The sequence below is a fragment of the Oxyura jamaicensis genome, chromosome 2 (genome assembly GCF_011077185.1).
Source record: "Oxyura jamaicensis isolate SHBP4307 breed ruddy duck chromosome 2, BPBGC_Ojam_1.0, whole genome shotgun sequence".
Classification (NCBI taxonomy): Eukaryota; Metazoa; Chordata; class Aves; order Anseriformes; family Anatidae; genus Oxyura; species Oxyura jamaicensis.
In genome coordinates this window covers 80,613,759-80,685,847 of record NC_048894.1, presented here as the reverse complement: position 1 = coordinate 80,685,847, position 72,089 = coordinate 80,613,759, and the positions used below count along the sequence as shown (strand labels likewise).

The 72,089-nt window shown below is 43.8% G+C and overlaps 1 protein-coding gene and 1 long non-coding RNA gene across 2 annotated transcripts in view; one reads left to right on the top strand and one right to left on the bottom strand.

The window, feature by feature from the left end:
• Nucleotides 1–1,223, top strand: part of FOXF2 (forkhead box F2) — a 7,071-nt gene extending 5,848 nt beyond the window's left edge. Inside the window, exon 3 of the mRNA XM_035316318.1 lies at nt 313–1,223. Within this exon, the coding sequence (XP_035172209.1) occupies nt 313–479 (167 nt within the window). The 3' untranslated portion in view covers nt 480–1,223. The remainder of the gene's footprint in view (nt 1–312) is intronic.
• A 40,901-nt stretch (nt 1,224–42,124) lies between these two features.
• On the bottom strand, nt 42,125–60,496 carry LOC118161174. The gene is made up of 3 exons (XR_004747890.1): nt 60,345–60,496; nt 56,339–56,477; nt 42,125–42,210 (listed from the first exon to the last, which is right to left on the bottom strand). It is a non-coding gene; the product is annotated as an uncharacterized LOC118161174 (long non-coding RNA).
• Nucleotides 60,497–72,089: the final 11,593 nt, after the last annotated feature.

Sequence of the window (72,089 nt, the reverse complement as noted above, 5' to 3'; positions counted from 1 at the left end):
AACCACGCGAGTCGCATCCTCTGTTCACATCCCCAGTCTCACCTGACCCCGGACATGACCGAGGGACACTCAGGGGGGACAGATGCCCGGCTGTGCCCTTGTTGCCGCACGCAGGGATGCCCCGAGCCACGTGTGCGCCCGCGACGCGTTCACGCGTGGCTCTGCGGCTTGTCGCGTGCCCTACGAGCGGGACAGGGGACAGGCTTCCTCGGGAAGGGGAGCTCGCACACTGAGCAGGGGCAGGAGGAAGCCTCTCCTCCGTGCGGGTGAGCTACCTGGTTTCTGAGCAGCTCTTCTCTTCTTCTCTTGCAGTGGGATTGCCTCGCTACCAGCATCACCCCTCCCCGGTGTGCGACAGGAAGGATTTTGTCCTCAATTTTAACGGCATTTCTTCTTTTCACCCTTCGGCTAGCGGCTCTTACTACCACCACCACCACCATCAAAGCGTCTGCCAGGACATCAAGCCCTGCGTGATGTGAAGGCAGAACCCCAACAGAGACAATCAGGTGGCATCGAGCAGAGCCGAGGTATAGACGGACCCACGCAGACGAAATATAATGTGCACTCTGATAGCATTGATAGTACACGAGTCACTTAGCAAAAATTACCTAAGGAAGCAGTTTTCGGGCCCCTCCACTCCTTGAAGGACACAACACGTACAGCCGGTGTAACTCCGAAGCACTCCCCAAAATCGCGCCTCGCTAGGTGAGACTGAGTGTCCCTGAGCACTCCGGTGGTAAAACGCCTTTCCGTCGTCTCCTAAAGAGCCGAGCTTTGGGAAAGTGAACGAGCTGAAATATTTTTGTACGAGAAAGTCTCTTTGAATAGGAAAAAACAGTCTCCCAGCTCAGCACCTGCGAGGACACCCCCCCCCGTTTTCCTTTTTTATTTTTCTCTCCCCGAGCCCCACCGAAGACACTTTTTATGGACTCCAGCACCGACCGATCGATATTATAAAACAGTATTGTTTAGCCCTTTCGTGTATAGACTTTAAGAAAAGTTCATTTTTTTCCAGTATTGCAGCAAGACAACGTTATGTTTTTTTATTTTTACAAAAGTTGTTTTTCTACCACAATATTTTTAAAGAAATATTTTAAATAAATCTCGTGTATACTCACACACTATTGCTTTAAAAGGAGAATATATTTGCACTTATGTATACTTTTTACAGTTTGCCAAAATATTTTGATGTACAAAATTTTTTTTTTCCAATAAAATGTATATAAACGACAACACATTGGGCAGGCACTTCTTTCCCCTCGGCCCCTTTCCGAGAAGTTTCCGCTCCCTTTGCATCCCCCGTTGTTAAAGCTGCAACCCCAGATCCTGAAGGCTCTGGAGGACGAGAGCGAAGGAAGAGAGAGGGGGGGGACCCGTGCCCGAGGGTCGAGGGCTGCCCTGCCTGATCCCAGGCAGTTCTCCTGGGCAGACTCGAAGATAACGAGGGCAGCGGACACACAAGCAGCAGGAACCAGGTTTCCTGCTTCTCCCCCCGAGGGCTTCTTCCCCCTTGAAATGCTCAGGGCCGTTTGCAGGTGCCCCCCTCCCACGGCCACGCAGCCCCCCTGCGCCCTGGAGAGGCTTCGCCAGGGGGCTGCAGGCAAGAGGGGGCGTCATGGGGAGGGGGGGGGGGCGAGAAGGATCCTTGATAAAACCGTGGCTTGATAAGCATCGAGGGGCTGGGTTGGGGGGAGAACCGAGAATAGCGTGGCCAAAAATAATAATAATAATAATAAGGGGGGGGGGAGGGGGGGGAGGAGGGAGAAGAAACCCGGTGGGGATAAAAGCACCCCCTCTGCGCCCCCGACCCGGGCCACCCTCGGCGGTCCAGTGCCCGAAGAGGCTGAAGAGCGAGTGAATTTTGGCAAAATAGGTTGCTGTACAGGTAGACGCCCGCATGCAGTTACACGCACATGCCTATCGATTATATACATGCACTTATACATGCGTAATGACATAAAGGCGCGCACACATATATAATTTTTCATCTTTTCAAATACATATTTCTGCTCAAACATGCCCTTTTCTTCCCTGAGCTTCTCAGGGCCTGTGATAAATTATAAAGTCAGTTTCAGAGTTTGCTCCGACCACAGTGCTGTGTTTACATTCTTTCCGAGGCAAGCCTGCATGGTCGTAATTTATATCCTAAACACTCGAACGTAACTTGTTTATACAGGAATGACAGGACCTCAAAGAGAAAAAAACTGCCTTTGCCTCACCGGCGGCCTCGCGTGGGGTGCCAGTGCCCTCCAGCGGCACGATGCCGGCATCGGCCTCCCGCAAGCCCCGGCCTCTTCCCCAGCCTCCGCGACTGAGGCTCGCAGCCTCGTGGATTATCTGAATTTGGGCACTGTGGTCCCCGCATCCCGCCCCGGCTCCTGAACGTGATTACAGGGCAGAGAAGGGGACTGAGCCCTCCTAAGAAAGGGGAAGGATCTTCTGGGGCGTCCTGAGGGCTGGGGCTTCTGGGCTTTCCTGTAAGGATTCCTCTCCTCTAGCAGACTAAGGTTCCCTTTTTGCCTGTAAAGCTTCCCAAACAAAGGACATTTCAGAAGCAGTACTCTTCTAGACATCAGTATGTTTCTGGGATGCTGTCTGTAAAATGAACCCAGCCTCTTTTTTTTTTTTTTAATTTTTATTTTATTTTATTTTTTTCCCTGAATTGAATGGTGACCAGCAAATGCTGGGGAAAAAAAAAAAAAAAAAAAAAAAAAAAAAAAAAAAGGCCAGATTTTAAAGTTAATTTGATCTGATTTTGTTTTGATATTTGATTTTATTATAGAACTCTCTAGCCTAGAAACCCGGTTTTTGTTTAGTCTAAAGAACTCTAGTGGCTGCAGAGCCCATGAGAGCCAAGACCAAGAGCTACGCCATGGAGAGGACAAGGTATTTATGTTTTAGCCATGCAATTAAAAACTTTTTGCATCTTTTTACATTTGTTAATGATCACTGAACAGGCATGAGTGCTAACTATCCTAGAAAAAGAAAACCTTTATTAGAGATCCAGCACCCTGAACTTTGTAATCACAGTGCAGTACTCATCCCTGAGACTTCCAGAGGTCTATAAAAACAAAGAAAACTGGAATTTCTAGTGTTAACACAAACCCAGAAATATAGATGTGTAGATGTAGTCTGAGCATCGTGAGAGAGCCTGGGAGTATACACCCGACTTTGAGCATGTATTTGCTAGCCACAATGTGAGGAAAACCTCTAGCTGATAAGCTAAAATCAGCATCAGCTGGTGCACAGCATGGGAAGGTCTGCATCCCTGCAGCTTTCTGAGTTGTTGCTCTGTTTTATGAGAAGAGTCTTTTCTCATCCTCTTTATCATTCATTATCTTCTAATTCTTTGCCAGCTGATGTCTCTAATTGCTTTGTCCTCTGTATGTAGATTGCCAGATACCTAAACAACACCTTTTATTTCTTTACAATGCTTTCATCCAAGTAGCATCCAACAAGCACCCAACTCCACTGACAGAGTCATTGGTCACCTCTGGCTTCCAGCCTAGGACTACAGGCTCTACAAACCCTTCCTCCTTACAGGTGAGCACAGAGGGGGATGAGAAGATATTACTTCTAGGTATGCTTCTAGTCTATCCTGAGGAAGGTCTTGCACGTCTAAAAGTCTGCTTTATTTTTTCCAGCAAGATCGGTTGGTCTAATGCTTCAGTAACATGTCTCCCGCAAACCTTGCCTCGCTAATGACCTCAGTCCATCCCGGCTACAAGAAAGCTACGACTAAATTACAAATAGTTAGTCATCTCGACTGATCGCCTAGCTCCCATTTGGTGAGGCACTGAGGCAAATGGACTGAGTGTAGGCTAATCCAAACATTTCCATTATTAGAGCACACCAGCCAGACTTTCCGCAGGATGGGAATGAAATCACGCTGGAGCGCCTCAAACAGTTTGCATGTGATCTGCTATAATCTTATATATATATTTTCTCCATTCTCTGGTTTCATCACAGTCTTACTGCCTCAGTGGAGGGATTTTGCTTGTGAGGGTGTTTATGTTACACAGAAAAAACCACTCAACCACTCCAAAGCTGGGATCATTTGAACAATCTATTTAACGTTGAAAAAAATTAGCCAAATGCAGAGATATCTTATGCGGGACATCAAATTTCTCACTGACATTTGACTAAAGTGTTTTTTTTTAAAAACAGTCAGTTTATTAATCCCATTAAATCCCTTCGCCTATTATTCTATTAAGACCAACACAAGATTAATATCTTGCTGCATTTTGTCCCAGCTGGCAAAGTGCTTTGAGCAACACAAAATTTTCAGCTTAGTGTGAGAATTTTAGTCTGATTTGGAGGCAAAGCAAATACTTTTTTTAAAACTCAATAACAATATGAGTGATTTTATTGAAGTAGAAAGACTTGCTCGTAACACATGCATGAGGTAATATTTAAATAAGCCTGCTCAGAGAAATGGTAGGTATTTCAGTTAGGCCCTGAGAAAGCCAGGTACTGCTTTCAATTATAATTTTAATATACCTGAGCATGTGAGTAGTCCCATTAAAGTCAATGGGACTGAGCAGCTGCTTAGAGTTAGAAGTGCTTTGCTGAGGAAGGACGATGGGACCAGAATCAAACACTACAGGTTCCTCTTATGTGCTGCAGCTGCGCACTCTATAAGAGCTGGGGTAGAATATACCTGGTTCATATACAGAATGAAAATTAATTCAAAACATACTCTGGCTTTGAATAGGGATGTATTTTACAGAACCTGCTGGCATTAATCTGCATGAAATACTGCCTTAGCTAATAAGAACACCCGGGCTTTATTTATATATTGAGCCATTTGATAGATACAAATGAAGAAAGAGGTAAATAGAAGCCAACATATTTTTGAATAAAAGCCCAGAGGTTCTCTCAGAGTTCAATGATCTTTGTGTCTAGATTATAAAGAATTCAGAGCAGCTTCATCTGACTTGCCAACTACTGAATAGAGCTCCAAAACATCTGTAATATTAAACAACTTCAAGCCTCCTTTTTATGCTTGTTTTCATCCAATGGTGATTTATAGAAATCTATTGGCTTCTCCATTGGTCATTTCTAAAAAGAAACATTCTGGAAGGTGGAGGAGGTTTTAAAATTTGTTGGGACACCACTACCAAACTGCAGCTGGAATTAGAGGTATTTGACAGTGGATTTAGATTTATTTGAGAGATTATGGAGAAATGTTAACTGCATCACATTGGTTATTTTAACCATTGCAAAATGAATTTGCAGTGTTGTGCAAAGAGCCATTGGGCTCACAGGTAATTTGATGTTTTCAGAGTACATTGAAAAGACTGAGCTGCTTTTGAGGAACAGATAACGGACGATTCCTTGGACTGGATCTCCACTGGTAACATTTTCCTTGCAGTAGAGTTGCAGCCCATTAATTCTCACTATCCAATTATAGAAGTCCAATTATTTAAATAGAAGTTTTACAACTGATTCAGCTGAGCTACTGAAATCTTTCGTGTACGCAATCTTATCTTATTTTCAGAGATCCTTTTTAGATTGGTTTATACCTGTCCTGATTAACATACACCAAACACATTTTACTTTATGAGAACTCTTTTTTTTATCAGTTCAAAGTAGTTTAAAATTATTCTTTGAGACTTAGTCTCAGGCACAGCAGTTTTCTGATATGATGAAAGGTGTGATTTAGTTCAAACTGCATAACGGGTGTTTATGGGCACTCCATCACCATAATCCCTCGTTTATACAAGTACAGCTGCAAGCTATGCCAATACAACCAAATTTAAAGTGGTATCAACTCCCTAAGGCTTATTGAAATTAAACAGCACGATGTCTGTGACTGTGCAATCCTTACGTTAAAGGGCTGCAACTTTTCCACGCAAGAAAACTAGATGTTAGAAACTGGATCTAAAGCATGAGCACAGTGGGAACTCCTGGACAATTTTACTTTTGGAATCGAGGCTTTAAAGTCAGCCTCTGGCCCTTCTTGCATTGACTTTTTATTTGTTTGTTTCTTAAACTGGAGGTTTCCTCCTCAGAGATTTGTTGACCACTGGTGGTTTGCAGAGCATTTGCTGGTGGATTAGAGTCAGCTCTTTGGTTACAGGACAGTGCGTCTCATCCTTTGCGGTGGGTGAATAGGAACAAATAGGAGTGGGAAGATGCAGTGAAGATGAGAGTCAGCAGCATGATTCACTCTATTAAAAAAAAAAAAAAAATGCTTTTGAGTTTAAAACTGCTGAAGCACAGAAATGTTTCCAGCCTCTGCCACGTCTTCTCTGGGACATGGTCTTAGTGCTGGTAAGGTTGGATGGTCGCCTGGCCATTAAACAAGGGAGAACAGAGTTTGTCTCTGGACAAGAAGCAGCAGGAAAGCACTGGAGGAAATGTACTTTGATCCCAGGTGACTGAACAGGCAGAGCTGTAGTAAAGAGGGTGAGCAATGTGAATGTTATCAGGCTTGAGTAATAATGGATAAAATGCATGCAAAAATGGGTAACTAGTGCAGACATCGTGGGAAGCTCCACCTTGTAGCTATGAAAGGCAGAATTACATTGCTTAAAATAACCATCAAGTTCCACTTCTCACATCATGCACTAACCCCTGCTTTCACACATGGAAATTCCCCCTTTCTGCAGTGCACCCCTTTTTGCCTCCTGAGGCAGGACAGAGCGGCTCTGCAATGACTCACAAATACTCCCGCGTTGATCTGGGAACTGGGATGCTTGAAAGCATTAATGTATTGCTTTTGCTTAGTGTGAGGTGGCAAGGAGAAGCGGACAGGAAAAAGGCAATAGCTCAAGATAAGCGACCTCCAGTAAACAAACAGAGGCTTGTGCAGGACAGCGGAGGAGCAGGGGGTCGGAGGAATCTGGCTCAATTTCACATTGAAAGTATCCAAAGTAGCCTGAACAAGCAGAACTAGGGCCCAGGACTCAGCCAAGTTACTCAGCAGGCTCAGAGGCTCTGTCAGGAAAGCAGCAGGAGCTGTTTGGAGAAATCTGTCTGAGAAACTGGCATGTCTGAAGCAGCCCAGCCTTACTCAAGCTCCTAAGAGTTGGCAGTACGGACACATGTACAGAGCAGGTAGCTTTTTTTTCAAGTAACTTTTCTTTCTAAGAGCATTATTTCTTCTGTGGAAATCAATCAACTGCCTGTATTTCATATGACAATTCTATCCCTGGATATTCCCTATTGTAGGTTTGCCAAAATATGATAAATGCTTGGCCCCGTAGACAACACAGGCTAATGAAGCCTGAACCTCCATGCAGGAGAGGAAAGGACTACAGCCCTGTGCTTGCTCTCAGTGAGAGCATAAGAAGGACAAAGGTGGAGCTCAGCTGGAGCAGTAGTGCCTGATGTCAGCGTGGTTGTGAGGATAACAGTGGTGAACATCCAGGAAGGTGATGACAGCAGCAAGAGCCTAATCTGGCCAACAGAGTGCAGAGTGGTATTCCCCCAGCATGCATTAGCCTTAGTCCTCTAGTATTTTCATCCTTCTTTTGCTGTCCCCTCCCACCTTTCCATGCCTGCTGATTGCCCCAGAAGATTTCTCCCTCTGCCAAGTGAATTTTCTTCGAATTCTGGGATACAAGCCTTGCTCCTGTACTGCTTCAGACAATGGCCTTTGTTACCAAAACCATGAGGGCAAGGAGTGGCCACGAATGATTCATACATCACTGTTTCTCTTCTAATATAATAAAAGCAGATACACAGATCTCTGCAAGCTCTTGACATTTCCTCTACATATTCTCACTAATTTCCTCCTTATTGTTACAGATGAATTACTCCCACTACAGCCCTACTACATGACCAGGGTTTAAAACATCCCTCAGCAAAAGAAAAGATATTCATGTGTGCTCATTTCTCAAATCCAGAGAGAAGGAGTCCCGAAATTTCCTCTTTTTATTGCAGGGTGTTGATTCTCTCCTCCAAAGTTCCCACTGCCCAAAGGAAATAACATGGGCTCTCCAACTCAGTTGCTGAAGGAAAAGGTCAAAAGAAAAGACAGCCAGAAGAGATGAGGGCAGTCTCATAGTAACTCAGCAGTTCAGGCCCAGAGGAGGCACTGGGAAGAGCAAAAGGAGCACAAACCAGATACTCAGCCCAGTAGAGATGAGCAAGTTCTTCTACCAGCCAGAAGTGTATTTGTTGATTACCTTCTCAGCTTCATTCTTGGATCCATCCTTTGGCATCAGAAGGAAATGTGATCACAAGGCCATGCTCTCATTGAGTAGAAAACCACTGGCAGTAAGCAGCTGACATTTGTCTGTCCCAAGAGAGCCCTGCCTTCTTCCTCAGCCACCACTGTCCCTCACCTGCGGGCCACCATTGTCCCTCACCTGGGGGCTGGCTGTCTCCCCAGGGACGTCTCTGGGAGCAGTGCAGAAGGACATTAGACATCAAAGCAGTTTCCACCTGCCTGTAGTCAGTTCTGGGAGTAAGTGCCCCCAGGGTCCCCAGGCAGGAACCAAACTCCAAGGGTGAAAAACAGAAAACAGATGCTCATATGAAACAGACCATCCCATCCAGGGGCATCTCAGGACATATTTATTAGTCAGGAGCATGCTCCACAGCAAATCATGGCTTTCCTTCTGTATGGAAAAGCTTTTGATGGTTGGCTACTAATGGCTAACAATGAGGCAAATCTATAGTCCAGACAGGCTTTAGATATGCCAAAAAGATCCGTGTGCTGGCAAACACACCGTTCAGCTTGTTCATTTCCTGTGCACTGTTTGAAACAGCCAGAACCCTTTCTCACTATTTAATTCTTTGAATGCAAAGTAAAATAAAAACAGAAGAAACATCGAGCTAGAAAAAAATCCCAAGCTCAGTACCTCAGGAGGGACTTGTACACAGGGAGAGCAGACAGAGGAGCTGGGGAAGCCCCCAGTTATAGCATATGTTCTGCATAGCCTGCTCTGTGGAGACAATAATAAATTCCTCTCTTGCCTGCACAGCTGGCATTGACAAAGTCACTTCCTTCCTCCAGAGGGGACCCAACACAGCTTTTCCACATCCTTACAGACAGAGGCAGCAGGTAGAGGTCTAGAAAAACACCATTGGCCCCATAAAAAACACATGCTTTCATGTTCTCCCAGATGGACTCTCGTCACTAAGAAGTGTAGCAAGTTCCTCATCAGTCCAGACTCAAAGTTTACATGGTCCAGGAGCCGGTACTTGAGGGAAGGGGGGCAGAAAATCGGTGGACTTAAAAAAAGTGGTAAGGGGTTTAGCATGCCCTGCTTGCTCATGGTGGATTGTCACCAGAGGGAGTGATCTTCATCCCAAATGTCAGTCACTGTTTTAGGAAGATCAGCCACTGCATATTTTTTTCCAAATAATCAATTTCCCAAAATACTCACCTGGCAGTCGAAGAACTGCTTACCCAATTTAGCATGAATTTCTTTTCAAAGCCCATAGGTGAGTGCTGCACCCAAGTAAGATATTCTTTCAACCTGTTCAGCTCATTTCACCTGCACTAGAAGCTTCAGAAGATGTAAGAAATTTTGTTGCAGACAAGTATGAGATAACTTGCATCCACACCAATCACTCTGACAGTGAAGACTGCACTCAGCTTTCAACTTAGCTCTTGATCTCTGTGGCATCCTGTGCTGGAGGGTGCCAGAGGCTGCTTAGATGACACATAAAAGACTGGTTTCTTTCTGTCCATTATGTCTCTTCTGACTGTAATGCCAAGACAAGGGAGAATAGAAGCTCCTCTTTCATCTAAACTATTTTTAAAAATTCATTTTTAAGTGGTTTTACCACATCTCATCCCGTCTTCCTCCTGAGGCAGCTGACCACCACCTTCAGACTTTCTGGCCCCTACAGTCTTGCAGAGATTCCTCCCCCACTTCACAAGAAGCAAAACCTGCTTAAGCAGACCGCAGTTTTCTATAGAATAGACATCAAAGCTCATTGTAAAAACTCATTTTGCAGAAAAAAAAAAAAATACAGTCAAAATTGGCATCAGAGGAAAAGCAATCTGACCTCTTAGAGATCTTTTCTTTAGGAAAACATGAATCTTAAGCTCAGCATGCATATTTCTCTCCATTGACTATGTTCAGGTGATGGGCTCATGGGAAAATATAGTCAGATAAACTGTATGTGCACTGGCTGAGATGCCAGGTCCTGTACAACATGTAATAGACAGAAGTGCTCCGCTGGCTTCTAGCATAATGCTGTATAGTCCCCAGCACTCTCCAACTGCAGCTGACAGCTGCACGGAGAGCAGAAATTTCTCTTAAGCTGTCTTCAATAAGCCCTAAGTCTTTTTCCGGAACAAGTTTCAAATGCTCCCAGTCACACAAATATTTTGCCTTCCTCTCCAATATGTCTTATTCTGCATGTGCCACCAATTTAGATCTATTTGCCCTTGTACTGGTCTTTTGCCTGCATTGGCTAAGTCCCACTCACATGCCTCCCCCACTGAAGTACCAGGGTTTGACTGACATAAATAACTTTGTTTGTATTTAGACAGCTCAATTCCCCTTTCCAGGCTGCCAATATCTATGTTAAACAATACCAGACCTTGGCACTCCTCTGCCAGCCTTTTTTTCAGGGACAGAAATTAGCCATTTATTCTTGTTTATTACATCCAATCTCTTAGCCAGCTTTTGGTTCATGGCATCCCATCATGTGATAAACTTATTTTCTTCAGGTGTTTCTTCAGACTTAAACAGGACCTTGCCAAAGGCTCTTGATGTAAGGATGGTGGATGCTAGAGTTCAGATAATTATTTCAGATATTTATTTCAGGTTGGAAATATTTAGATGCAACTGGAAGCTTGGTGCCCAGAGTGGATGTAGTGCATTTCAAGCCCATGAATAAACATCTTCTCATCTTAGTTACACTGCTGCAAACATGGAAAAGCTTTATTACTTTTGGTTGATTACTTGATGAGAGTTGGCATAACTGCAAGAAAAACCTGCTACAGAAGTTCTGAGTTTACAGTCTGATCAGATACTGTATTGTAAATGTACTGAGCTGTTGTTATCAGTAACAATCTTATTTATAATATCACCTTGTCCAATGCACTGGGAAGGCTATGTACTTACAGATATCAGTATTTTGTTATTAAATGCACCTGTTAACCATAGCAAGAGTTAATGGTGTTGCGGAGAGCATGATAAGAAGAGAGGAGAATAAGAAAGAAAACCAGCAAATACAAAGACCCCCGAAGACCTCGTTTACACACACACAAAAATGTTGGTTTGAAAGCTGCCATAGCACCTTGACTTACTTTGTGACTGCACAGAGGAAAACAAAGGAGGTGGCTGGGAGGAAACGTGCAGGAAATGAAATAAGGATGGTTGTGAGATGTCTCCAGAAATGAGAGACTGACTTCTTCCCAGAGGAGTGGGAAGCAGCTATCCATCCAGGCACTGGCTGGTTTGGAGAACAAGCCGGTCCTTCACCAGCCCTGTCTGGACCTGAGCTGACGGGCACCACTGCCTAAAACCATTCCCAGCAGAAAGGCAGTGAGCAGTGGCTTGTCTCTCCCAGCCAGAGAGTGGGAGTGCTGAGACAAACTTGCACAAAATTTGAGAGGAAAGAATGAAGTTTAAGTCATACTCACACGTGCGGGCCTTCCTTTGTTATTTTAACCCAGTTATCGGAGCACTGTGTTCCTGTTGATTCTTGAGAGCTGCTTTGTGTTGGAAAGGCCAAACGGCGTCACTGAATGCATTGTTTGGTTGCAGAGCTCCCGAGAGGGGGACTTCCAGCAGAGATCCAAGGCAGACCAGACCAGCAAAGTGAGCCATGGGGACATACATGTCCCTTTTAGACTGGGACACAAGGTGAGAGGATGTAGAGTGCAGGGGCTACTCCCTACCTGGGCAGATAAACCCATAGACAGGCTCTGGATGTATGCAGAGGGCAGAAGGCATATTGACCATGGTGGGACCATACTGACATGGACAGATGGGTACAGGCTCCTTCCACATCTCTGCACTGTGACATCCTGATGTATCAAGTCCATCTTGGCTAACAGGGTGCCTTTGGTTGTGAGTTTACCGTCTGCAAACCCAATATTGCCTGGGGGCCTGGAAAGCATGACATCCACTTGCTGCTGTGGGCTGACACCCAGGGGATGAATCACAGATGGTGTGTCCAGGAAGCAGGGGAGCCCAAAGAAATGACTGGAGAAGGATGTTAGTAGGAAGGCTTCACAAAAAGTGAGCCAACAAATAAAAGGTTTTGAGCTATAGGTGGGGAAAACACATGTGGGCCCAGGGCTCAGAAATAAGTATGAATAAAAAGTACATAAAAAAGGACAGAAGAGAGGTGGCTGGGGAGACTACAGTGAGGAAAGGGGGGTGAGAAACCTGAGGAAAGGAAAAGTGTTATGCAAAGGGTGGGCTAAGACAAAGAGAAGTTGAGGAGGATAAAGGGGGTGAATGAAAATATGAGCTGGGAAGACCTTTTATGAATGAAAGAAGGAAGCTAACATGGCTAACCTGCAGGATGGGAAGTCCTTTCCTTTTGGTACATATATAGGAGTAGAACAGCCATCACCTTTCCTAGGGAGCTCAGTTCAGAAACGAAAATGCAGAAATGCATGAAATGAAAGGGCAGTAGAGGATGGGGAAAAGGAGAAATCTGAATGGGGATAAAATGATCCTTCCTTTATTCTGGACATATACTTGATGGTCTTTATTTTTCCTCTGGTCTTTTTTTTTATTGTTATTCTCTCTAAAATATTTCTAGGTAGCTAAAATGGTTGCTTCAAACATACCAGATCAGAAGCACTTTTAGCTACTAGATGAAAGTGAATTTAGCTCACACATGGGTGACATTTGCAGATTCCTGCAAAGATGAGCTTTAGCTGTTCTAGCTGCTTCAGTATTCCTATTTCCTTTATACCTGTAGTCTTCCTGAAGAGATAAAATCACTGAAAAAGAATATAGATTTGCTCCTTCAGAAAAGCCTTTTTTTTTCTTTTCTTTTTTTTTTTTTTTTTTTGGTCTTATCAGTGAAATAAGTACATCCTGTGGTGCACAGAAACTTTTAAAAAAATAAAAAATCAAAGTTCCCTGGGACCTCACCATTAGACTAGGCTGCCAGAGTATTATAAAATGGCTTAAGTAAATAAATAACATTGCATTGTCCAAAAACTCCTTTCTTGGAAAGCTTTGTATCCAAGCTCTTTATGCAGTAAAGGTAACATCAACATCTTCCTGGTCCTTTAAAATGTAGTCTATTACATTGCTATAAAAAATGCAGGGAAAAGATAGTCCAAAATTATTCCAAATAAGGTAAATCTGAAGCATAATTTATTACAGTCATAAATCCTCATGTAAATGTCAGCAGCCAGTAGATCCTGGACTTCAGTGATGGCAGCTCTCCTAGTAGGAAAGAGGCAGTGTTTAGTTTGAGGCTGTAAAAATCCTCATCTGTGGCCTCTGGACAGCCAAAACCCAAAACCCTCCTCCCAGCTGTAGGAAGAGGCTCAGATGTGCAAGATCCCTATCAGGATTTAGCGCCAGGGTAACAGTTATCAGCAGCACAAGCAGTGGCACAGAGTGGTGGTCAGAGCAGGACAGACCTCTGCTTTCATCTAGGACATCTTGCTATGGGAATTGTGTGCTGCATCAGCAAGATACACCAGCTCTGAGGCCAGAAGCCTGTTGCCTTAAACTTGGAGGTTGCTTGTTACAGATCACTCACAGGGTTTTGGGGATGAGGAAAACCTCGGGGTACCCAGCCACTGAGTTTGGAGGAGACTGATGGCTTGGAGTAGGCAGCTTGGAGCAGAGCCACCAGGCTTGGCTGCTGTTGCAGGAGGGATGGCCGCAGAGCAAGTAGCCAGCTTCTGCCCTCAGGCTGACTCCTTGTGTGCTTTCCACTGGGCCAGGCCAACATTTTCCACTCGTATTTCCTCCATCCCAGGTGAGCTGAGTCCTTGTGCCCATGGCCACTTGCATGCCTTTCTCCTTAGCTCTGTTCTGCCTGTTGCCTGGCATGCCTGAAGCAGCCCTCGTCTCAGCAGCAGGGTGATTCAGATGCAGGGTGGGAGGTGATTTATGACATAAAACAACACCAAAGCTGGTAGCTGGGGCTTTTACTGAGTTCAATTTTAATACTGGCAGCCGAAAAGTCTACCTTGACTGACTCATACATGCACTTCTATGAAGGAAGGCCATAACATTATGGCACTAAGAGCTGCTCAAGGTTTTCCTAAGGCCTACAGACACGTTACAGTAAGATATACTGTTTATGTTTTAAAATAAAAATAGTTTATTTACAGAATGACCACATTCTGAAGGTGAAAAAAACAGAGGATATAACCAGTGGGAGGATAACTTCTGAAGATGGCTGGAATGAGGAACAAGAATGCTATTCTTGTCCTCTTTTTCTCCTTTTTCCTCTCTTTTGCTTCATTCTTCTCTTTCTTTCTCTGCCTCACTCTCAGCCATATCTGAAATGCCTCTTTCATGCCTGCCCTCTCTTCCCTCCCTCTGCAAGCACCCAGTCCCAACATCACAGCTTCATGGCAGTGGTGGGAATGGGCAAACTGTGGGGCTGGCCTGCTTGCACAGCACTGTGGAGGCACTGTGAGAGCAGGTGATGCAAGGAACACCCTTTGGAAGGTTCTCTTCAGACTTGGATGAGGGTTGGATGACATTTGGCACTCAGTGAAAAAAGGTCTTGTCTGAATCAGCCCATTAATCATGTCAATGGCTTGCTCATCACAACAGCCTCGGGCCTTTCTGGGCTTCTGGGGTTCATATAGGTAGAACAGTTGAGCCCCAGAGTTCTCCTGTTGGAAAGCAAATGCAAAGGTACAACTTCAGGGAAGAATTGTTCCCTCAACTCTAGAGGGGTGATCGGATACTTACAAACAGGTCTTGTCATTGTCTTTCAGCTTTGGCCTTCCAATTTAAAAGTTGTACAGTTCTAAGAGATAACTTAAAAAAGAAAGATTCTTTGTTATAATGTTCATTCTAATTATATATATATATATATATATATTTAGCTCCAACAAGTGAGGACAGTCTGAGTTATGTTATTAACCCTTTTCTCCATTCTTCTCCATTTCCCCTTCATGCTCCTGTCTAGCGTGGCTCTGCCTGCTCCAGCCTTGCTTTTGATTTTTCAAAACACAGATGCAAGCAGATAATGAGGCCACAGGAGGAGAATCCTTCAGGATGTCTTGTTTGGTTTGGAAATATTTAAATGTCTGCTGCATTTCCTTTGAGCACAAGGCAGGAGTCTGTGAAAGTGCACTGCTCCTTCTGCTACCCGCAGTACTGCTAGGGGTGGGAGAGTGTGCGTGCATGTAAGCATATGTGTGCATGTGTGCATGGGATGTTTTCTAATCTTTTCAGCATGGCTCTTTTTCTTGGGATAATGTGAAACATTTCTGTAGGTCACATTTCCCTGGAGGAAAGGATTTTAACTATAGTAATTCAGGTGAAACTTTTCTTTATAAACAGTCTGCCAGCTTCACATGATTGCAGCAAAATCATAACTCTCTAAGTAATGAACGGTTTGAAGAGTGATTTTTCTGGTTTGGATAGATTTAAAAGTTAGTGTCCATTATGGATGACGGCCGGTTGTTTTAGATTAAGGGATCATAATCAAGATGAAAATTCTATTGTTTTGTCATATACAAAGCGGTGAATGGCTGTTAGATGAATTACATGCTGAATCTGAGAATCAGATTTAATCAGCTTTATTGCAAGAGTGGTACAAAACAGTTGCCCAAGAGACTGTAACGCAGAAAAAGAAACTTTCTTCATTTAGTTCTATGAAGTTAAAACAGCTTGTTGCAGGTTGCTCCAGATTTTCCATTGCCATACACCTTGTGGCCTGGCTGCCATGGATGTGGCTTGGGAGGAGATGAGATATAGCTCTGATTAAAAGGCAAGGATCAGAAAAGGACACTTTGTGGCAGAAAATGTGCATAGAAGAACAATGGCTTGTTCAAAGCAACAGTATTCATGTTATAAAGAGCTGTGCCTTGCAAAACATGCAAGATCTCTTCCTGACTTCAATACTCACATTTGGACCCTAGAGTTCAAATTTAGAATGTGACTATCAATACAATGAGAAATAGATTACATTTTGCAGTAAATAAGTAAAAGGATTTTACAGTCTGATCTAGGAAATTCAATGAACATAAAAATACCGTAAGCATGACAAATTAACTTAAAATTCTAAACTGATTTGGCCAGATTTTCAGAAACACAATTGTTTCAAAGATGTGTTTGTTACAAATGCTATTGCACACTGTCATTGGTACGAACACACTGTCCCAACATATGCACTTAAGTCTCACCATGATTTTTTCTTGTTCATTTGAAAATAACTGTCTTTTATTGCCTATACCCTTTTGTGTCATTTTGATCATTTCATACTGATGTATCCATGGTTTTTGTGCCTTTCAAGTGTTTTTTGTTGTTGTTGTTGTAGTTTTGTTTTGTTTTTTAATTCCTAAGGAGACAATAAATGTAAGGAAATATTTTTAACGCAACTTACTGTATTGGTGGAGACTGGTGCAAAGAGCATTTTTTTTCTATTTCAGTTCATTGTGCCAACAGTTGAGTGATGTGGCTACCTTACTGTTAAAAATAGAAATAGTAATACAAGTTTAGAGCTGGATACTATGAAATGGACTCTACAACCACAGAATGCATTCCAGGGTATTGTTTCTGGTAAATAAGTGTACTGGATTTATCTTGTGGGCAAGACACTTTTGAAAGAGTGGGATGTATCCATCCACTAAGGATGGATATTTGATGAGAGCACGGTGAACACACATACACATGCAAGCATACACGCACACACACTCAAACACACATATAAAAGTAAATATTTATTAAATGGATGTCTCAGTGTCAGCCCTGCTCTGTATGTTGACATGATCCAAGTCTAGAAGCCACAGCTCAAAACAAAACAACCTATGAATACTTGACCTGGAAACAGTGAGAAATTCTTCTGCCATTCACTGATCTTCTGATGTTTAACCCTTACCAGTTCCACTTCTGCTTTGTCAGTGAATAGCTGATAGGAAGACTCATGGCACAGGAAGTGAAATATAATTATGTATCTCCAATAAATTAACTACCTTTGGGGAGCAGGGTCAGATAAGTAGGACGTGTCCTGAACAAACAGAGAAACAGCTCACACAGTACATACTGCTCCCAGAAGGGAAAAAAAAAAAAAAAAAAAAAAAAAAAAAGAAATAAAACCTTTGAAACGACAAAGATTCTTACATTCAAATTACTGCTTTCCAAGTCTGTAATTTCTCAGCTAGGTCAAAACAGAAAATGAGTGATTACTGTTACAACTGGCATACACTCTGCACTTTGGCTGCATTTAAGATACACAACATTTTCCAGAGAATTATGTTGGATAATTTGTCTTGTGTATTTTAAGCCTTTTTCACATGTCCTGAGAGACATAAGCAATAAAATACCTTAAGGAGTGCAGTGGCTGAAGAGGGGAGGCAGCACGGGCCCAGTGTCAGGGCACCCGGGTGCTTTTCCTGGCGGTGCTACCCATCTATCATATAACTCCAGATGGGTTGCTTATACCACTACTCCCCAGCTTGCCTGCCTAAAGTTCAAAATCTCTTTGGCAAGAGTAATTTCCAAAGTCAATAGCACTGTTTATCTTCACACAGAAGAAAAAAAAAAATAAAAAAAAAATAAAAAAGAATAACTGCAGCTAGATACCTACATCCAGATCGACAGGCAGAAGTAAGCCCTGTGATTTGCAGAACAAAGCTCCCATGGACCGTTGTATGGCACTGTACCTGTTTGGACATTGTACCTGTTTGCACAGCTTTGGAGAATCTGTGTAAGGAGAGAGGATGCTTGAAGGAATTTCACATCAGGAGCCACACTCAAGTTCTTGGAGGGCCCTATGTTCCCAGTGCCCCAAGCATCCAGTTTGGCCATCTGCTGGAACAGGCTATTGCTCCTCCCTGCCCAGGTTACTTTTTTATGGAAATCAGATCACAAGAAGGAAGGGCTGAAGATTAAAGGGGCTTGCACTGAATCTGGGTGATCACACACACGTACAGGAAATTGAATGACATGACTGAATTTTCCTGAGCAGACAGATTTGTCTTCCCCGGGGGGTATCCTGTCTTTCCCCACTGACTACATACAGAGTCTAGGGACACTGTGCTTGCATTTTTGGCACCTAGCTCACCTAGGAAATGTGAATATTACACCATTTGGCCTTCTCATAAAAACATTTTTATTCTGAACTTCAAGCATACACTCTGGTCTTATTAAATTCAATATCCCTCCTGTCTGTCACAAACCAATGACCTTCCTCAAGAGAGTTTATCTTTAAAATCATAATCACATGTAATTAGTTCCTTGGCTAGTTTCTGCTATTAACACAGAAGAGGGAAGAATTTTTTAATTCTGCTGATAAATTGTGGTTCTAGCCAGAAAAAAAAAAAAAAAAAAAAAAAAAAAAAAAAAAAAGTAGAAGTAAAACTCTGTGTTTCTCTATCACCGTTTGGTGGCATCCAAATAAAACTGGAACTCTGAAAACCAAATTTGCATGCCTATGGAGTCATGAATTGTTACGGTCAGAAAAGACCTCTTGACACAGGTGATCAAGGGCCAATGAAGGGAGGTGCTTTGCTGGACCAGTTACTTGCAAACAACAAAGAACTGACCGGTGATGTGAAGGCTGGGGACAGCCTATGCTGCAGTGATCATGAGATGGTGTAGTTCAAGGTCCTGAGAGAAGGGAACAAGGCAAAATGCAGTGTCACAACCTTGGACCTCAGGAGAGCAGACAGATCCCCCCCCCCCAAGAGAGCGATCTGTTTGGAAGAAGCCAGCACAATAAGGTCCTGGAGAGAGAGGGGGTCTAGAAGAGCTGTTTGATTTTCAAGGATCACCTCCTCAAAGCTCAAGAGTGGCCCATCCCAACAAGCTTCGAAATCAAGCAAAGGCAACAGGAGCCCTTCAGGGATGAACAAGGAGATCCTGACTAAATGCAAACACAAAAAGGAAGTGTTAAATAGGTGGAAGCAGGGGCTGGTGACCCAGGAAGAACACACTGACACTGTTCTAGTGTGAAGGGATGGGGTAAGGAAAGCCAAAGCCCACCTGGAGTTGAATCTGTTGAGGGATATGAAGAGCAAAGGTCTTCTTCAAGTACATGAGCAGAAAAAGGAAGTCTAAGGAAAATGTGGCCCCACAGCTGGACAGGGCAGTGGACCTGGTGACAAAAGACATGTAAAAGACCACGGTACTGAATACTGCTTTTGCCTCAGCAGTCTCAGGTTCCTGAGACCAATGGGGAAGTCTGGAGCAAGACTTACCCTTGGGGAAGAAAGATCTGGGTAGGGAATATTTAAGTAAATCAGGCCTACACAAAACTATGGGCCCCGATGACATGCACCCATGAGAGCTGAGGAAGTTGGCTGATGTCATTGTGAGGCCATTCTTGGTAATTTTTGAAATGTTGTGGCAGCTGGAGGGCATTCCTAAGGACTGCAAAAAGAAGAGTATCACTGCTAACTTCAAAAAGAGCTAAAAGGACAATGCAGGGAACTACTGGTCAGTCTCATCTCAATCCCTGGGAATGTAATGGAGCAAATTATCCCGTAAATCATTTCCAAACACATTAAGGACAAGAAGGTGATTGAGAGCAGTCAGAATGGGCTTATGAAGGGGAAATCATGCTTGACCAAACTGATGGCCTTCTACAACAAAGTGACTAGCTCAATGGATACAGGGAGGGCAGCAGATTTTGTTTATCTTTTCTTTATTAAGGCTTTCGGCACCATCTCCCATAACATCCCCATTGACAAACTGATGAAGTACAAGCTAGATAAGTGGACAGTGAGATAGAGTGAGAACTGGCTGAGCTGCCAGGCTCAAAGGGTTGTAATCAGCAACACAAAGTCCAGCTGGAGGCCAGTCGCTAATGGTGTGCCCCAGAGGTCAATACTGGGTCCAATAGTGGTAAACATCTTCATTAATAACCTTGACAATGGGATAGAGTGCACCCTCAGCAAGGCTGCAGATGATATAAAGCTGGGGTTAGCAGCTGATATGCCAGATGGGTGTGTTGCCATTCAGAGGCACTTCAGCAAGCTGGAGAGATGGACCAAAAAGACCCTCATGGAAGGGAAATGCAAAGTTCTGCATGTGGAGGGGAATGCACCCCATGCACCAATATAGGCTGGGTGCTGACCAGTTGGAAAGCAGCTTTGCAGAAAAGGAGATTGGGTGGACACCAGTGTGCCCATGAGCTACCAATGCACCCTCACATCAGTGATGGCCAACAGCATCCTGGGCTTCTCTAGGAAGAGTGTTACCAGTAGGTTGAGGAATATCTTTCCCCTCTACTCAGTGCTGGTGAGATACATGGAGAGTGGTGGGCCCAGATCCAGGACCCCAGTACCAGAGTGATGTGGGTATACTGGACTATGTTGAAGGGACTGAAGCATCTCTTATAAGAGGAGAGGCTGAGAGGGGTGGGACTGTTCAGCCTGGAGTGAAGAAGACTCAGGGGGGGAGCTTAACAATGTGTATAAATACCTGAAGGGCGGGAGTAAGGAATACGGAGCCAGACCATTCTCAGTAATGTCCAGTGACAGGACAAGAGGAAATGAGCACAAACTGAAATACAAGGAAATCTATTTAAGCACAAGAACAACACACACACACACACTTTATACTGTGAGGGTGGTCAGACACTAGCACAGGTTTCCCATAGAGGTCATGGAGTCTCCTTTCTCGGAGATATTCAACACCCAAAATTGCCCTGAGCAATCTGTTGTAGCTGACCATGCTCTGAGCAGGGGTTTAGTCCTGATGGTCTCCAGAGTTGCCCTCCAACCTCATCTGTTCTGTGATTCTGTAGCCTTTGAGATAATTTTGTCAGATTTCATGTATTACACAGGCCACAGGATTTCATTCACAGTTTCCTCAGACACTGTGAAATGCTAACTGAAATGCTAACTCAGAAATGCTAACTGAACTAAGCTTCAGTTTTAGATGGGTGTCTGGACTGGGGTGTAAGATTGCAGGGGATGCTAAATCCACTACACCCTTGGTTATCTTTTAAGTAATTAACTTCACTGCCAGGAAACCACCCTTCCTTTTATCTAATCATCATTGTCTCCCGTTAAGAAAACAGCTAATAACTGAACATTTCCATAACCGAAAACTAAATCCTCATTTCTGTTTGTTCAGAAATACTGCTTGCACTGAGTTCAGCCCAAGTATAGCTGGTTTAAACTCTCCAAACACTTTTGAGGGGGCACATAACCAAGAATTGGTTTCAGCTTACTTTTCAGCCTCATTAGTGGGGACAACTTGAGAAGGGGACTACAGACGTGACAACCCACAGAGAAAAGTGGATCAACTGAGTAAGAAGGAACAATTTTTAAGATGCTTTTCAAGGTGAAATCATACACTCTCTAATAAAATGATGAGCCAGAGGTTGGAAAAGGTTACCTGTTTGAGATCCACACTGAGGGTGGGGGGCTGAAACCCATCTTTTCCAGTTTCCCCTGCACAGCCATGGGCAATTTTCCTCCTCTGCTATTGCAGTCCTGGGGCCTCTTGCAGAGAGTGAGTTGTTGATTAGACCTTGGACTTTGATGATGTACTCAAAGATAAGAAAATAAATATATGCTATAGACAGTATGTATGGCTCATGTTATACATAAGACATTTTTCCTGCCTTTGAGAGATGTATATAATTCCCTCCTCATCAGAAAGGGGGGTACCTTCTGCTATTTAGAAGTATGATGTTTCAACATTTTTTGTGAAACAAAGGCACATCCTAATCCACTGTTGAAAACATTACAATAGCAGCTCACATTTTCACATTTAATGCTGCACTTAAAACCAGAATTTCATATTTCTAGCACTCTGCCATCCTGGTTTGGCTGGTCTCTAATCCCAACCACAACACTAATTTTAGCTAATAATAATCATCATTGTTTTCTTCAAATAAGCCCACAGTAACCAAAGTGGTGAGGCAATGAAGTACGTAGTTTCTTTTGTAGCCCAACATCTCCATCTTATGGTCATAGCATGTATAAGTACTAAGCTTTTCAGTATTCATTTTACCATGACTTTTAATGGTGACTTCTGTGTAACAGGGTAAAACTGTTTAGTATTTTATCAGAAATAAGTGGGAGGGTGGTTTTTCTTTTTTTTCAAAAAATTTAAGATTTTGAATAGGATATCTCTACTGAACATTTTTCTGAGGGTAGAGGTGATGTAAATACATTTCCAGCCTGCACTTTTCAACACTAGTGCTGTAAGTCATAAGGAAACAGGAGCTATGTAGACATTAGCTACCCATCTAGGTGCTAACAAACCAGGGATTATCACCATTTTTTTCCCTGCAGAATTCCCAAGGGGAAACTAAGTCATGCAATACTAACAGTGTATTTCCATGAATAATTTTGCAGTCTTAATAAATTTGGAATCCATGTGACAGGGGTCCAGGTAAAGTCAGGAGCAGACACACCGCTCAGCTCTGTGTAGTGAACTATCTGTGTGCTACACAGCTGTCCCAGGGTGGCTGCTCGTGGCCTGCATGGCCTAGGAGGACCCAACTGAGCAAGCAGCAGTGGAGAGCTGGAGTGAAGGAGCTTGGCAGGAAACAGCTGCTGGTAAAGTGATAGACAACAGCACTGATTGCTCTCTCAGAAATGCACTCCAGATGGTGATATGGCATGCTGTGGTTCACTGAGAGCAACTTTGTTTGTACTGGGCTAGAATATCAACTCCTGCCTCCACTGAAAAAAAGGGCATGGATATGCTGAGGCCTCAGAATCAGATGGGAATAATGAAATCAGACTAGCATACTAGCCAGACTCTGTTCTGTGAGATATGCACTATACAACAAGCAATAATGATGCAATTGATAGCGCACATCTTCTGTCACATGATAGCCCTGTTTTAGCACTGAATGGCAGCACCATTTGATTTCCTGAAGAAAAAAAAAAAAAAAAAAAGAGAGAGAGAGAGAGAACAGAGAACAACCAAAAAAAAAAAAAAAAAAAAGAGAAAATAAAAGATGAAGAAGAAGAAGAGGAGGAGGAGAAAGTGATATTGCACCTAACATAAAATATTTTATTTACCCATCCATGCCAGTCTTGGCACAGACTAGGTCATAGAATTTGTGAGTAAATTATTCTTTCAGGAATGTCAAAGAAAACCAATTTCTGCCTCAAGGGCTTCCTCTAATCAGAGACCCAGGCAAGCAGCAAACTCTACTTACACAGTCCACTTTGGACTGCTGCCTTTCCACGTAATTCTGAACAGCAAAACCTGCTAACCACACAGCATCCCTGCCCAAGACCAAACATTTACTCTCACACTAGATAAATTAACTCAAAAAATGTATTTATCAATACCGCCTGGGAAAACCTGCAACAACAGCACATTTTAGAGTGGGAAAAGTATTAATTTTGCCAGATGTGTTAAGCATTTTGTCAGTTTTAATGCAGCGTAATAATAAAGACAAATACCCAGTAGCCCATCCAGTCTGTCTACCCACTACAGCTCTTTTGTTTGGTCAACAAAGAGTCTGTCACCAAGCACACTGCTAGCACTGTTTCTAATAATTTAGGATAGATGTGATGCTAAGCTGTTGTGTTTTGAAAGAAGGTCTTCTAGTTTTTTTCTAAGGTTCTCTGGTTAAGTTTAATTCAAGCACCATCACAAAAGAAGCACTGAGGGAAACTGCAAGGGAGCACAGACATGCCCATTCTCATACTGTGATTGTAAAGGCTTGGGAACAGGAAAGGCTCTGTAAATGTTACATAAGACATGTGCTTGTTTATTTAAAGTAGCACCCGTCTACTGAGAATCTCTGCAGTATTGATCACATTGAACTGAAACATGTGTCCCTCTCCACAGGAGCAGCAGTCTCCAGAACAATCAGGTCCCATGACACACAACACATACTGAGGGACCACAGCCAAAAGATGTGATACTCGTTACCAGCAATGCAACCTTTCCTCTAAATTGGACATCTCTGCCCAGGCTATACAAACTGTGTGATAGCAAAGTGAAGGAATGGGAAACCATTACTTCACACTTTGCTTTGTCTTGTGTTTTTCAAGTAAAGTTAAATTCCAGCAGTCTTTATTTAGTCCAATACTTACCAAGAGAAACAATTTGGATTTATTTGTCAGCTGGAGCAAACTCACTGTAGGTGCCTGACTTACCTTTTTCTCATCTGTCTGCACAGTGGCTGGGCTTCCTGCCACTCTGAATGCTGGAGCAGGACCATGCAGCCAGTACACCACAGCAGCCCAGATGGGACCTTCTCACTCAAGTCACTCTTCATCATATGTCTGTGGTCGATGAACAATTTAAATGCTCCATGAATTATTTCTCATCACAGGACCTAGAATGGCTCACACTGCCTAAAACTGCACGTGGCAATATTCAGGAGTAGAGCTGAACCATTGCAAGCCTCCATCATAAAAAGAAAACTAAAAAAGAGACTCAACTCAAAAAAAAAAAAAAAAGAAAAGAAAAGAAAAGAAAAGAAAAGAAAAGAAAAGAAAAGAAAAGCAAGGAAGCAAGAAAAGCAAGAAAGCAAGAAAGCAAGAAAGAAATTTGTATCTAAAAATACAAGAGGAGTGAGAGAAAGACTGTTGCTATAGCTGGTGTTCCTAAATTAGTAAGTCATTAGTAAGTCATAATGTGGTGGTAGGATTCAAAATCAGCTCCCGTCCTTGAATAGTCCACATGTGCACAACAGTCACAAAATAAATCATAGCCACTACAGCTACCCTTAAAAAAATGTTTCTGTTTATTTTCCAATATAACACTTACCAACAGTAGGCAGTAGTAACAGCAAGCCATTTACCAATGAAGCAAAAACCGAAGCATTAACTCTTGTTTACCAACGTAAATGCTTTGAACCAAGACAGCAACCAGTCTTTAAATTGCAACAGTAAAAACAGGTAGCTGAACTTCCCAATTTATGGCGTTGACCACCATCCCTTTCCAAAATTAATTCTGATTTTCCTAATTCACTATCCATAATTCTTATACCGTACAAACCACTGCATTCTCCTTGCAAGCTCAGGAAAGATTTTGCACTTTGTGGATACTGGATAATAATAGGCATACTGCACTGAAAGACAAACCCAGGGAACATAAGTTTTATGCTTGCAACAGGATAGTGCCTGCATTTCATCACTGCACTCTCCCTTCCGAGCCCAGGAACGATGTTCGTAGAGTTTCTGACCTGAATTGAAGAGACAATCAGTGATGGTTTCCTCCAGTTCCTTATGATTCTTTATTCTTGGTCTGCCTAAAGCATCCCCACAAAAATGCCCATGAATTCTACCGTAACTTAAAGGGGATTAAAAATGCAGCTTCCTTGGAACAGTGGAATATAAAAGAGCATGGCAGAGATAACACAAGTGTGGAACTGCCATATCTACTAGCAGTGCCATAGTTAAGACCTTTCCCAGTTTATCAACAGATAAAGCTACAGCCTAAGCAATGCACTGTACATATTTGCTCACATTGCATGGCAGGTATATCCTTCAGAGTGAAAATGATTGACTGCTCATCCATAGGATACTCCAGTGAAGTTAATCTCAGGAACCAAAATAACAACAGAACAACAAAACAAAACAAAACAACACAAAAAAAAAAAAAAAAAAAAAAAAAAAGATATTTTCATACAGAATAAACATCCTGTTACAGTGTTGGTGGCCACAGGGTGCTGACAGACACTGCTTTGTACAGAACAGACAACATCTCTGAGTGCTGCTCGGGCAGCAAAGACTTCTGACCTCACATTTCATTGAAATCTCTGGGCATTTCACTAATGATACCAGACTTTGTCTTGCAATGCTAAGTAGGTAAATAAACTATATGGAAACTGCCATTTTGAAATAGGTATGTAATAAGACTCCAAACACTCAAAATTTCTCATTTTTATAAGAAGATGCAACTTTTGTTTTACTAAATCAATAAGAGGTATAGAGAAAAATGCAGTAAAATTAAGACAATTTTATTTGAAGAGGTGCTACATACAGTCCCAGTAAAATGCATTTATGGAATGAGATGAGAACTTTTCCTTCAGTTCATAGCACATTTTAGAGAATATTATATATGTATGATACCTGAAGAAAATGAAGAATGCAAAACACAAGTAAATCTAAGGAGCACATCCATGTTCAAGGACCAATCACTGCCATACTCCTGGATGCAAAATGTATGGCTTTAAGAGCTGCTGAAGTATCATTTACAGAAAACCCTTTCCTCAGGGGAAAGCAATGTCACCTGGTAACTTCTGTAGTCCAAATGCCATCATTGCAATAATCCTGGGGCAGAGGTGAGCTGCAGGTTGCCCCAAGGCCAGCCTCTTGGCAGCACGATGGGGCTGCCCATGCAGTCTCAGCTCTTTATAAGGCACAGGAACCAGTAAAAAGCAGCCTTTCTGAGGGGGTCTTGGGAGCTGCAGGAAGAAGAGCCTGACGAATTAGGATCCATAAGTCCGTGACCTACCTTTTACCACATCTAAGGGTTAGGGTAGTGGTCCATTTGTTCCTGCCACTTGTGTAACCCCCCTTGCATCCCCTTGGTTGACTCAGCTAGACATGAGCTGTAGGCAAGGCACAATCCTTTCTTTTTGCTTGTGGTCTCCCTCCCCATGTTCACTGTCTCGGGTGCAATTTTGACTCACAGCCCAGAAAATGGAAGAAAAGGCACAGTGCTTGACACTGGGAGGCTTACAGCAAGCAAGCAGTAACGAAGCACAAATTTCTCAGGAGGTATATAGAGGATATTTCAAGAATATCATTAAATGTAGGTTCTGAAGTTCTTTAATGGACCTAAAGCAACTGGCATTCCATTTCCATGCACTTAGTGTGTGTTTTGCATTAAACATTAATCATGATCCTTGAATATTTAGGCACAAAGAATTCGTGTGTTTTCTGACACACGTGTTGATGTTGGATTTATAGTTAAGATATTCTAAAGATTAAGTGCTCCCCTTAGTGTTAGCAATTTAGAAGGCACATAGCTATTTCCTCTCGTCTAAATATGTGATGATGCAACAGCCAAAATAAATACCCCCAAACACAGTCAGGTTGAAGTGCCCATAATATCAATGAGACACAGCTTTAATATAAGTAAAATACTGCTTATAAAACTTTGGCTGGATCAGAGAGAAGGAAAAAAAAAGTAAGACTAGATCCAATATACACTCATAATCCGTTGCATAGGAAAAGGGATAATTGCAACTTAATTTGAGGAGTTTTGCAAAGAGATGTCTTTAAATTAAATTTATTAAATTTGTGCAACATAATTACACCCATAAAAATAGTCATTCAAAAAAGCATTATTATTACTGAGTTATTAGAGTTAACAGTGTTTATAAAGCACTGAGACTTTGCCTGCTGCCCTTAGAGAAACACAATACTTAGCAAAAATCAAAAGCCATGCCTTGGCCCAAAGATCCAGTCCCCATCTTGGTCCATCTGGGAATTCCTCCACAGGAGGGAAATGCCTGCTTGGCACGCAGCCTCTGTGGTGGAAAGACTTCACACCCTTTAAACTTGTCCACCATGGAGTGCAGCTAGCACGCCCAGAAGAGAAGTAGAGGATGGGAAGAGATGATGGCAGCTGGAGTGATGGCCTACAAGGCACAAAGCAGGCTCGGTGACCCAGCCACAGCCACTCCTTTCCCTGCAAGCCCAGGAAATTAGGGAAATGGAGAAGCCATCAAGCCATTTTTCTCCCCTTTTTTTCTCAATGGCTTAGAAGGTGTACATGGCACAGGTGAAAATCAGCACCCCAAGAGCTTGGTATTGCAGCAGAAGAGGGATCAGTGATCATATCAAGCATGAAAGCAATGGTTGTAATGGTTTTGATGGCTTCACGCCATCAAATCAGAATTGCTTCTCGCTAGACCCAAAGAGGTAACTTTCAGATGGTTACATTTCATGGAATAGGTGGGCTTTCAAGAAGTGATTTGGAGAAGGAAATGGAGGGCACTGACACACATTAATCAGAAGGCAGCATGGAAAGGGGCCCCCAGGCAGGAGTGGGGTAAGCAGACAAAAGGAGCAGTCATGGCAGATCACTGAGGGCAGGAAAGAACGGAGCAGAAATAAAAGCACTATTTTAGGTAAGGTATGAAATGTGAAGGGCTTATGGAGTTCAAACGCCTCTGGAGGGAAAACAAGAGATGAAGACAGCACAGAGCCAGAGAGACAGGGAATGAATGGCGTGAGGTGGCAAGCTCACCGGAGGGATTTCGAGCAGACTGAGGGACTGGGAGCAAAATGGGTCAAGCCTAAAGACTGAGATGTGATAGCTGGAGCAAGAAATGACCAGAGAAAGGCTTCAAGTGTTGGCAGAGGGGACAGTAAGGAGGCTATTCCTGTTGGAGTGTTAGGGAGAGAAAGAAGACAAAATTTAGATCAGTGGAAAGAGAAAGGTCTCAGTGAATAATGTCACTTAGCCACATAGAAATGTTCCTGCTCACTTTAAAGGGAAGGCATAATGAGGAAACAGGAATGCCATGGTTAAAAGAGAGACAAGGATGTCATTCGGGACTAGAAGAGCTCAAAGCAAGGGTGGAAAATGTCTAAAGGAGGAAAGAAATGTGTATATGTGGAATGCTTGGTTGCATTGTTGCACACACATTCATCCTATTCCTGCTCTTCTTTCTGTACACAGCAGCAGCACCCAGCCCCACTTTGGAGCTGAGCTATGGCAGAAGCTGTGTGTCCTAAGGGCCCACAAAAGTTACCCATGTGCACTGCTAGGCACTGGAAAAAAAAAAAAAAAAAAAAAAAGGCAAATCAAAATGGATCCCAAATGCAGCCATTCAGTTGGCTGGAAACCCTAGGCCAGATCTTCAGCTCATACAAACTGGCTTAATTCCACAGACATCGCTGGAGATTCTTGACTTACAGCAGCGCTGAGGAGCTGTCCCTGTGTTCCCATCACTCGCAGGAAAGAGCATGTGTTTCTTTTCTGAGTCCAGACCCTCACTGAGAAGCAAACTGAGCACTGTATTAATAAAAGAAACCTCCCAGCAGCAATTCAATAGTATAAAATTCCATGTATTTTCTTTTTAAGTCTTTAAAATAACTACTGGACACAAGACTCTCTTGAAATCCTATTGTATCTCCCTTCATCCTGGCGTTGCATTTTGCCTCCCAACCAGGATGAGGTCCTAACTGCTACAGTGCTTCATTTTTCATTTTCTGTTTTCTGATTTTAAGCATATGTTTTTAAAAGTAACCTTTTTGGCATCCTCCTTCAGTGAAGCTTAATGGCCTGTTTACATTTTCATTTAAAATGTTTCTCTATCTTAAATGAGCAAGATAAATAGCTCCATCATACAATGGCTTTCATTTTATAGAGGTTGAGTGTCACTTTATATCAGTGGAAATGCAGACGTGGTCTTTCTTCAAGAGTTTGAAACTAAATAGCTGGTGCACATCTGTTTAAATTTAATTTGAACCTAAGGGTTCTAAACTGAAAGTAAAATGGAAAAGAATAAACTTTTTTCTTTGTGTGTGTATTTGTTAAAACAAGTAGAATTTCCGTTCTTATTCCTTTATTTCTTATTCCCATATTTGACTATTAAATGACCCAAACTGTCATGAAAGTCTAATGGAAATCAGTTGCTTCCATTCTGGTATTTCACTTTCTTTTATCTTTTGTACTATGTCTCCTTAGAAGTCAGTTACACCATGTATTCTTCCCTCCGTGTGTAAAATATTAAACACCCCATCCAATGTACACCTGTAAAAGGTAATCCCCCCCACTCAAAAAAAAAAAAAAAAAAAAAAAAAAAAAAAAAAAAAAGCTTTAAATTTTAAAGGTCAAAATCCAGCCTAGTAAACAGCAAGGCTTGTTTTCCAAAATGGTGAGATGAGACAGCCACTCAAGCCATTTGTAAAACCTTGAAAAACCCACCTACATGACCAGGAGCAGCACAGCTGCAAACACAGGAGCCCCAGGGAAGCAGAAGGAAGAGGTGCAGGGGTGAAACCTGAATTTCCCACCCCATCCAGCTCTGTTGAGAAATGGGTGGGCACACAGAGAGGCCTTCTCTTCCCCTGGAGCAGCAGCAGATCAGAGGTCTGACTGCTGTGCCCACAGCGGGCGCTTCCCCCACTCCCTCTCCCTGGGTAAATCAGAATAAAAGAGCAACCTGAAATGTGACTGGGGACGCTAATCAGCAACAAAAACTCCCCCTGATGCAGCAGTCAGCTTAGGATTTGGGGCAGTCCTGGGCTTTTTCTGGCATGGCACCTTCTTGATGAGTTTCAGAGGTGCTGGTTTCCCAGTCAGGCTGAGGCTGCTCAGCTTTGTGTGAATACAAAACCACCAGTTCTCGGATAGCCTCAATATCCTCCTAAACAAACGCATGCCCTACTGGGGCAGGGTGAACAAAGCTTTCATGACCCCTTTTCTAACAAAACCCACCTCTGACTCACTTTTTGGCAGGAGAGAAAGAAAGGAGGGATCCTTCTGAGACATGCTCAGTGGGAGGCCTTCGGCAAGGGAACATCAGAAGGACCCACCAGATGGACGCTTGGACTACATCTAAAGCTTTCTCACATTTCTTTTCCTTCCTCCCCACCCTCCTTCCCCCTCCCAAGCACTCGATTTACCTCTTCCCTGCTTGTCTACAAAGTGGCTGTTCAAAGCACCGGGGCCGTGATGGAAGCCCACACGCGCACGCAGGAGCGCAGGGGCTGACACTCTGCACGTGCCGGCTGCTCCAGGAAAAGTCCTTTGAGACAGCAGCCTGGCTGCAAGGCACACAGCATGGAAGTCTCGCTCCTCCAGGCCATGTCCATGCTCTCCAGTTTGCAGGCAGCCCCCTGGACCAGACTTACCTCTGTCCCCTACATCTGAGCTTCCTCCAAAGCCACTACAGACATGAGGTGGGTGGAAAGAGACCCTGCACAATGTGCTGACACCAACAGGCTGCCTGCAAGACACTTGTACAGACCTCCCAAAGCCACCATTTTAATGCAACGGAGGTGGTAGACAGGAAGGAGAAAGGAATAAAAGGATCACTTTGCATTGATTGCAGTGGGATTTGGAGCTCATTTAATGAGGAAAATTATTCCGGGCTCTTAAATTGCCATGGTTTCCTCTTTGACTGAATTCTGGTATTCCTTTAAGCATTCAAAAAAAAAATATATATATATATATAATTACATTACACATATGATAGTGAGCATTTCTAGTTCTTTCCCATGTGATTTACCTCACTCATCTTTATTCTGTCTTTTTAGAAATAAGGATTTGACTCTTCCTCATATTGAGGGCATTAGTTTGCTAACAGGCCAAAAATCATCAGTCTGTCATTTTAAGCAGATCTACTTTCTTCAGGTTCTTGGCAAGAAAAACCTCTTGCTTTAAAAGACAGCAAGTGTCCTGTCTTGTCTTGTTATTCCATTGGGAATGGATTATTCTTTTATGTATGCTTTGATGTTGAAATAAAAGGTTCTTTAAATACTGTTTCACCGTACTGGTTATAAAAATGCTGTAATTTCCTTGTTATTTATCTTATTGGAAGTAAGTCAGCGACAAAAGCACAAATATCATATACACAGAAACTTCCTAAATACCCTTTTTATCCATGGTGCTCTGTTTGAGTGAAGGACTCCAAATCCATTGTCTGTGAATGAAGCTCCATCGTTATCGTTTACATGTTGTTCCCACTTCAAGTCTGAATACAGATACACACACGTGTCTGCACTAATGGTCACTGCAATACATCACATCCTTACTCAGGCATGGATTTAATGGGAGAGGCTGAATGTGCTGTGGAGGGCATGTTTCCAGTCATGTGTTGCACAAGTGACTGTACAAGGCTTCTGTATTTGGCCTTGCCAACACTAATACTCTTAGATAGCACCTTGATTCAGAGAAATTCTTGTCTGTGGGTCTGGTGGCAGTTACACAGCAGAGGCCAGTGCATGTGCATGTGAACATTTACAAGTTTCACATTAAATCCCACCTGAATGAAACCTGCACACAGCATTAATTCAGCCCACCATGTATGTCTTGAGTCATGAAAGCAGTTCGTGCCAAGAAAACTGCAGGCTATTAAAAACACCTTTGATACAAATCTCAAAGTACCGAGTATTACGATTCTCTTGCAATCATACAGCTACACTGACTCCAAATGCTGTCTTCACTTAGTCCAGTAGAAGCCAGAGAAGGATCATGCCTTTGCTTTTAATCCTGGTTATAGAGTTGTACAGAGATGTGTTCAGACCTGACTTTAAAAAATCCAGTACAACTGAAAGCAAGTTGTCCAATTAGCTCCATGACACCATTCCCAGAATGTGTTAGCACTTCTGCTGTTGAAAGACAGCATGCCTCACCACTGAGCCATAACGTACGTGACATTATATGAAGAAAGGCAATCAGGCTGCTAATTCTTAAATGGATCCTAATGAAAAGCAACAAAAAGTCAGTGTCAGGAAAAACAATGAGTACCAAAGGAAGAGGAAGATACACCTTCTATTAACTTTTACTCACAACCACAGAGCTCCTCTGCTATAATCATCTGCTATTCATAGTGAGCCCATGATGGGTTAACTCCTTAGACATTCCCTGAACACCACAATACATTTGTACTGTCGATGGCTTAAGTCAGCAAATGCTGGACAAGACTCATGGTGAAATTTCAAAAATTATTGATAGGGATGTATATTGGTCCTGGGCATAAAACTGTCATTGGATAGCACTGGCTACCTTAAAACATGGAGACAGGCCTGCACATGCTATTTGAGTCAGTGCAGAGATGCAAGAGCAAACCGTGAGAAATTCTTTTGTTTTGTTTTATGGCTAAACTTGGTTCAGGATCATTTTAGAATTAACTGAAATGATCAGGTAAGATTATCACACGTTCAGCCCCACACAAGGGCCGGAAAGGTATGGCTGTGAGAATTCATGGAGGAGTAATAGAGGAATCAGGCTGACAAATCAGAAATAACTCTGAAAACTATGCTTTGTTTTACTCTTGGAATCACATCCTGGAAAAAGAAGAGAAAAAAAAAAAAAAAAAAAAAAAAAAAAAAAAAAAAAAAAAAAAAAAAAAAAAAAAAAAAAAAAAAGAAAAGAAAAGAAAAGAAAAGAAAAGAAAAGAAAAGAAAAGAAAAGAAAAGAAAAGAAAAGAAAAGAAAAAAAGGCTATTAGGTATTTGGCTATAGGGGGCTGTCAAAAAACACCCAGTACCAGCTAGAAGCTAGAGTGGAGAGTTTTACTCTAATCTGCATTTGTGATCAGTAGACACAAGATCAGGATATCAAGGAGGAAAAACATTTTATTCTTGCCTCTTCAAAAACTTCTGGATGAAAGGCCAAATAACAAAAGCCTAGCTATATAACAAGTAACGCTGTATTTTACAGGTCTTTAAAAGACACTTCATAATGTTTAACTAGTAACTTAAGGCCAGTTTGGGTATTTTGAGTACAAAGCAGAAAACCTGTCCAGAGCCAATTCTAAAAGCAAGAACCCCAAATACAAAGAAACTCCAACAAATTTGAAATTGGGAACAATGTTGCATTGTTGGGGACTAGATTTAATAGGTGTCTTTGGTATTCAGTATCCCAGTACCTACACGTCTTGCCTTCCTGAGAGGCTGGGCTGCATCTGTGGTACGTAGAGATTGGAAAGTTTGTGGTAGAGCAGAAAAATTCTAGATTTCCAAGTGTTTTAGCTTACTGAACAATACTGCTTCTTTCAGCTCGCCCAATTCTTCTTTCCCCCTTGGGAGGAAACTTCACATCTGAGAGGAGAAACAGCCTGCCTGGTCTCTGCTTTCTCAGGGGGACTTTGGGTTGAATTTGCCTCAGTCTTGCTCTCCACTTCCTTCATTTTCCTCCAAACAAGGTGAACATAACACTTGCATCATGTCATCAAAAAGGTACAAATTTGTACATGGCAATGTACTCTGACTGCTAAGTTGCAGTATGGGATGGTGTTGGAGCTGCTGAAGCAGCTTCTCTTCAGTATGATCCTTTCTGTTCTCCTGATTTTCATCTCAGTTGACTGTCTCTTGTATACATCATAAATGTCCTATGCATATCTTACACATAATATTTATATAGAAATAAATGTTCCTGTGGAGAGCTTGAGGTATCTTCTGGTAGTGCTACAGACACTGCTGACTTATTCCAGAACTTATACAGGTTCCTAGATCAAGAAGAGCAGGACAGGATCTGCAGCCAGTGTGAACTGAAGCAGTTTCCAGTAACATGAGGATCAGGCCCAGGAAAGCAGTCTATTTCCTCTGGAAAGGAAAGCCCCCCACCTCTTTCACTATAAATACACCAGATTTGTGTGCTTTGTTTTGAGCCCAGTTTCCTAAGGAAACATGGTCTATACAGTCATGCTGCGTTTGTCTGTTTCTGTTCCCCACTGGTAACTCTCATTACTCGTCTCAGCCAGATTTGACAGAGAGGGTCGCGGTCTCCAATACATCAAGATTTATTTTTTTGCACCTCAGTGACCAGGAAAAGAAATCATTTGTTGTTCTTTATGTCTCCCCTAAGATGCAAGCCTTACCATGTGCTTTTTCTGTCTGAGACAGAGAATCCAGGGGAGGAAGAGATCTTGTGAGACAGGTTGGTAGGAAACCGGGTGGTGTTAGTTCCTCTGCTCCAGGAACTACTTGTTTAGTTTAACCTCTGCAGGAAGTGTCCAGCATGATAGGTTTCAGGCAGTCAGTGCCCCATAATACCTTTTTTGATCCTGACCACTTCAGATTTCAAAAGTTACAGATGTTTTCAGAGATCTGAGAAGGTATTGTGCCGGTCTTTGAAGGCTGAAGAGATTCCGATGCTTTTCTGTCACCCATCTTCCTGTCTTCCTGATGTCTTTATCTTCTTGGAGCAAGGTTTTAGGGTGCACTTTGGGTGCACTGGGGGAACTCGCTTTCCCAGCTACCTTCCTGCCAGCATAACCAAGGCGCAACTCTCCTGGCCTTGCAGATCATGCAGTCATTTGCAATGTTTTAGATTCAATGGACAACAGGAGTATTTACCAGACATACATGGTAATTACTTGAATTCACCTGCTCAAGTGCATTCATTTCATAACACAAACTAGAGGAAAATCAAACCTTAAGGATCCCATAAGAGAGCATTTTATAGCCACTGCACAGCAGTGAAAAATGCACACAGCATGAGGCAGAAAGTCTCCATAGAGTCTTATTTGTGTTACAACCCTCTATTAATCATAGCCATGATATTATCCTGGGATGTGTAAGCATAAAGTCATCACCTTTTTTTTTTTTTTTTTTTTAAATGATGATGTTGTTTTATCAACTGCTCCTTCATCTACGTATAACAAACACAAAAAGTAGTGCTTAAAGGACATCTATTAACAAGAAAAAAATACCATAACAGAATTGCATTAAAGGTTCCACACAGGAACTTATTTCCTCTCATTATTTAACAAACTTATCACGTAGACATATCTATCTCAAGGCAGACATGATTATTCATTGCAGAAATGACAGCTATTTTTATGCAAAGCAGAAACTAATGAAGTAAGAAAACGTACTGAGAGATTTTTGGCTATATACATATTTCAGTTCCGAGCATGGTGTTCATATGGCAGCTGCTTTGCTGGATACTACCTCACTGATGGCTTGTGGCATTGATTTATTGACATGCCCAAACTAGAAATTAAGGCAGCCTCAGGGGAGGATATCAACTGACCTGTAAATTGGAACATGTGTTTTGGGTTTTTTTTGTTGTTCCTTCTTTTTTTTTTTTTTTTTCAACAAGACTTCTGCCACTGACTTCAACATTTTCCATTTAACAACAACAAAATCTTTTTTCTTATCTCAGACATACCAGGTCATAATAATAATAATTTAGGACAATGGACTCATGCTGACATCTGCTAGCAGAGGATCTAGCTCCTGGGGTTAAATTATTTTTTCCTATACAGTGCTAGAAAGAGCTACCTTCTTTTTCACAGTCTTTTTCCTACATAAAGACTGATCTCAGGTAACAAACTATGAGATCAGTGAGTACTGAATTCTGGCCAGGATATTAGCAAGTTGGTGAAAGAGCACTCTCACAAAGCTGTTTGCCACATCTGCCCAGGTTTGATAACACAACAGACTCCCCCAAGTCCCTGTCTTGAATTACCCCCAGACCAGGTTTCTACCAGTCAGTCAAATTTTATCTGAGTCATTTATCCACCCACACCGGCGGGCGCGTGGGAGCAGCCAACCTAGGGCAAGCATCCATCGGGAGCTTGGCCAAATTGGAGACTGACGGGGCATGCTGGGCCCACATAATTAGATACCAATTTTTGTAACCAAATTGCAAGGGAAGGATGATGCCTACCTCTATGCTGGCAGAGTTCCTCACATGATAGGGCCCAGTACTGAAGGGAAAGAAAACGATGATGATAATTCTGTCATCTGAGCTATTCATGAAGCATTTGCTAGGCATTTCTGAGGCAAAAACGGTGTTTCTGGAAGCAGCAGAAAACTTAAGCGAGGAGAAAGTTCAGGAGAGCGTCTCACATTTAGAGGCATATTTTCCAGAGAATGTCAGTGCCTCACCACTGAAACCCAGCCAAACCCTCAGCCACCGCCCGCACGATGTAGCACAGGCATTTTCCTTGTGTGACCATCCCTGAGCCCAGAACCAGCTGGCAGAGCATCACCAGCCACCTCCTGGGCTCTCTGCCTCCCCCTACAAGATCAGGCCTGAGTGACTGCCCATCCCAGGAACCATCGCACCCACGCCTGCCCCATGGCTTTTGGCTTGCATGGGGTGCTTGCATCTCATCAGCATCACAGTAACTGGCACAAGGTGCCTGGGGTCCAGCTGAGAAGGATGCATGTTATGTGGCAAAATACAGCATTGCCATTGTCATAATTCCAGTATTTGCTTTGCAGTGTCTGCACACTGGTTTTCATCCTTGCCATCTGGCCTAATCAGCTGGGTCGTTTCCTGTATACTTACACCCACAGGAGAGTACAGCATAAAACCTCCTTTTAGTTTCATTTTTCCTTTCTAATGGAAAGGCAAACCAAACCCTAACAGCCATATTTTCCTTACAACTTTTTTACTAAACTCTTTGCACACGCTGCTATGCTGCCTGACTACTCTCAATTACCTTAATCTGATTTTCAATCTCTGTAACACATGATGATATTAGCAAGGGTTATTTTACAGAAAGGCTGAGTTCCGGTGTCGGTTACCTCTTCAGCACTGGCAGACGTGCTACTTGTTCCTCCCCACTCCTCCGACAACTGAAGGAAAGGTGCCCTCACTGGCTTTGCACCAGTGCAGTGCAGCACACGGGGAATGTGAACGGCTCTGAGCAACTGCCTTGAGCTGCTGTGCACTCTAACTTGATGGCAAATAACTCAATGGTCTTCAGTTTCTCTTCCAACTGTAGATTTACTATGCATAAATAACAGGAAAATTATAATAGCTTTCAGAAAATGTGCAAAACCACGTTCTGTGAATTAGAGGGTTTCTTCTTTTTCCTTTGGTTTTACAGAATATCCATACTGGGTATTCTTTGCTTTTGCTGGTGTGGATTGTTTTGAATAGCATCCATTTGAACAAGCACTGAAAACTAATACTTTTTGTTTGCTCAGTAAGCTCTGGATGCATTTGCACTGACACAAGAGTGAAAGGAAAATAATGGCCTTGATCTTTCCCTCAACCACCAAGACCAAAAGGCGAAGGAAATCCACCACCTGTCCCTAGATCTCCACCTCCAACATCAGACAGAATAAAACAATTGCCTTCCTTGGAGACCTCACAAAGAATAAAGCTGTTACTAAATAAAATTCCCATGCCAGCAACTTTGGGAATAACTCTGTTGTTATTGTTACAGCAAAATCCCCATTGAGTCTGAAGGGCTTTCATGTGAACGGAAAAGGGTCTGGAAAAGAAGCTGAACTCACAGCAAGACAAAAATTCCAGTGTTGCCTGCTGCCGTAGATCCGGGGCCTGGTGGTTCAACCAACTCATGCTCCAGACTGACAACACTTACCTTTCCTTGCTGTTTGCTCTTGATTTTCACAGCCCACCACAGCTCTGAGCCTACAAGGACAAGGCACAGAGCATCTCCTTAGTAATACAGCATTCATGACTAAGGAGATGTGGGACCTTGGGGTCTGAAAAATACAGCTTGTGGTGAGCATCACATTTCATCAGTTATTCAGTCATCACACGTCACTAACAAGGAAAGAACAAGTCAATATTACAACTATTCAGAGCTTATTATTTTAATAGTAGCAATGTTTTAACTGCAATAATGGTTGTGCTCAGGCAAAAGGAGCAGATCCAAATTTGGTCTCCAAATGCGGGGTTTCTAAATATCCAGATGAAGTCAATGCCAACACTTGCCAGCTCACAAACCCAGTCATCAGGGCCAGTCACAGAGACCTATACCCTCTCCAGCACTGCTTCTAGCCAGCCAGCTTTTGCCAGCTCCAATCCAATCTGCGTTGGGCTTGCATGGGTGCTGCCTGCCAGTCCCGAGTGGTGTGTGGATGGATCCAGGCTGACTCATGGGGAGAGCACGGAGGAAGCAAGTATGGCTCTGCCTGCAAAAGAGACTGCAGAGATTTGTTATAAGCCAACACAAGAGAGCCCTCGCATCGCAGTGATGGCCACACTGATGAGATGGAAGGTAAAATGTGTTGAAAGGAGGTGAGGATCAATGCTCTAATTAAAGTGCTTATAATTTATAGGCCATCAATAAAGGCATTTTTCTAGTTTAGAGAGTCATTAGGAGTCAAAAGAATGAGGTTGTACCCATGACTTGCTACATAACTTCTCCACCACTCAGTTTGCATCCTTACAAACAAAAAAAGAATAAGATCAGCAGGAAAAGCAATGCACTAAAGTTCCTTCAGATATTGGCTCTATGGTAAATTAAAATAGAAAATTTTAATGATCTTTTACTTATCCTGAGTGAGATAGATGGAAGCAAGGCCTCTGGGTAACCTTAAGGTATTGCTTTCATTGCATACTAACAATTTATTAACATTCTTTCATTTTCATTTCCCAAATCCATCGTAATTAATTCTTAAACTTTTCTGAGTATATGAAGTCTTTTATTCAAAGAAAGGTGTCCTCTCCCCAGCTGGCCTAGAAACCCTGGCCTGTGATTAGAGGGGTAGGCTTTTAACAATTTATAAGACATTTTCTACACTTTTAAAGAGTTTTCTCAGTCACCTCTACTTAGAAATGCCTCCCCACTCCAACAGCGGCAGGTCCCTCGCCACACCTCTCGGCACAAGCCCGACAGACGTACATGTGTGTGCTCAGACCTGTGCCTTGGCTGCTGAGCAGAGACTGCCAATTGTACCACGCCGTACTTAATTAAGTAGCAGTTTTATGAGGTGGACTGCAGTACACAGGGGACAGGCACGAGACCACTGGATTTATGGCATTTCGGTGCTGAGCTGACAGGGCGGCAGTATTCACACAACAAAAAACGCATTGCAAGAAAGCTAATGTAGCAAGAGAGACCCTCAAAAAAAAAAAAAGAAAAAGCGTGTGTGTGCATGTAGAAAGACAAGGTAGGAAATTCACAGTTAGGCATTAAAACCCCAGTGCCCAGCATGGCAACATTAAAGTGGCGTCCTGCCGATGCCTGGCTGCTGGGGTCTGTAATCCTTGGCTGTGGGTTAAAATTCCCTGCTTTTATGGCTGCAGAGGTGTCAGGCTCCACTGCTGGCATGTGGACAGCAGGTTCCCCACCAGAAAACGCTGCCCAGTCTGCCCTGGGTACCTCCCGCTGTGGCCAAGAGAGGCTGTGATGCATTGGGTAGCCAGATGGACATCTGTCCAAGAGGAATGGGAGCTGGGGGAGAATGGGTTTAAACCTACTTCTAAAAGAATATTCGTCTCTCTCTCCTGTATCTCACTCTGATGAGCGGGCTCTTGTTTGTCTCAGTGGGACATTACCACCACGTTGGAGGTATTTTCCAGAAAAGCATAGAATTTTTATAAAAAGTAGGAATGAAATGGCTGCAGAAGTGAAAGGATAAAGGAGTTGTTGTGCAGAGTCAAACTTCAGTAGGTCTGGATCACAGAAAAGCTCAGCTCTACCCCCAGTAACATTTTAGACCCATTACAGGCAGTGCTCTCATACACTGGCCCAACGTGCGATTAATCCAGGCAACTATGAGCTGGTGGAGTCATCTCCATCCATCCACAACAGACTTTCAGTCCCATGAGCGACAGGAGAGCAGGAACTGATTATCTCTGGGGCACTTCTCCACAGGGTTTTATTCAGGAGTAACAGCTCAGGAATCCACTCTGAGAGAAGACTGCACTACCTGGAACAAGGAACTTTCTTCCCAGATTAAAGTGTCCACATACGCAGTTAATATATGTTGTGGTTTAACCTGATTTTTTTTACCTTAATCCATAACACAGATGAAGCCTAACTCCTTATGGACACCAAGGGCTGGATTGCTCAGTAGACATGCGTGTGTATACTGTGTCTTCCAACACAAAACAGAACAGCCTATTGCTCAGTCCACGCCAGCAGCGAGAGTTTCCTGGGGCCAAGGTGCACCTGGCCCCTGATTTCCTGGGGCACCCTCTGCTATAAGCCCTTTCACACAGCAAGGCCTCTGCTACATGGCAGAGGGGCAGTGAGGAAAAACCCCAAAGCTGTCACCTCTGCAGGCAAAGAGTCTCTTGTTTTCTTTGATGCGGAATAAAGTTACTCTTTGCTACCCAAGGGTCCTGAAGCCACCAGAAGGAGCCTTAGCTCCAGCTCCAAATTGCAACAGTGCTGTGGCTTCAGATAGCAGGTAACTTTGCTTCAGCAGCCCAGGTTTGAATATCTCACCCGAGAACTCCATAAGGCTATCGTAATTTGGCAAAGAAACACTCCTACCCTGATACTGTGATGTGATCTTGATAGCTATAATCAGGCTTCATGCTGTCCCAGGGCAATCTGGAAAAACTCCTATTTCCCCACCAGCACTTGCTTTCAACAGACCAAATCCAGGACTCTGGCTATAAAGTATTTCCATTCTGGCACCTCCTGCTGGGCAAAATCATCCCCACAGTCAGTCTGGAAAAATACCATCACTTTAGACCCATGGTGGTGCCATAAGGTACCCTGAAGGAGCACGGGCTGCTGGCATCCAACACCATCCAGCTCCCTCTGCTCCCACTTCTCACTCAAAGCAGAGCTAGAAGCTGTGCTCCAGCTCACAAAAAAGCTTACAAATGGAGACAAGGACCACCCACTCATGACAGTAACGATAGCAGAGATGGGTGTTACAAATAAACGGCGGCAGTCTGTCCAAAGCACCACCGGGGCAACTTTTCTTCTGGGAGACAAACTGGCATAAGAGGACTTCAGCGAGCTTTACAGCTGAAATCCACCGCTGGATCATTCAAAATACTTTTCCCCAAATACCCAAAGTGACTTTGAACAAAAAGTTTGCTTGCTTTCTGGAAACAAACAAACAAACAAACAAAAAAAAAAAAAAAAAAAAAAAGTTCATTAACTTCTGCTTCTTCCTTAAAAAATGGAGGAATAAAATGGCTTGAAAGAATCAAAAGGCTAATGGCCTACCTTCTGTCTGTTATTCTGGCATACATTTGGGGTCTGGCTCTTTGTGCAGATCTCGCACCTCTCGGCATTAGGACTTTTTATACTTGAGGTGTAAGTCAGTCCCATCTACACTGAAATCAAGTCCACCCATGAAGTCTGCATGCAGATCTGAAATCATTCATTTCACATCACAGGGCTGAGAATTTACTGATCAAGCTCTCTGAAGTGTTTCAGGTACATAGCTTCTATCCACATTTTTATTTCATGAAAAAAAATAATAAAAAAAAAATAAAAACATAAAAAAATGGGGCTAGTTATGTTGAAATTAGTTTCATAGAGAGTTTGGACATATCTACAAATGAAACAAGCTAAAAGCAACATCACAGCTAAGAGGTGCAAGAACAAATCCCAGCTCATGTGCCAATTTCATGGACAAGATTCTTTAGACAAAATTTTGTGCCATAAATAGTCATGGAAAATTCTCTTCAAAGGGTTTTGAGCCTTCATTTCTCATCCCCCAAATAGGGATGGTACCTTAGTACCATCTTTCTTCACGTTTGTCTTACCACTCCTAGCAGATGTCTCTGAGCAGCAGCACCCACGCCTGCAGCTGGCTGGGGCACACTATCTCCACTGGGATAATGAGCCCTTCCATAAGAAATTAAGACTTTCAAAAAGGAGGGAACTACTAAAATAATAATAATAATAAAGAAAAAAAAATGTAGAACCTCCAGGGTATTACTATTTAGGTGTATTCCTGGATTTACCCAAACACATCCCCCCTTCCCTCCCTTTTTTTTTTCATCTGGGAATTTTGTCCAGGTGGAATTTAAGGCTCGTGGAGATATTCCAGGACTTTCTACAGGTATTGCATCCTGATTGCAGGAGGACAAGAAATCTCCTTGCTTTCAGCTGCACACAAAGTTGAGGTCTGTATGTAGGGAACCTTCTCTCCAAAAGGGTAAATTAATGGGATCCCCACAGCCAGCACGTTCCCCTGACACCATGCCAGCCGGCACTGTGACAAGCAGCTTTCCACAGAGCACACAAGCTAATCTTAAACCTTCTTTTTGTAGGGAGGCAGAGAGAACTGGCAGCTCATCTTATAGCCTGGAAAATACAGTTCAGCTGTGGCATGGGGTATAACAGGACCAGGCAGTCACACACACGCAAGTGCATAAAACAAAACCAGTCCTTCCCCAAAACAGCAGAAATACCACATGTGCACAGACCTGGGCAAAGTGCACATCTGCATGCAGCAGGCTGCAAAATGCCAGAGAGAAAAACCAGCAGTACCACGAATACAAATTAGAACTGAGGATTATTTGTACTGGGGGATTTCCTCCCAGGACTCTGCTGACCCAAAATGTGTAGTACAGCTCGAAAATCAGTCCTGCAGCCAGGGAGCAAAGCACTAGAGGGCACCAGCAGGATAGGGCCAGTCCTGCTGCTGGAGTTGGCTGCCTAACTGGTCATTAAACACTTCTCTTTCCTTTTTCACTATCTTTTTTTTTTTTTTCGTTTTCATTTCTTAAAAGGAGGTTTAGCTCACTACCATAAGCAACACACACCTCTGCCCTGCGCAGTCACAAGTGTCCTGCTGTTAAAGAGAAAAGTTTGGTGCTGAGCCCAAAACCAGAGAGATTTTGCAGCTCCCTGCCTTTCCACAGAGTTTAGATACCCAAGGTGCAGAGCATGAGGGGGTCATCAGGCAGTCTGGGCAGTACAGCATCCCCCCAGAGCAGGAAAAATGCTTGCTTAGCAGAATTTGACGTTCATAATATTCATAGCTTGATGCCAGGAAAGGCAACCGAGGAAGCAAAAAAGATGAAGGATGGAGACCTGTTGCCAGTCTGCCTCCTCTTCCTCTGGGTTGCCCGTTTCTCCCCCGCCCTGTTCCTACAGGCTCTGCAGCAGGTACTGCCTTGACTCCCATGGGATCACATTTGCACAGCTGCTCTTACTCCCCCATCAGCATCACCTTTACTGCCCACTCTCCTCTCTCCTCTCCTTAAATACTCACACTCGGGGGCCGTACCAGTGGTGGGAAGGCCGAGCTGCCCCCTCCTCACAGGAAGGCAGGGGGGCTACACTGGCAGGCAGCGCCTTCCCCCGCCTCCCCATCACCTCGAGCATCCACCTTTGGGGACCGGCAGCAGGTTTATATGCTTGCTGCTGGGCCTTCGCTGAGCAGAGACTGCCAATTGTGCTGCACTGTACTTAATTATGTAGTAGTTTTATGAGGTGGACTGCAGCACACAGGGGACCAACGTGAGACTGCCAGATTTATTGCGCTTTAACTCTGAGCTGACAGTATAACAGGCTCTAAGAGGTAAGTCCTCAGTGCTTTATTCACTGATCATTTGCCCTCTCCCTGTGTTTTCATACAAGGCTTTGGAGCCTGTCTGGGACTACAGGGAGAAGCTGGAACAGTGAATAGGAGCAGTAAAAAGGAGAGAAAGGAAGGCAAACAGGGAAAGAGAGACCCAAGGAGAGGGAGGGAGACAGAGGAGGAGAAGAGGCAGCTTCTCAGTGTAAACCCATAACCAGGTTCTCCTGGCTCTTGCTCTCCCATAGCTCTTGCTTTTGGGGTCATTTTATTGTTGTTGTTAAACAGGTATCACAAACTGGAGCCTCATCAGCAGAAGTAACACCACCTGAGATGCGAATGGCAGCATCGCTGCTGGATCACTAGCTCAGCACCACTGCTAGGACAACAGCAACACTCATATTTCACCAAAATAATAAGAGGACCTTCTTGTGGGTTTTTGGCTGGGAACAATCCACCCTCATCCCCATCCCACTGGAAATTGACCAGTAGAGTTATTCCAACAGGAGGTCTTCACCCACATCCTTTGACAACATGGACTGGCATTAGCCACACGCTCTCAGGGTTTGGGGGGAAGAAATACTGCCTGATTTTGGGACGTGGTTGGCTATGTGTACCAGGAGGATGGAAAAACCATCACACTCTTTTTCTTTTTTTTTCTTTTTTTTTTTTTTTAATCTTCACTTGTGCGGTATTTAAAATATTGCTTTGAATCTATACAGATTTTCAGTTATTGGACCTCTTGGATTTTTAAACCTCCCTGACTCTCAGCCAGACTGCCTCTGTCTGCATTGAAAGGAGCCATTCTTCTTCTCCTTTTTTTTTTTTTCTTTTTTTTTTTTTTTTTTTTTCCCTTCAGTGAAACTGGAGCCTTTCCCTTCCCGTAACTTTCAGCTGGCTGAGCCATTCCTAGATCTCTGCATTTTTCACTTTGCAGGCTGACCCCCAGGACTTCAGGAGACTCATAAGAGAAGTTATGTGACACATTGGCTGCTGTGAAAAGCCATGTTGATGAAGGCAAAATGCTACAGATGGCAAAATAAAAATAAAATAAAATTTAAATCTTAAAAAAAAAAAAAAAAAAAAAAAGTTATGTCCACAAGGAAGAAGCTGGGTGCAAATGTTCAGAGGGGAACACCACCAACTACAAACTACTGGAAAAGCAGCAAAAAATAGCAAGGGTTTACAGTGTAAGACAAAGTATGTGTGTCATTTTTCGTTAAAATTACTTTTTCCAGAAGACTACTAGGAACAATGTTTTAGCTGTTTCAAATTGTCTTTCAAATACAATTATTAAGAAATAATCACATTATTAGGAAATCATCTGATCAAAGTAAAACTACAGCTTTAAAGTAGTTCAAATTAACAGATATAAAGTGTCTGTAACAATTTACAGGGAACAGCACATTTCACTTGGAAAAGTAAATATTTAACATTATTGAAATGGAGTTTAAATTATTAGACTGCTGTAGAGATCTTTTTAAAAAGTCCCAGGACATGCTATCAAATGCAGGATCACACAATCCATTAAATTTTTCATGGGACTTAGTGTTTGAGAAAGTTTCGTAAAATCCCTGGGATGCCCCATGACTTTTAATACTGATTCATTGCAAAAATACCATCAAAATGAGCTCTTAGTTTATAAGTTACCAAACGTAAAAGGATTTGCAAAATTAATTTCTTTACCCAACATAATGAACAGTTTTGACCACTACACAGTCTGAATGCAGAAACTTTAGTTTTCCCCTGCAGTTTTCAAAGAGCAAGCACCCTTAGATGCTACTGCATCTGGAGGAAGGATAAATCTCTATGTTGCACTGACACAGAAAAGGACAGAAATGCTACTGGGGTGCTCTAACTTACAGCTTTGAACCGCTTCTCCAGTAAAATACCAACACACCTAAGCTCTCGTTTTACTTCTGGAATTACCTGGGGAAGGATCGTCCCGGAACCCATCACAGGAGCAAAAGATGAGTGCTTTTAAGATTACAGAGAGCGGATGCACAATTACTACCATGATACTTACACTGTAGCGTGTTTGTGTCTGGATCTGCCTCCCACTGTGTGTCTGTATCGCACTTAGCACAACAGAAGCCCAGATCCTCTGGGGCACCTATCTGGTGCAGTAATATGGATGTTAAACAATAAAAATTAACTAAATGCCTTAAGAGGTGATTCTATTTCACAGCAGAGTTTTATGGAAGAAATACATATTAAATATTCTGCTATCCTAACTGAAAGCATGCTTTTCCTTTCTTTTTTTTTCCTCCACAAATGTGCTAAAATATTTTTTTAAAAAGGAAGCTTAATTATAATTAAATATTTTAGGTTTATAAGAAGTTGGTAAACAAGATCAACTTCAGTCTTTGCAGAGCTCTTATTTAATACAACTTCACACAGACCACAGTCATAGATACACTTTTAAATGGGAAAAGAAAAAGAAAAAAATAAAATAAAGAGAGAAAGAGAAGACAAGGAAGACTGTAATAAAAATGTTTTAACAAAAGGTCATTAACAGGATCTTATTTAACTATCAGTGTGTAAGAGATGAGAAAGAAGATCTAAATGGCAGTGAGAATTCTTTAGACTTCCATTCAGCACCTTCATGGGTGGAAAAGGTTGTGCTGCACCTTGCTGCTGGAGCTTTCTGTCATTAAGGCACATTAACATCGCCCCAGCACGGCGAGCTCGTGTTGTGTCAGCTCTGCATACCAGCCTGCGTACGTAGGATTTCACACCGTCATGACGGGAAGATTTTACTTATCCATCAATGGCTAGGAGACGTCAGATAAGCGGACAAAGGAAAACACCAAAGCATGATTAGGCAACCTCTCTCCTTTACGAAATGGTTTCCCATGCTGGGAAGGTGAACGGGACTCCTAAACGCAAGTGTTTACTCCTGCCAGCAGCCAAATCTCTTTCCCTGAAAGACAGCATCCCTCATGGAGGGGGTAAGCAGGTTTCACACCATGCCCTACCCACCTGCCTGCCAAGGGTTCCCTCCAGCAGCTGCTCACCAGCTCCATCCCGTGCCGATGCACAGGGCCATACACAGCCCACAGCACCCAGCTCCAGCCTGGCAGACGCCCCCAGCAGCCCTCCTGTGCCTGCTTGCCACAGCAACGTGTTTTTTCGCATCTTCCACTTGTCCTTCCATGCTCGCTGGGGCATTTGGGAACTATTTGGATCTGCACTTCTATGAGATCTTTCAGCACCACGTATAAAAATTAATGGGATGAATCATGTGCACGCTGGATGTTTAAGGCATGTGTGTCTGTGTCTCCCTATAATTTTTCAACCTGTTTTCCAATTTCAAGCAAATTTGACAGAGGGGCAAATGATGCTGGGACACAAAGTTCCCACAGGCTCTGTGAAAACAGACATCTGAATAGAGGAAATTGGCAAGACGACTGCACGAAAGGCAGCAGGATCAGCTCAGCTCTCATGAGACAGGAGTACACCCTAAAGACACAAATACACAGGAAACCAGGTTTCATTGGGTCTGCAGCTCATGGAGCTGCTTGATTCCATGATAAATCATGTCTGTGCATGACTGGTGGGCAATCTGCACTGCGTTTTACAAACAAAATGGAGCCTGACTGCTCCTTTCCAGCATTAGCACCAGCAAAGAGACACACAGTGCTTCAGAAATTCAGCCCCAAAGCACATTCCCAGGTCTACACAGAGCGAGCTGTGCTTTCAAGGAGAGCTGGAGCACTGGCACAGGAAAAGCAAGGTCAGGCTGACACTTTTCATTCCCAGAGGCACCCCACACTGTTCAGCACTGGAAAATGTAAGAGCATCTACTCCTGCAAAAGGGAAGGAGAGTCAACATGTGCCTGCTGCTGTTGTTTGGAGGAGACACAAGATGAAACTAAGACGTGCACCCCTCAATCCTCCCCAAATTGTGCTCTCTCTGCACTATGACCAGTCCCCAAAGCTTTCCTAAAATACAAAGAAAAGCAGGTTAAATGGGCTCAGAAATGCAAACTGTTTTTGTGACTAGTTGTTAAACCCAAGATCTGTCCCCAGCAGTTCAGGAGACATCTCCAGCAGGAAGAAGATGGAGCAGACACAACAAGTTCTCCAAACTGAGGATACACAGCTCCATGCAAGCATTGCATTGAGCCAAGGCATCAACACCCATTTTCTCAGCAACATCCTCTAACTCTGTCTGCACACCGATACACCCCAACGGTACCTACACTGGAAATTGAACACGAGTGTGTGGATTGCCACTCTCAGATTCAGGCTCATTTTCAGATTAGGCCTTTGCTGGGAGGCTCTTTGCCTCCATTTTTCTCAGGATAATTTTAAACACTCATCACTTTCTAGGACCTTGTTTGTTCTGCCATCTATCCATGCTCCTGAGGAGCTCTCTCCCATGTCTCTCCCAGGGATGTGCAAACCTTCACAAAGCGACCACTAGCAAAACACCTCTGCACACACAAGCTAACTTAGCCCTTTTTTTAGGACAATGCCTATTTTTGGGAAAGGCAAAGCTGTTATTTCAGGCAGTTCATTTTGTAATGCAGTCTAACTCATCTGAGTTTTTATTTTCTTAAATGGCTATGGAGAAGCAATCACGCCTGAGCCATACGACCGTACTGTGTGTTTGCTTTGTAAATAACCAGTTTCACATCTGTCAAGCTCATTGTGTATGTAAACCAAGACATTTTTTTACGCAACCACAGTGAGAAAGAGCTAACTATCTTCACAATTACATACATTTTTTCTTCTTAAAAACTCACAGAAGGAGTTTGTCTACCTCTGGGGCAATGACTCTGGTTATGCACAAAGACAAGCACACACACACAAAAAAAATAAAATAAAATGCATGTGCTGCCTGTATCTCCACAACTGTAGGAATCACATCTGCTATGCACCTATGCCATAGGAAGACCAAATACCTGGGTATTCACCTTCAAACCCACAAATTCTCCGTCTTTTACTTAAAGGGGAGTCCATACTAATGGTCCTGGTTATAAAAATAACCCAGGGACCAGAGACACGGACACGAGCAGGTTTAACATTCCACCAAGCAGGAGGCAGCGGTGACCTACATACCCCCGTTGATACATTTCACAAGAAACTGCAAGTCGCTTCAGCAAAATATGACTCCTTTGATACCTTCCTGTTTAATTTAATACAGACTTTTAGTATCCAAAGAACCCCACTGCTTTGAAATCAGGAAACTCGGTCAAAGACTTAGGCAGTCAGCCCACAGCTGGCAAGCACAGTTCAGGGGCCTAAAATACAACTGCTCACTAGGCTTGCGTTCGGAGACAATGGAGCTTTTAAAATTAAGGCTTGTATACACAGGCAAATTTATCAGCCTAATTATAGTGGCATAATTAGGCCGATAAATTTCCCTGTGTAGACAAGCCCTGCGACTCTCAAATTCATAACTAGGCAGGTCTTTGGGGGTGGGGGCGAAAGGGGGTGAAAAAGCAACTCCTGGAATATACAAGCAATAAATTTTCTCTCTGTTATTTTTCCTAAGATTAGTTTTTTCCTCCAAGCAAAATGTGTATTTCATTTCAAATTGAGATCTGGAAGAACCTTTGATACACCATACACATGGGCAGAACCGCAGTAGGCTGAGCTTTCTCAGATTCCAGTCTGAAGACCAGAATGAAGCAGGTTGCTCACTTTTTAGAACTGTGCAGATTATGTACAGTGTCTCAGACACTCCTGTCTCTCCACAAGCATCAAGAGAAGCCTATGCTGTTAGAACCACGGTCCAGACACGCCAGGAACAATGCTATTGTTAACTCTCTTCCTTTCCATCCCTCCCTCGCCAATCTTTCCACACAGGCATATCATGTAACTCCCTTTTGAGGCTGCCAACTCCGCAATGACATAGATCAAACCTAATCTGAAAACAGCGCAAGACGTCTGACCAGGACAAGTCTTCTCTGGTCTGTGTGTGGTTAGAAAGAGTCACTCATCCCAGGCACCTTGTGTGTTTCACTCTGCCTCACCATCCTGGTGCTCTGAAGCACTACTGTGACAACAAGGGTCATATGGGGAGAAGAGTCATGGCAGGACAGCCACACTGAACCTAGACCCAAGCCCCTTCCTAATGGACAGCACCACCTGCACACCCTCCTTGTATTCCATAGTGTGTGATCCCAGCCCAGTTATTGATAGTATTGAGCAAGTGACCCAGGCTTCACGAGAATTGTGACAATAAAGCTATTGCAGAGGTTAATCTGCAAGCGCTGGCTTCAGATTGTCATAATCTCCCTCAAAACAAACCTTTGGTGAGCTCAGAAAATCCAGCCTTCAGCTTCAGCCACTTCCTCATCCCATCCTTTTATCTCCTCCCTGTCTCCAACTTTCTTCATCTTCCATACTTCTCCTTCTCATGGACACAGCCCTCTGCCTTGCTGATGGCAAAGTCTTTCTTGATAACCAGGCTTTCTTGCCAGCCCATCCCTCCTTTTTTTTTCACAATGGTATCAGCGCAGCACCAAGCAGGTAGAAGGAGAGTTGGGGTCCCCATTATCCTAGTCACTGCATGCACACATAGTGGAAGGGAGACCTGTCTTCTCGAATAAATAAGGCCTAAAGAAATGTTATTCCCATTTTACAGATGGGAAACCAGGACCAAAGATATTAAATGTCTAGCCCCAGGAAGTCTGCAGCTGAGGCAGGAACTGACCCCCTGTTTCCTGAGAGCCAGCATTCAGTGTCTAATCGCACATGATCAGTCTTCCTCTCTACCTCCCTGTAGGCACTGGGAATTTGTACTTAACATCTCCACATGTTTCTCTTGTGTTCCATTGCACACAGTCCTACACACCTAGATGGGACTCCTTAATAAATAATTGTACGTAGATCTCTGCATTTCTCCTCTACTTGTCAACCCGTGCCTCCCTTACAGCACAGGAATTAGGCTTTCCTTCCTGTATTCCCAGTGTAATTATCAAGCAAACTTTCCTTCTGGTGTAGTCTTCCTACACCATGGACACTTTAAATCTCGCACATAAATTTCTTTCGTTTCAGTGGGTCTCTCTTCTGGAGAATGACATTTAATAGTGATCTTTTTTAAATCAGGTTCAGTCCCCTGTTTCGAACTCCCATCTGCTGGAAGCAAGTTTCCACTTGGAGAGGAAGTCAGTCTTTGATTTCATAAATGATTACAAGAAGATTTAACATCCTCAGGAGCATAACTATTTTGATTAGAATATTTTTACTCCAATTCCTTTTCCAGCTGCCTCACTTCTGATACAAACCCCAAGATACAAAAATCCTTCAGAATTCACCCACAGAAACTCCAGTACAGAAGTAGGTCTTTTGCCCTCTCATGGCCTTAGGAAGATCTTTCCCACTCTTCCCTAAGACTCTGGCTCCACATAACACAGAAGATTAAAGGAGGGAGCCTTCACCACGTGGACTGTCTGCTGGTCTCTCTGTCAAGCCCTGGCAGCCGGTGTGCTGAGCACGTGTATCTGTGGGCTTGCTTGCTTTAGTTCACTGAGGAAAAAAAAAAAAAAAAAAAAAAAAAAAACACTTTGTTACTGCAGCCCTACAGCATGCCAAGACTGCCACTAAGAGCAACATGTCTTAAAAGGCAGGGGAGCCTGACAGATAAAGGCATCACCCACCATCACTACCTCAGACAGGCTGGCATGGGTGTAATTTTACAGGCAATGCTCACTTGGGCACAACCTTTCCCTCTTCAGTTCTTCACTCTGTGGCAGACTGAAGTAAAACATCAGAAGCTGTTTGCATTGTGCCCTAGTGGATTGGAGGTTTCTGGCTTCAAAGGCATATTTGAGCTGTAAGACATAATCTTTCTGCAGCTTTACTTTTGAAGACTTTCTGCTATTTATCCTTTCAAATATCACCTCCCTGAAGATATGTGTATATGTAAAATGAGATGGTAACAGGAGGGCCACAGCCTCAAGTCTCCCTCTAGTCTTCTCAAAGGCTGTCAGAAGCTCTAGAGGTTTTCCTTCAAGGATGCTCCTTATTCTGCTACCAAGTCCAAATGGGTTGGGACCAAACATAATTTTGTTATTATTTTGTTAATCAGGATCATCATTATCCCATCCTTCCTATCAGCAGTCAAGCAGCTTCACTTCAGCAGCACCGAAACAGGACAAACAGTGCGAAGCCAGCTTCACTTCTGAGGACTTCACTCCAAACCCATTCTCCAAGGTCCAAAGAGTCTCTTCTGAGATCCAGGTTACCCAGCTCCAGTTTGCAGGTGGCACATCCATCCAGGAATAGCATGATTAAATGCAGCCTATGTTTCAACACCATGCTCAGTCCGGTCCACTCTCAGTCTTGGTTAGCCTGTTTGGATTTGAACTGGCGTGCCTGGAGACTCAGACTTCCCTTTCCATAATATCATCACCAATCATGTCAGTGCCTGTGGCTGTTGTGCTAGGATGGAGAAAATAAACTTCCCCATCCTAGCACGAATGTTTCGATGTTAAGGCCAGGGAAACTTACTGATATCTTTGTGTCTGACATCTAGAACAACATGGACTGTAAGATTATGCTAGGTAATTCATACTTCAAGTTCAATAGCTGTGGTTGAACAACAACCACAATAAATACACAATCATGGAAAATCTACCACAGTTCTTAGTAAGTTGTTCCAATGGTTAATTACCCTCACTGTTAAAAACGTACACCTGGGTTTCAGTCTGAAGCTGTGTAGCTTCAGCTCCTGGCTAACGCATACCAATACACCTATGTCTATTGAACTACACAATCCCTCATACTGCGTTACGGATCCTCCTTAGTATCTTTGTACTGTGACAAGCAACTTGTTTGAAGGCTAAACAGGTGGAATTCCCCTCATGTTTTGCTATCTTGAGGTGGGGTTTTTTGTTTGTTTCTTTTCAATCTTTCAGTTGCCTTTGTAACTTTCCTCTGAACCTTCTCTATTTTTTTCTTACTATCCCTCATGAAACAAGTTGTGGATCTTGCTGAGCCGTAAGTGGTTCTCTAAGCATTCACAGATCTAAACTACCTCTTTAGGATTTGTTCTGAACACTTCCAAATGCTTTCATGAAGTCCTTCCAGGGTGCCCTGCATTTTGACCAGCCCTACATGTTACAGCTGCATTTCCAAATCACTAAGACCAAAGTAATGCTAAGTGACATTAAGATGAAGCAACAAGACCTTGAATTCCCACATTAAAATAAAATAAAATAAGATTAGAAAGAAGCAGTCTCATGGCAGAATCAGAGAGCAGAATGATCTTCCAGCTGCTCCCATTTCTTTACATAGGCAAAAGCTTTCACAGTATATTTGAGCCAGTGGCTACCAGCTGCTGTTTGTTTTACCTCAGTTCTTTCTACCTGCCACTCAAATGGCCTGAGGAGATACAACAAATTCCAGACTAACTTTCCTTTTTAATCAGAAAGCAAGCAAGTCCACATACACATGGCTTGTTTCTGCCCAAAATGCTGAGCAGCCAAGCAGAGTCAGCAGAACGGTCAGGCCCTAGAAATAAGGGCCAAGTTTGCAGGTGTGACAGACTTGTAATGGCACCTTACAGAACAGCCAGCACCTTTCTAACAGTGTGCATCTCAAACCTGTCCTTTCCAGTGGAAACTAACAAACCTGGCTCAGTTTATTTTGTGGTAGAGCCTCACTGGCTTAAAACTAGCAATATAACCTATCCTTCTGCTTTGAGTATCATAACTCCAGTGCAGAGCTCAAGAGGTTTTGTCTTTTTGCTCCTATTAATTCTTCCATTGTTGTAGCAGCACTCTCACCTAACTCAGTCACTTTCTGGAGGTTACTTTATGGCCTAAAACAGAACAAATGAAACCCTTTCCTTGCCTCTTAAGCAGAAAAACTACTATGGTCTGCCTGCATGAGACATCTTTGCTCAAGGAAGGAAGAGAGTCAGAAGAACTCCACCACACCCCCAAACCCCGTCTTTCCCCATACACAGTGCCACTGCTCTCAGAGCATTAATAAAGCAGGTGTTGAAAGAGAGGCTCAGCCTGAGGCATGCTCAGCAGTACACTTGTCGCTTGACCCACCTCCTCATCCCAAAGATTAATTAGGCCTAGCCCCTCCCTGTTAAGTTGCCTCTTAGGCACATTGCTCAGCCTTTCTCCTTTTGCCTCTGGCAGATTCACTCACTAACTTTTTATTTCAATATTCATGTTTTCCAGTTTGTAAAGCCCTCCACTGATTTTCCTTTCCTAGGCTGGCCCAAGGACCATGCTCCAGTAAGGGGACATGGGGGAGGAAGGGTGTCTGGAGGGAGAAGGGGCAGCATGGGGAGCTTCCAGTCTCTGTTCTGTAAGTCTTCCCCATGACACAGTCCTGGGTGAAAGGCACTAGCTGGGCTGAAAGACAACCCCACTTCTCAAGTCCAGAAGAAGCCCTCTCACTGCCAGGTGCTTGTTTGAGAGATGCAAGTCAGAGGTCCTTGTGCAGTGGCAAGGCTGGGCCCCAGCAACACCCCAGCCTGGGCAGGGGTTGGGGATGACATCTAGGGACAGAGAAGCTGTCTCCAGAAAAGCCCTCTGTCCTCTGAACCCTGCCCAAGGAAAGGGGGAAGATCTGAGGACTAAACCTCCCCCACTTCCTACCGGGTAGCTGGCATGGCTCTGTGCTTAGTATGTTAGCTACTGACATTCCTTGTCTTATATGCCTTGCTCTTCTTGTGCAGCATCTGTGGAGCTCAGCTACCTTGCTTGGTGCTGAGGATCCCACTTTCAGCCCTGCAACTCCTTGGCTGAGTTTTAACTTGGGCTCCTGTCCGCATGCCCTGTTTGTTTATGCCATCTGGATAGACTGGAAGCTCTTCGGGGCAATGCCTACCTTTTGCCACATGCATACAGCAATATGTTCAGTGGGGCCTTAATTAAGGTCTCTAGATGCTGTTGTAATATAAAAAATAAATATTGATTAGCAGGATCAGCAGATCCACATACCAGACATATTGCAAGACACGCCCCCGCTGTGCTTGCACATGCTGATACGTAAATGTGCCTGCAATGGTTAATACCACTGTATATTTGGCTTGTCTGTGCACTGTATGTTTTTCATGTATTATCCTTTTCTTTCATAATCAGATGTCACTTAATATCCTGACTAAGAACATTCTGTAACACAGTAGCACGAGTTTGGACAGAATCATGAAATTATCTTTGAAATGTAACACAGATGGAAAGATCAGATGACAAGTCTCTTCCATTTCTTTTAACTTTCTACTGTGGCTACCCGTGTTTTAAAATCCTAAACCATCAACGGGCTCATTCTTCATGTTGGTGATGAACTAAGTCATACTCACAGCTATCTGATTTTTGTACATGGATTGCACATTCCAGAGAAAAACCATAATGGAAAACATGATTGCAGTAACAAGCACCCTACAGGGATGCAAAATTCCTCAGGAGGATTGTTGGGGGTTAATAGGGCTCTTCTTTGCACAGTTCTGTATAGCCATTCCTATTCATATTGACTGAGCACTAGAGGAAAAGTAATAAAATTACCAGCTAAAGCCCAGGTTCCTGCCTATTCAGTATACCACACTAACTTCTAAAGACAGAGCTCTGATTGTATGGCTGAGCTAAACAGGATGGCTGTTTTTAACACCATCCTAGCTTATGGTAACCATTAACTACAACCTGACTTCCTATTACAACATACCACTGTGAACACCTATTAGTAGCTAATTGAATCATCTAAAAGTGGTCATAATTCAGACCTCCGTTCATATTTTTGTAATGTTTCTTATGGCTTTTACTATAGTACAGGAGAAGATGCAAATCAAGGTTCTGTTTAAGTGTTCATGGCAGAATAGGAGTTTAAATGGAAATCTAATGGAGTGACAAAGGGGAATAAAGCCACATTGTATTTTTGATGTTACCCATGAGACATGATAGGAGAAACTAATAACAGGCTAACAAGGCTCCCTATCTCTAAACATTTTCCAGCTGTGAGCCATTGAAGAGCCAAAAGACCTCTGAGTCAACACCAACAAATGCACATACGTCGTAATTTTCTGTGACTGCTATTTATAATTTCAATGCATAATTTCAAGGCTATAGAGCATTTTCATTCTCCTTTATATTTAAAGAAATAAAAGTATTTCATCTTGGAGGCATCATGAGTTGTTTTTCAGATCGCTATATCCTGAAGCTTTCCATTTTATTGTAGTGTTTTGGCATTTGTTTTGTATTGTTTTTTGAATATGAGTATGTTTTTACTATATTATGAAAGGCAAAGCACTGTTATTGCTGGGTTTGTGCATATTTGCTGCCAGGGTTTTTTAATTTATCTTCCAGTCTGATATCATAAAACATTTTCATCAAACCTGTGGAAAACGCATTAGGAGTTATTTTGGGTAGAAATAGGGCTACTTCAAATTAGCATAAATTAGCTTAAACAAAAAGAACAGTTTAAACATGCTACCCAAACTGAAAGAATACACTTCACTGATTTCAACAGAACTGTCAAGAGCAGATAATAAAGATAGCACACCTCAGGTGGATGTTACCTGAGCAAAAAGGTCCTCTGCCTTCTGCTGAGTCACAGCAATACAATGCTTCCAGGCCATTGCAACACAAAGTAAGGTGCAATTGCTCCAAACTTACTAAAGGTGTCATTGAGGTTTGTATCAGTTACGCAGATCCATACTGGAGGAAAAGAAAAAGAAATGTTTAGGCAAAACTTCTGCACCTCCCTCCTAAAGTGAATGACATAGCCACTGTTGAGTCTTTCTAATGTAGTTATCTATTTGCACAATCCTTGTATGAATTTCCTCGATATACTTGTGAAGGGGTGCAAACCCACTGCACTCATTTTCCACATTATCTAGCCCAGAAAAGAGCTCTTTAGACCTGCAAGTTTGGCCGTGGAACCCAATGCCCAGTCACATCCATCCTATTGCATAGGCCTTTTAGGTTTATTAGAGAAGCCAGATGCTCATGCCCTGTATCAGCATCCAATGTGGACTACTGCCCGGTTTGAATAACCACCATTTTTCAACTGATGCCACAAGAGGTATCAATCACCTGCCATTCATCAGAGTGTTCCCACCAGATTAGCACGAAGCATTTTGATGGAGAGAGACCAGTGGATTGTCTCCCCAGTGAATGTATAACAATAAGGATGTGTTTTACATAGGAGGTGGGAATTCTTCCCCGCAGATACACATGTGCAGCCCTGCTGGCTTTCTTGGAAGCCACATACATAGCCCTGAACAAACAAACAACCGCCACATCACTTCTCCCAGGCTAAAAGATCGTGCTAGCTTTCTCCCACAAGCTTATTAATGTGCCAGAAATAAGCAACTAAACCCTTAATTAGGCAATCCAAACAACAACAGTTTTAATGTCCAGCACCAGAACTTTGATTCAATCCTCACTTCAAGCACTAAGAAATCTGTATTTGTTAAAACCTTCAGAAATTTCTGGAACAAGTAGCAATGGGAAGGTAATGGCTGGGCACATAAGGCAACTGCCCTCTGGCTGCCAGATGGGCTCACACGTGTGTGCATCTCTCCTGGGTTTTGGGAAGCCCCTACTGCCCTTGTAACCACCAGAGCTCCAAGAGGTTCTTCCTCTGCTCAGGCTGGGAGGACTCTCTTTCACTGGAAAGCAGTTGACCATCCTGTGCAAGCATGGAGGCATCCGTGCTGCACACCAAGGAAGTGGTAATGTGGCTGGCACTGGGCTATCAGGGGCACAGCAGTAGCTTGGAGGGATGTGTCAGGAGCAGACTCTTTGCCCTATAAAGCCTCTTGGCATTGAGAATATCTTTATCTCATCACCTGGGCTGTAATGAGCTGTCAGTGTTCACATTTTTTATTGCAGCATGAATGGTAAAAGAAAAGAAAAAGTAATCTCTCAAAGACGGGAAAATCAAGGCCAGATAGTAGATTGTGTGCCTGTCACACTTTAATTCAGTCCCCATCCCATGGAAGAAAGGAAATTAAAATTCCTTTTTTTAAAAAAAAAAAAAAAATCTCAACTTTGACCCACTAAGCTTGAAGGTCATGACCTCCATTTGGGAAAAGCTGCACTTTCTCCTCTTCCCCAGCTCACACACACACACACGCTCCATGAAAACATTACCCTAATGACCACTGACAAAACAATGCCTGAAGGAATGTGTCAAATATAAGCATCCAAATAAGACAGCCAACAAAACATGCCTGTCTCTTAATTTAAATTCCAAGCATAGGTTAGTATCAAAAAACTGTCCCAAAAAGCTGTACAATTTTTACTAGACAACCAGTTCATCATTAAATAAATTGACTGAAAATGGCTAGAAATTAAATAAAACAGCAGCACCTGAGAGCAACCATTAATTCTGGGTTCTTTCTTTCCCAGTTGTATTTCTTCCCCTTAACTTAATACCTGTAATTTTTCCTCCCTTTTTTAGATGTTATATTTAGTTATTTCTTTATCTCTCCTTTTCCATATTTTCTTGATTTTCCTCTCATTTTCTGTGGAGCCTAACCCAGGGTTCCCCACGGAGCTCATTCACAGTCAGAAGTCTCTTAGTCAGGGAAACCTTCCACATCATCACGTTTGTCAGTGCAGTTTCTCCAGCTTTCATTATACCCTTGGGCTAAGGACCATGTGAGCCCTGGGTCTGGGGAAAGGAAGTTTGCTCTTCCTGCCATCCACGACAGCTGTCTTCAAGCATCCCAGCTGGATTTCTTGAACCCAGAATGGGAAAACTCCTGTTTAGGTTCTGTCCATAGGCAAATTTCTTTTACCCCTCAGATGTGCCATGCTCTTTGAAATTTCTGCCATTTGCTCCTGCTTTACTGAGGCTCTGGTTAATATGGTCAGAGAGCTGCTCCTTACTGGGAGGCAGGAACTAATGGGAATGTACCCCATGCTCAGCCCTGGCACATCCGGATACAACATGAGCCTGATGTAAGTAGGGATCCTACCTCCTGATGTGTTTCACCATTCTCTTCCTACATCTGTATGTAGCTGCTCTTCCTACTCTGAAAAGGTACAAAACGTTAGAGTTCACCAATACTTATTCCATAATATTTACTGTCTGGTCACATTCACTGCTGATGGTACAGCAGAAGTATTTTTCTAGCGTCTTACTTGACTTTAGCTTGTCCTGTTCTCTCTTTATCTGCCTTTTTTATAATGCAATTCAGTTTATCACCCTCCTCCCAGTCACGAAATACCAAGTTTGCTATCCAAGAAAATATCCACCAACCCCTGAAAAGCCACGGCCATGCGGCGTTACACGTGCTGAGAACGTCCTCATGCCAGTCCCAGCAGAGACTGTGTGCAGGTGCAAGCTAAACGTTTGCTTTGGTCCTTTTCAGCACAAAGCATTAAATCTCAGGATCCCTTAATGCTCCCACCCAGGCTCGCAGCAGGCACGTCTGAAGAGACATGCATTCAAGCATCTCGTAGTGCTGGCGAGGCACTTAGTTAAGCGTTCCCCTTTTGGGCCTCACTTTTGCTACTATGCACATTAATGCTCAAGGCTATGCAGCTGCACTCCAGTTCATGCAGGATCAGGTTCCCCTGCCCTCTTTCTCCTGGCTTAGCACTTATTTCTCTTTTTTTTTTCTTGCCCTATACTCATGCATGCAACACTTCAGACAGCAGTGCGCCATTAAGCTCACAGAGAACATGCATGAGCACTTCATAGCTCTCCACGCAGCCTTTTTGCCAGCCCTTCCCTTCAAAGAGCCTGCTCCAAAAGCTGACTGAAGCCAGCGAAAGTCTCCCTGTCGGCCTTGGAGCGGGCCCAAAGCAAGGGACACAATTAGACGGGAACGGAGGCACTAACGAAAGGCAGCTTGCCTGCCAGCAGGCAAAACACAGGGAGACCCACAAGGAGAAAGCCATGTTTGAGGGCCAAGCTTACAATCCTTTTTGAGATGAGCCTCTCTGCAGTGGAAGCCCTGCCAAGCAGCCTGTGTTCTTCGTGACTTCCACTCGAGCAGCATGCTGAGGCACTTGGCGGAGGCTTTGAACTGCGAGGCGAAGACAGGGCGCGGGCACTGCCTCACTTTTTTAATCTGTCAGATTTATCTGCTTAATATATATTTTATTGTCTTGTTTATTCTTTTTATGAGTCTTATTATTACAAAGCAGTATTTTTTAAATGGCAGTGGAAAATATGCCAATTGAAGATGTTTGGGAGGGTCAAAAAGAAACCCCAAATAAAATCCCATATCCAAACTGGGGTGTGGGGGGAACATCTATTGTTCTTCTCATTCCCCTTTTTCTTCTGCATGTACCAGTGAGCCAGAAGGAGATGTCTCAGAGCGATTCTCTCCAGCCTTCTCCCAATAAATAGGACAATACAAGAGTCTTCACAGCCCAACAGTTCCTACTGCCTGTTACTCAATAACTTGCAAACACATACTGTGTTAGCACCACCCAGCATGAAATAAAGTACACGCTCAATGCAAATTGTTCCTGGTTCTCCATTTTTCATACTGTTCCTTCTCCAAAATAACCTCACTTTAACGACTTATCTATCTCATTTAGATCTCGGTGCTTTCTACTCACATTAACATGAGTTGCAACGAATACAAATGTATAATCTCAGCCAAAAGAAAATCCAGCAGATCCTTTTATCAGAGTTGTAAGATGATATGTTTGGATTAAGTGTCTAGCAGGGTCCTGCCAGAGCTCTGGTTTGTTTAACATTTTCAGCAGTTATCTAGAAGCAGAAGTAGAAAAAAACATTAATTATATTCACATTTGACACCAAGACTGGGGAAGGGGACGGAAAACTAGAAGTTTACAGGGAAAATGTAAATCAGTTTAGGAGGATTTGAGAATTAGACAAGTATTATTCAAATGCTTGCAAATTTATAATTACAATAGGTCAGCAAGTAGACTGGCTTCTTATCACATCTGGATAACCCGATGATGCCATGGAAAATACTTTGCACAGAAGAACAATGGTAATATATTGGACCCCCAATTGGATTATCCATTCTTTACACAGTATTTTAACTGCTGTATAAATTAATAGAGGCATGGAGATCTCAGCAGACGAAGAGACCTACAACTGAAGAGGAAAGCAACAGAGATAATGGAAAGACTCAAACAACTGCTGCATGTGCAGTTTGCCTCTATAGCCCAATGAGAAGAGTGAAATTCAGCTACTTACTGATCACAGATCATCTGCACAGCTCTCTCTTAAGTGCCATATGTAAAGTACGGCTTACTGCAACCCAGATTTGTCTACATGTGAGATGACAAAACGTGCAAAATGCAAAAGAAGATGAGAGAGCTAGGAAAAAAAAAAAAAAAAAAAAAAAAAAGGAGCAGTTATGCAAGACAAGATAGCTCAGGAGTGTTAGTGCATGGCAGTAGAGTAGAGTCCATGAGAATTACAGCCTGTGCTGCGTAGGTGCCGGATGCAGGATCAGTACTCCCTGCAGGAAAAGCTTTCCTCAACACTGTGAGCTGTTGCAAGGTCCCAGAGACCTGCAGCTGTTGTGAGTCACTGCCCAGCTGGGGTGAACCCAGAACATCACTCTTTGGCATGCACAGGAAATGGACCCTGTCCCATACCCAGCTTGAAGGCCAGCAGACAGACTTCAGATGAATTGTCTGAACCATAAATTGCCCACGCAGCCTTGTTCTTACTCTGGCTGCAGCCTATTGCTCACTTCTGTTTCCTCACTACCAGCTCATAGCTCCTTCCTGGTATTCAGCCTGGCCTTCTTGTCCTCCATTTCAAGTGGTGCTTGGTTAAGGATGACATACCATGGTGTGGACACCATAGTGGCTCCTGTCCCAAGCTCCCTCCCCCCCTTCCTCTCGGAGGAAGAGCTCACTCTGCTCTTCCTGCAGCCTTGCACAGGCTCCCTGCTCCAGCACAACTCCTGTGGACACCTTGGTCTTGCCCCTTCTGCTCTTTGTGGCCACAAGACAGAAGAAATGACAGGGCCTCCTTTCCTCTAAAACTTGCTCAGATCCTTGTCCCAGGCATTCACCTCATCCTGAATTGAACACTGCCTGGAAACCAGCACAGCTCTCAATACTACAGTTTTCTTTATCTTCCTGCCCCAAAGGTACTCTGTACCATAAAAAACAGCAATGCAACTCTGACTAGATGATGAATGTATTAAAAAAAAATCAAAACCTGAGTGCAGCCATGAGGGTGAAAGCATGATACAAGTGCCTCGGCACATTTTGGACAGAAGTCTTTAGCTCAGTTTCATCAGGTGAGTGTTCTAAAGAGCCTGACCCAAGGTGCTTCAGTAGTCATGGAGCAGTCAAGCCTCCAACTTTGTATCTTGAGGAAAATACCCCAGCTCTGCCATTGCGAATAGGAAAACCTCTGGAAATGAGCACATGGAAAACTCATTCCCTTTGTGGTTTTCCCTCCTTATCATTCCATGAATCAGGCAGCATTTACAAGAATCTTAGGTCAGCAAATGCCAACTGAACACGGTGGAGATTCGGGCACCTCTATCTGCCCCTTATTAGTGAGTTCCCAAGACCCAGCATGGTAGAATTTGACCCCCAAGTCCTACCTCCCTCTCCTCTAAGCTAACAGCATGAAAGCCCAGAAGTTTTCTGATGTATCCCCATAGCTAGCATGCACCATACTGAATTTCAGTATGACACACTCTGGGTTTCAGTTGGGATATATCTATACCAGTAAATTTGGCTAATATTGCATCAGAAACATGCATCCAGGCCAGCTGGCAGGACACAGTTTGCTAGTGAACTAGTCTCCTAAACGAGGTGGCAGCAAGAAAACTGCCCACTGGGTATGATCCCTGGCACACTCCAGTTGCCAGAACAGGCCTAAAAATTGTTCAGAGCGAGTGTCAGTTGCAAAGGGCCATGCTCATGCCAGAGAATGTGCTAGCAGTTTACTAGCATAGACAATCATGTTCCAGGGCCAAGGAAGGCTGCCAGGCATGCTTGGATTTACTAGTACGGCCTCAGCATCTGTCTTTTTCCCATGTGAGTAATGATACAACAGCGTCCCAGAATGTGGCAACCACACAGCTAAAAAGGGATCAGATTGCATCCTTTGTGTAGGAAGGTGGAAAGGTACGTGCTGGATATTTCCTTCCCACTTGGTCTCCCCACAGTGAGCTGAGCCAGATCAGCGTATATGCCTTTATCCAATCTGCTTGTGATAGGTAGGAAAGTACATCTGAATACTTTCTTCAGGGCAATCTCTTTGGTCCCAAGGTTATTTCTGAAGTTTGTTCAGATTCTTCAAGAGTGCTTCACCCACTAATACCTCTCAGTATAAACATATTATTTATAATAACATGCTTTGGCAAATGACATTCAGAATATGCTTCCCACTCCACAGCAAAGTTTAGAAGGATACCACTCTTCAATGCATCTTTGGATATACATTTTAAGGGCAAAAATCTTCCCTCTGAGGCCTATAGAGTTACATGTGGAACAAAATAGATGACAGATAAGAATGGCTGCTCTGATTCTCCTCACTTCTTTGAAAATCAGGAGTGATTCTTTCAATATCAGATTGTCTGCCAGCATAAAACTTGTACCACAGAAGGAACAGTAGGTCCATAACTGTGTCTGATTTTACCAGCCATTCTGGCCAAATACCCATTTCCAGCTGTGCCATTCACGAAGAGTGCAGTCTCCAGTCCCCCTACCTACACATCACTGCCAGAAGTTATTGTCCTCTCAGCTCTAGGAATTCCTCCGTCATCCTTAGCACATTGCACCAAAGTCTCTAAAATGGTTTAAATTGCAGAGCTAATCCATTTTGACTAAAATGCTTATGTAAACCTTCCAGGAGAGTGAGAGAGACCTTCAGAAGGTGGAGAGCAAACAGCAGTTGAACATAGCAACATCTTCAACAGATGCCACTTTTTGCAGATCATCCTAGTTATAAAACACAGAACAATAGCTTTAGAACAGATGCCAAGCAAGGAATAAAATGGATGTGCTTTGTGTCAGAGGTAGAGGATAAAAGACAAAGCTGACTGCATTAGGTGCATTCCCTCCAGCTATATCTTCAGGAGAAAAAAATAAAATAAAATAAAGTGTATTTTTACTGACTAGCTCTAAACACAGACTCCAACTTATCCTCAGCACTTGGTTTTCACAAAGATCAAATGGAAAAGAAGATGAGATCTAAGTCAGGGAGCAACTTCAGCTGGAAGGGACCTCCCGTGATCCCTTTTCCAAGTCCACACTCAAGACAGAGCCACCTCCTGCACCTTCATACCACCTGTGGGAGGACATGAAAAGGAGACGAAAGGAACTGTGGTGCCAGGACCCCGTTCTCTCACCCTTATCCAGTGCTACTTCCAGAATAACCAGCATACACAGATAAAGGAAAATCCCACAGTACTCCTGGTTGGTGAAATCCTCCAGCTCTGTTGAAGATGAAAGTACACCTTGTGGTACTGGAAGACAGCTTGGTATCTGAAACAGTCATATTCATCTGTATTTCAGACTAACAAGGCATCAGTGAGATTACAGGCCAGACTGAAAGGTTTGGGTTTGTCTGCTTGCTGCTGGCAAAAGGGTCAGTGAGTGGCTACCTTGCTACTGGATACTTAACAGAGGGTAAAAAGTCACCAAAAGCCTTAAGACACCACCAAAAGCAGTCAATTCTTTATAACTAAAGTCTCTCCACCCTGACTTCCGAGCAGCTCACAAATGTGACTATATTTTGACCTCACATTGCTCTCAAGAAAGGGGAAAGTATTGGAGCACAGATGAAGAGCTACTGTAAACTGAAGTCACAGCTCACTGTGGTGGGGTTGGTTCTTCCCAAACTTTGGCATGGGTCTCCTGCCCCCGCAAACTCTTTTTAGATCTCAGGCATGGGGGACAGCAGACAGGCAGGTGCACAGGTGAGCAGCAGTGTGCCCTAACTTTGTCAGCCAAGCACCATCAGCAGAAAAATTGCCTCGACAAGTCAAGTGTTCTCTTTCAGGCTGTCAGATCCCAACCCACTTAGGGTTTCATGGGTCAAAAACAGGAGAAACAAATGGCAAGGCACTGGGTCAGCTGATACAAATGAGCATGGCTCCATTAACTTTTCACTAGGTACAATATGAGGAGACTTGAGCCAGTTGCAGGATAACCTATGAGTGGCTACGAAGTTAAAAAGCAGTCTTATGTCATTAGTGGTTTGGGTTTTGTTTGTTTGTTTGTTTTTAAGCTGAAAATTATTTCCTCTTTTTCTTTTACTTCTGCTGTTTTTTACCTCAAAACAAATTATATATACACTTTGAACTATCGGTCGAACAGTGAGTTCAAAGATGACAACAGAGGCAGGGTAATAGCCAAAGAGGTTCAGCCATGAAGTCAAGTCCCAGGGGATTACTGGAAAAGGGCAGGACTTGAGAGCTGGCTGGTGCAAAGTGGCTTTGATCTTCTGAAGCCATTGACCGGCACCTTCGGAGGCTGTTCTTCCTCAAGCCTCTCGTCGGCTGCTTGGGACCTACTGCCAGGATCACAGAAAGTTCCTGAGCTTTTCTGGAGCTCAAAGGTAGCACCGAGCAAACAAGCAAATCTGGGGGGAACATTCCCCTCCCCGCAAAACACACAGAGGCCAAAGAAAGAGGGAATAAGCAGAGGACTCCTTGTTCATGGCCAACAAGGAGGTCTGAGAAGAGATGGCCTCTCCTGCCACAGACGAAGCCTCCAAGAGACACAAAATAGCTTGTGGCAACAGCTTGAGACCGTCTTGCAGCGCTGGTATCCTCACGTTGCCCGGACAGCTGACGAAACCACATTGCGTTAGCCGGGTGCCTCACTGCGGGCACCGTGCTGCGGCTCCGCAGGCTGTCACTGCCCGTGCGGCCTGCACCGCCGAGGCACGGTGCCGGTCGGGAGCAGCGCGGGGCCGAGCTTCCAGCCTTCCCAAGTTGGCGTAGCCCCACCAGCTTCCCTGGAAGTCTATTGATTTACAGCAGCTGAAACTCTGGCCCCTGCTATGCTTAAAATCCGAGGCAGGCTTTCATTGGACACAGAAGAATACTCTTTGGGACACTTTGAAACCTGTGCTGTGTGCTAGCGAGGAGCTAAGCGATTCCCAAGATTTTCAGTGAGACATGTACAAACACACACCATGCACCGAGCAGGCTCCCTCAGACACACAGACACCAAATACGCTCCCTGGGATGTGCCAGGGTGAAGAAGAGTTTTCTAAGTCACTTCATTTTCACTGGAAACTCTGCGCCAGTCCTCCCACATACAGCACGCTGTGTGCTCCTCGTAACCAGCATTGTCTGAACTTGTGGTATTTTAATAAGTGTTCCTGCCAAGCCAAAGACGCTCTACGACACATCACCTTTGTCCAGAGGAGGATCCCAGCCGAATCGAAGTCCAGAGAGTGTGACCTCTGCTACAAAGCAACGCATAGGTATGTGAAACGAGTTCCTATTAAAAATAACTGCTCTGCCTGCTGCCTGCAGCGGAAGGGGGCACAGGCTGCGCAGAGAGCGCACACGAGGGTGACAGAAGGCAACAAAAAATCCTTTCACCGTACACAGAGGAAAACGAGGAGGTACAAATGAATGCCTCTTTTTTATTTCATAGGGACGGGTTGGCAAAAGCAGGTTACTGGGTTTGGGCTGCATGGAAAAGAAAGATTTTCTCTCTTTCTGGAATCCCGATTCATCTTCATTATTCAGTCACTTGAGCTTCCTTGGAAACAGAGTGCCACTGAGTTATTATGGCAGTCATAGATGAATTCAGCAGAAAAATATACATATAATAACGAAAGAAAGTAAAACAGCTCTCCTTGTGCAGCCCTACAGAGAGGCAGCCAGACAAAAGCATGAAAAAATTGACTGTCTGGCCAAGAATGAAATTGCTGGCAAGTCTGGTTTCAACCCTGCTATTAGCTCTCTTGCAGCTGCTTCAGCTACCCAAGCAGCATTGAGATAAGTGCGATCTCTGAAGTCTTTTTTTTTTTTTTCTCTAATTGGGGGTAGTATATATATTTGCATATTAGCCTGCCTCTGATTAATACATCATCTGAAAGAACATAGGAGCCAAGTCAGCCACCCTAAAACATAAAAATAAAAAAAAGGAGAGGGAGAGAAAAAGCCCTCCGAAATGTTCCTGCACTGAGGGATGACTGTCATCCTTCCTTTGCGGGTAGGGCGCTCTCCAGATGCATCGCACATGGGGCAATTCAGCTGTGCCAAAGGGGCAGGACACAGGCAGCTGCATGAGGGGGGAGCTTGGGGAGGTGACGCGTGCTTGCAAAGTCCCTGCTTGGGGCTGCTGCCTTGTGCAACGGGTGGGTGGGTGGAAAAGAGTGGCTGGGGTGGATCTGCACCCACACAGCTCCCACCTGCACTGAGCCCTAACGCTGTGGCCATCTCGATGGCAGAAGGGCTGTGGGCAAAGATGCCCAAGAGGGAGGGAAGGGAGTGCCTGGGGCAAAGCTCATATCCCATCACTAGCCCAGGAAGATCACTGCTGAGCACCAATACGCCAGGTGGGGCAGGTCACACTTGGGGTCTGGACCTCAGCGATATATTTGGGACCTGATGTAATGCTGACCAGCTTCAGGCAGACAGTAAGGTTTCCCCTCTCTTCAGAGGTGTAAAGCACTTCTGTTGCAAGCCCCAGAAAGAGGGCACTGTCTCAGGGTGGAACAGAAGAGGTTATGGAAGATTTGCCAAGAAAGTGCCTGTGCTCTTCTCATTCCAAAACATGGCAGGCTGAAAAAATTGAAAAATATCGAAAGGCACCCAGCAATTGTTTTTTAGGAAACAAAAGAAGCACTTACAGGTTGGCTTTCCCACATTGCTGCCTTGGTAGATATACTAAACAGACAGCTTGATCCGGATGAGTCACACAGCAGAAGAGGAACAATGACCTGTGTGTTCCTCCAGTACAAATTACTCATTTTTCTCTGTCAATAAAGACATTTATATATATATAATTGCACCCAGGCAGCCAATCGGGAAGGCTATCAGCAGATCGCCCCCTCCCCTCCCCAGGGAGTCAAATCTATCTGGCAGGGTGTCAGAATTTCGCGATACCCTAAGGCAGGCCGCAGCACCTTAAAATAACTTCAACACACCTCGTGCCATGCCTGGATGTTGAATCAGCCCAGAGGTGTCAATCACGGCCTGCCGTTTCGGGGCAGAATCACCTCAGTTGCTCTGATCCTCACTTTTGAACTTACAACTTCCCTTCACAGAAATCAGAGGGCGGGGGGGGGTCTGCATGTATATCTGTGCGCCTGTGGTGTGTGTGTAATTCGCTAGTCTCCAAAATAACAATTCCACCCTTTGAGCCTCCCAGTTGGGAAACTGCCCTTGCAGAACAGTGAGTTCCTCTTTCACAACAGCCAGTTGCTGAAAGGAGGCAGCACAGCTTGGCACTTACAGCAGGAGACAGCAAACCTGGGCCATCCCTTTAGAAATTTATAGGACTTTTGCTACTGACAGGCACACTGACGCAATCTAACCCCACTGAGTTGTTCTGAGCTTAGCCCCTAGATCTTTTGCAGAAGCATCTGAGCATCTCAAAGGTGTCAGTGCTTTGAGAGCTCACCTTGAGAGGCCAGGTCTGGTTTTCAAGGTGTCTGGTGTTGCATTACACCCATACATGCTATTGCTGTTACTGTGGAGGTTATTTATCTATACGGGAACAGTCTTACAGACCTGCATCCTGCCATGCTGGATCCATATGTGCTCTAAATCCTTGCCAATCCCAGTTAACTGCTCAGCTGCTCTGGAAAACCGCGGCCACACTCAGCACCCAGAAGCGAGGCTTTAGGGCAGATGCTATTTGTTAAAAGTACCAGCCATACTCCCTCGTGCCTTGCTTCCCAACCTGTAAACTAAGGATAAAAACACTGACCTTCGCAAAACACTTCAGGGCTCACGTGCAAGCTCAACGCACACTGCGCATTCCCGCTGCTCTTCGACTGAGGAGCGTGCACAATTCCTTTCCACCTCACCTTGCTGCTGTGGGATCCCTAAAATTGTGACCCAACAAACTGCACAGACTTCCAGGGACCCGAGCCCAAGGATTGACCTGAAAACAAACAAATAAATGCGATGACGGCGATGGCCGTGATAATGATGCCGCCGCTGTTGATGGTAATAATAACAACGATAGTAATAATGGTAATAATAATGGTAATGGTAACAGCAATCGCGATACACGGTGGGTTTCTGGCGCCTTGCCTCCACCAGCCGCCGGGTGCCGCTGCTGCTCCACCCGCGCCGGGAGGCGGCGGCGCGCACGGTGCCGGGGGGGGCGCGCATCGGCTGGAAACCCCGCCGGCGGCGGGGCGGCGGAGAGGGGGTTGGGTTTGTCAAGAGCACCACGACACAAGGCTCTCATCGATTATGAGGGTCGCATAAGGCACGTGGGGAATTGAATGGGTTTTCTTGGCTTTTCTTTCCCCTCTCCCCCCCCCCCCTCAAATGGCTAGTGGCGTTTTTGCTCCATCAGTTCCCTCCCAACTCCTGGGTTTCACCCTCACCTATAAACCCACTGAGCACAAGGTTTCCCTATACGTCCTCCTTCTCCTCATCCCCACACGAAACGTCTCCTGTAGCAGCTTTCCAAGGCATTGCCTGCTGGAAGGCAAGCTCAGGGGGTGAAGTCCTTTCGTAAGTTTGTCTGTCCAAAGCCATTTGCCCTGCAGCCTTGCTAGGAGCTGACCTAGTAAAACCAGACAAGCAACTCAGACAGGCCTCCAAGCCTCCTTCTTCTCCTCCCCTGTTTCTCCTCTCTCACCCCAACTGGTTAACTTCGTTCACTCTTAAATCCCAGGACCACCAGACACTTCCGTCCTGCCAGACCGAGCACTGAGCAGGGCGATCCTGAAGGGAGGGACAAGAAAAATGGCAAAGCAGGGGGGTTAAAGGCAGGCTGAGCCTAGCAAGCATCGTCTAGACTTTCAGTCTCATGATTCAGTGTGTCTGATGTAAAACTATTTAAATAAGAGTTATGTAAATAACGTGGCAGACAGATAGATTATTTAATATAATCAAAGCGAGATAAGGCATGGGCCCCAATCCTTCCCTGAAGTAAGGCTGCTTTGTGCCATCCTCACAATGCAAACAGCCCTGAGGCCAGGAGACCCAGCCAAGGGAGGATCACCCCAGTGCGAGGAGGTAGCCTCTTGGCTTGCAACCAGCAGAGCAGTTCCTGCACAGCTTCTCTATCCCTAAAGCCAAGCGGAGGGGCATTCATGAGAAATCTCAATACCCAACAGGTCTCCGCTGCCATAATAGCGCCTCGGAGCCACTGCCATTTGGGATCCTTTAGAGCAGCCTTCCTTCAAGCTACGCTGGGGGACTTGCCTTCAGCTGGGGCCTGTGACCATGGGGAGAACTGGGTGGGTAATAAACAAGCAAATTTTTCCCTCACCTCCCGGCACATCTAGCCTCAAAAACAGAGTTGAAAATAGCCCTTCAGGTAGGGTAGCACTTCCCTCTCATTATCATGTTATCACCTTTAGCGTATTGTCTGGGTTTTACTCATTTTTAAACTTCCCAGGGCACACCTGCAGCACTGCAACCAGGACAGGCCCAGCTGAGCTAGCTCCAAATCAGCATCCTTGGGCCCAGACAGCAATGTAAATGGAGCAGGACTGTGTGGAAGCATAAGGCTAGCTTGAGTTTGCTGAGATGAGCGGGAGCTGTTGCAGTGAAAGTGTGCCCTTATGTAATGTGATTTCCACCAGCCCCCCCCCCCCCTCCCAGGACACCAAGTTTCCCACTAACTTGGTTTGTTTTCATTTCACAGTGAGGTAACTCCACTCTCTTGACATTTCCCCTCTCTTTTCCTTTAAATGTAGAGGCCTGACTTGACCATCCCTGCATTAAAATCAACACGCGGGCAAGCTTAGGTAAAGTTTAAGTAAGGACTGTGCTCTTGGCACCTTCTGCAGCACCACACCCTCGTGCCTCTTCTCATTCAGGTCACTCGTACCTCTCCTGACTGTACTTTTTTTTTTTTTTTCCTTTCTTCTTCTTTTTCCTTTTTTCCTCTTAAATTACATGGTATCTGCTCAATCTAATCATCTCATCCACTTTGGATGGGAGCAGCCAGTCCTGCTTCCAGACATCGCCTGACCCACGTATAGTCTTAGCATGTCAACTGACCATGTCAATTGAGGACGGCTTGCTTTTAAGACAGCAGAGCTAGACAGAACTATCCCCACCATGGGCCAGTTTATTCAGGTACAAATATGCTATGTTCTCCCACCTGGCAATGCAGGGTAGTTATAGCAATACAGCTGAAGCCAGTGCTGCTGGTTTTTATGTCAGTGCATCAAGCATGCCTGGCTTTTGCACACAAAACCAAGGCAAGCATGCATGGCAACTCTTCCTCTCTGTCACAAGTGCACAGCTGCGGGCAGCAAGGTAATCCATCTCCCTTCAGCTCGCAAACAACATTAACCATCTACAGGCAACTTGAACAAGGAACAGATTTACTCAGACTTCCTCCACTCCTACCTTCTACCCAAATTAATGCTGGAGTAGATAAGGCCATGGAGCACTTCCCTTCCCTTTTTTAAACCTTTCCTTAGTTTAAATGCTCTGACTCATCAGCAACACAAAGATGACAAAATGTCTATCCTCCTCCCCCCCACACCCCCACCCCCCCTTCCCAAATATTTTGGCGTGATTTTGCTATCAAATTAGACTACTCAATCCGTGCCAGTTGGATGAAAAAAAAAAAAAAATGGACTCCTAAAACACTCATTGTATATGATTAGGATTCGGGGAGGGTGCGGAGCATAACATCATAATAGGCAGAAAGTGAAAACAGCCAAAGGAAACGCCTACACTCTTCCTTTACAAAAGCTGCTTGTTGTGTCTGTCTGAACAATTGTTCAAAAACCTGGAGGGGAATTAGAAGGAAAAGATAACTGACTTTATTAAGAGCAAAAGATTGATTGAGCAATTGATTGCACTTAATTGGAACTGCATGAGGAAGGGAGAGGATTTCAGGTTTTTTTTTCCTGGTCTCGCGGAGCCCTGCCGGCAGCAGCCCAGTCACCCAGCTTCGAGGAGAGCAGAGCTTTGCTCCTTCTCCCTGGGCATTGCCCACATGGAAGCAGCTGGTGCAGGGAGCTGACCCCTCAAACTGCATTGCCAATTGCTACACACGAGGCCTTGAAAAAGAGGGGGAACTCAGGAGTCGCAAGGTTAAGATTCAGAGTTTGGTTTGCGCTTGTGTTTCTTTCCTGAGCTTTTTTCTTCATTTCTATGTGAAGCTCAGACTTGAGCTTTCCTCTGTAACTACAAGGTTTAGAACCCTTGCAGGGTTTTTTCCCCCCCCCCCCCCGTCCTT